The 72,089-nt window shown below is 43.9% G+C and overlaps 1 long non-coding RNA gene across 1 annotated transcript; it reads right to left on the reverse strand.

Annotated features, from left to right (window-relative positions):
• Positions 1-20,686: 20,686 nt before the first annotated feature.
• Positions 20,687-59,200, reverse strand: LOC144251697 (uncharacterized). Its single transcript, XR_013342733.1, has 7 exons — positions 59,129-59,200; positions 53,627-53,777; positions 48,125-48,275; positions 42,624-42,774; positions 37,122-37,272; positions 31,620-31,770; positions 20,687-20,758 (listed from the first exon to the last, which is right to left on the reverse strand). It is a non-coding gene; the product is annotated as an uncharacterized LOC144251697 (long non-coding RNA).
• Positions 59,201-72,089: the final 12,889 nt, after the last annotated feature.

Here is a 72,089-nt window from a genome sequence, read left to right on the forward strand (position 1 = left end):
GTGTTAAAAAGAGTGGAAGTGTTTGCAGCAGGACTCTTCAGAGCTTTGAAAATGTCCTTATCTTTGGAAATCTGCAAGGGGGTGATTAAGTAGGTGGCATTCTTGAACCATGAGGTTTTTTCTGATCCAAAATCTCTCAGGCCTAGTGTTTCATAAATAGAATTGCCAGATAAAATATAAGTTGAAATTTCAGATAAGCCATTACTGTTACTTTAGTATAAGTATGTACTAAGCATTACCTCGGCTTACTAATACTTAAAAATTAGTTATTTTTTATCTGAAACTCCAACCTGCAGTCTACATAAAAAAATGCTTTGGAAAGTGAGGGGCAAACAGCCCCAAATCTGCCACTCCCCCAACCACCTAGCAACATCTTTCTTTAGGAAATAAACAAAAATCTGCCCCAAACTGAAGATTGGCCCCATGGCCTCCCCTGTGACCTTCACCACATCATCTTGTCATTCTGTGCCCTCTTATGGCATATCGCCTCTTGGCTCTGGACATGACTTCATAACTCATGTCATCTCCAGACCTGGACAACAGGTGTATCCTCAGCTCTCCAAATCGAGCATCACCCTGGTGGGCAGAGACATGGTGGGCCAAAAGCCATCTGCCGCTTCCATCCAAGGAAAGGCGGGCACTACAGAACACCCAACTCTGATGCCTCGAGGTGGGTTAGCCGGAAATCTGTGGCATTTCTGCTACATTTGCATTCCAGGGGAGTTGCAGGCCTATCAAGTTTAGTAGGAAATGGATTTCTAAAAAAGATCGGGTTGGCCCCGTGTCTGTCAAATCACTGGAGCATGTCTTCAATCCTGGGGCCGATGATCTGTCCTGTTCAGGACCCTCCCTCCTCTTCATGCTGCCTCAGTGGCCCTGACCCCAGTCCTAGGTCGCATCTTCTTACTCGACTTTACCTTTAACAAAAAAATTTGGTTGTCTTTCCAATATATTCCTGTTATCTTGAACAATGTTTCAGTTATCCCGAGCTTTATGCTTTTTTGCTTTGAAGCAAAGCAGAGATAAATGAAGGTTTGTAATTCAGCATGTTTCCAAGCTGTATCGAACGTCACCCTCCTTGCCAGGAAAAGGTCCTTCCTGCTTCTACTTGGAAGCTCAGTTCAGGTTGCAGCCTTGCAATCCCTAGTAAAGTAGCCACCATCACATATGGCTATTAAAATTTGCATTTCAATTAATTGAAATTAAATAAATACTTCATCTGCTGCAGCACACTGGCCACGTTTTGACTACTCAGTAGCCACGTGTGGCTACTCTACTGGATGGTGCAGATTAATCTGTTGCCATCACCACAGAAAGTTCACTCAGTAAGCCTTGGGCTGGGATCTCACCTTAGCCTCACACATGCCAAAGAATAATGCATGTGATTTTGAGCAGAAGTACCAGCTATGTTTGGGTAGGAACAGAACTTAGGGGAAATATTGCTAAAACAGGGAGGGCCTGTGGGTCATTTCATCTGGGCTACTCATGGTCAGTTATTAATGGATTAATTTGGCTAATGATGACGTCATGTCCTCAGGTCCCTCTGTTACCCACTGGTGGGGGCAGAACTGTAGCCACACTATTGATTTGCCTCTGCTGCTCCTTCTAATGAGCCCGTGTGGACAGTGGGCAACAGGAAGAGATGGGCTGCAAGGCTTGGTGGGTGGAGCAGCAACTGTGCATGGTGGGGGCGCCACTAGCCAAAAGAGACCTCCTGGTTCCAGCTGGGTGGCCTCTAAGGGACTGAGCAAATCCCTACTTGCTGGTCCTTTGTTTTGAAGATAGCTTTGAACAAGAAAAGATTTACTCACTGAAAAAAAGAAAAGAAAGAAAGAAAGAAAAGAAAATGTAGTTAAGTAAAACAAACAAACAAAAATATACCATTCTGATCCTGTCAGCCAGGTGGGTCATCAACACATCAATTGCATTATAGCTCTCCACACTTTCTTTATGTACATGCATATATTACAAAAGTAAGATCATAATATGCAAACAGTTTTGTAATCTGCTTTTTAAATTAACGTGCATTGACACAAGTCAAGACGATGGCACAACATTGCATTCGCAGCTTGGCTGTAGTCTCATGACCGTGTTTTAGCTCTTGTTTGGCATTTGGTGGATTTCCAGTTTTCCCCTTACTTTAAATATCATTCCCCTGAATGTCTTCAACTTTGTGCATGTCCATGATTATTTCTAAGAAATATATTTCTGGAAGGAAAAGTACTGTTTCAGGGGCCTGGGGAAGTATTACTAAGGTTTGGGATATAGGTCTTTCATTTCTTTCTGAAATGGAGTCATTGATTTTAGTCCTTAAAGACAGTTCTTGGGTCAAAATCACCTGATTTCTGGATTATAGCTCTGTAGTCCTTGGGGGTCTGAGAGTCTGAGAGACCCTCAGTTCCCTTATTCCCTCCTAAAACAAGCCTGAGTCAAAGGTGTCCTCAAGTTCCAAACTATGGGCAATGACAGTCACCCTGGGAAAGACAAGCATAAGACACTGCTGTCTGCTAGACCTTCCTGTGGCAGCGGAGATGTCCTGTATCTGTGTATCCTGTGTGGTGAGCACTGGCTGTAGCTGGCTGTTGAGCACATTAAGTGGAACTGGTGAGACTCAACAGCCAGAGTTTTAACCTTTTAAATTTTAGTAGCCCACATATAATTAGAGTCTATCATTTTTGAACAAATGATTCTACAAATCAAATATACATGCAGATCCTTGCCACTTGTTCCTTTTAAACATGGCTTCTGATAGCATTGCCCATGAGTATGTGCCATGCTCTTCTGCTTGTCCTGAACTACCTTTTGGTCCCTTGTCATTTCCCCAAGGATAGGGACTAATCAGTGGATCACCAATGATAACCTGACTCCCACTCCCAGGCATGGTACAGCACCCAGGAGGCCCTCAGTGAATGAGCAAGTTAAAGGCAATCACCTTTCTCAAACTTCAGCTTCATCACAACAGACCACAGCATATCCCCAGGCCAGTCTGTTCACCCAGAAGTGGAGGTCTCTTGAAGACCTTGATGGCAATAATACCTACCCTTGATGCTGTTCGGAGAGTTGAGTATAATAACAGTGTCAGGAGGTGCTAAGCGCACCATCATGACTAGTGTCCAATAGTGGCTTTAGTTTATTTAGATGCATATTAGTGTTACATCAGGAGAAGTGGCTTGAGAACCTGGGGTGTCAAATTTCCCTGGATCCCCCTATTGAGTGCGCTTATCACCATGATAATTCTTCACATGATTACTCTCTAGCATTTGCATTCCTACCATGCTGTGCTCATGAATGAGAAAGGATCTTTACCTTGTTCACTGCTGTATCTCCAGTGCTAAACTCATAGTAGGCATTTAATACATCTTGAGTGATAGATTGAAGGAAAGTGGGTGGTCAGGTGGGAATGAAGGAAAATCCTAGCAAGAAAAGCTCTGTTTAGATGGATAACTAACTTGTGGGCCACTTAAAAGCCAGTATTGGCTTCTCTGTTGGATAAAGAGAGGAAGATTGATCTAGATTAGGATTTTCCAACCTCAGCCTGTTATTTTAGGGAAGGTACTTCTGTGCAGGGGCCTGACTGTCCAGTACTTTATAGGGCACTGAGCAGCACAGCCTCTACCTACAACAGGCAGAAGGGTCTCCAGGCATGGCCAGAGTTCCCACAAAGGCAAATTATCCCCAGTTGAGAACCGCTGATTTAAGCCAAATTGGAACTTCCCTCCAGCACCGTGAGTTTAAGATTCTACTTGGGCCAATAATTTCTGAGCGTAAGAGTTTTCTGACATTTTGTAGATCATTATAGAATTATAAGAATATTTCTAGGTACTCATGCAAAGCACTGTGGCCTGATTATCAACTTAATATTTAGATCACTGGGCCATTAAAATGCTGATTTAAAATTCAATTTTCTATTTTTAAAAATGACCACTTTGTGAATTATATCTTTTTTACGGTTGATTTTATTTAAGTAGACGGTATAATTTCACCCACTCTGTGTTCATGAATAGTGATTGTCAGTATGCCTGCTAATGACCCCAACAATCATAGCTCATGTCTATGGGATCTGTAGTCACTGGCAGGTTGGCTTTGTTTTTGTTCATCTCCCACCCCTTTTCCCTGAGTAAGACCTTTAATTAGTACTCATTAAGATTCACAAATAGCCTGGCCTTGGCTTCTCCAGGTACTCAGTCTATTCCTCACTAACTTACTAAAGTTGCTTTTAGAAGTCACTAGAGAGACACGCATTTATTTTCTGGAACAGCAAGTTCACACATGTCATTGTTCAGGGAAAGTAGACCTTGGCCAGAAATGGAGGTAGACTGCTGCAGAATTGTGTGTTCACGGCCCTGTGCACATTGAGGCTTGGTAACTGCACTCTTCTTGGTGATAGTGGGGTTGGAACCTCACTTCAGTGCTGTGGTGGTGGCCTACAGGGACTTTCAATCCCCTTCATTGAAAAACTGCCTTTGTAAGGAGCCCAGAGTCTCAAGACACGATCTTTGGGAATTTGTTGTCCCATTAATGTGACATTAACATTTCCTGTGAGGTGGGAGTGTCTGAAAGCTGCATGTTGCTGCCCCGTGTTCTCCTGGTGTCAGACCATTGCTACCCTTTGCCGCCAGAAAAGGAAGTCTTGCTGGGGATGTTAAATAACAACACAGCCAGGTTGAAATATGGATCCTTGGATTCTGGAATCTGTAGTCTTCTCCAGTACCTACATGGCCTCTAGATTTAGGATAAAATACAAATGACTTATCTTTTCCAGATTAAAAAAAGCCTTTCTTTTCATTTGGTACTGGGATTGACCCCAAGGGCCCATTGAGCTGCATCCCCAACCCTTTTTATTTCTTTCTTTTGAGATAAGGCCTTGATAAGCTGCCCAGGCAGTCCTCAAACTTACAATCCTCCTGCCTCAGCCTCCCAAGTTGCTGGGTCATAGGTGTGGGCCAGCATGCCTGGCAAGAGAAGTATTTCTTAACATCAATCTAAAAGTTGGCTTAACATATGTATTCCTATCAAAGTAGGTTAAGTTTTTAAAATTTTCCATCACTTATAAATGGGCAATGATTGGAAAATAACTGCCTTTCATGATGGCTTTGGGTACACAATTTTAAGCTGTAGATTTTCTGTAGTTCACTGTTTATAGCTTTGAGAGCATGATTTCCCTCCTTTAAAAGTTAGCTTTGTTTTAATTAGAAAACACAATGACTTTGAAGCCTGGAGATTATTGTGCTTTTAAATTTTATTAGACTCACTGTAGTTTAGAAATAATATTTTTTAATGTAAAAATATCCTTTGCATCACACCAAACTAAATCAATCAGCTTTCGTTAAGAGAATTCAAAGTCTTGAGATAAGGGTTTTTTTTAACTGCTGTATTCTTCAGAAAAAAAATAATAAGTGCAAATGGAAAAATGGGTGTGTTCTTTTCCATGTCTTTCCCTCATGAAAGCAAGGTTGGAAATAAGCAAGAAAAATGTTCTAGCAATTTCCCAGGGGCAATGTCACAATCTGTTTTCTTTAATAATAATAATAATAATAATAATAATAATAATAATAATACCACCAATGCATAGAGCCAGCTTCAATGGTTTACAGCTCAGACTTAACCAAAGACCTCAGTTTGGTGACTGCTGCCTGCATAATGCCAACCCCAGTGTCCACCATCCTTCATTATTATAGAACCTGCAAGTCCCGGAGACGAGACCATACCCCATTGTGCAAACACATAATTGTTAGACCTGTATGCCAACTTTAATTCCAGAGTTATGGTTCCTCTAGGTAATGTTTGTTGTTTTTAAATAAACAGACAAAGGCCACTTAATTCATGAGACCACAATCATCTGCTGTTTTTTTTTTTTTAATCGACAATTTGCAAGAAAATGTTTTCTTTTCTTTACAGAGAAAACAAAATCCTGTTAAAGGAAGACTTCTCCCAAATGAAGCCATTACAGCAGATTTAAATTCCTGCATTACAATGTTGACAATTTAACAAGCATCCTATTTGGGCACATTATTGGTTTAAAGAAGTAAATCACAAACATTTTATTTGCCACTAGCACAGGGTATTTCAAATCCGTTTTTCCCAGTACAATGAGGTGTTTAAATGAATCATTCTATTGACTGAATTTTGATCACGCAGTCTGGTACTTGGGTTGCAAAAAGGTGGGTGAAGTCAGAAGTGATTGCATCTGTGGCTGGCTCTATAGCCAACAAGAAAAGTGACATCAAGAAGTCGTTTAGTGCTAGAGGACTGTTTCTTCTCAAAGGAGGGTGTTGAACTGCAGTGTGCCCCACTAGGGCTGGGGAGCTTGTCTGCCATGTTGGGGGAGTCCACGTCACCACCCTCACTGTTGCACTCAGTAGGTCCATAGTGGGGTCCAGACATCTTCCTGGGTAACAAGCTCCAGGTGCGCTAGCCCGAGGCCCAGCAGCCCTGTGAAGGAACCACCAGTGTGGCTAGTGACAGACACCCTGTCAACTTCAAGCTTCTCTCACCACATTTGGGACTATAATATTTGACACTTTTACTTTCCTTCAGTAAAACAAAATGCCCCTCAATAATGTCACTATTAAAATGTACTAAAGCCAGAATCATGTCCGACTGGTTTTATGAACTCAAAATGAGAAACATTGAGGAAAGTTCAGTGTTGAAAAGGAAAAGACCAACCAAGAATCAGACATTTTGTGGACCAGAGGTGCTTAACCTGGTTTGTTTGCCCCTGATCCATGAATGAACTTTAGATCTCTGAACACCTGAAGTGACAAAGTGTGTGTGTGTGTGTGTGTGTGTGTGTGTGGTGTTTGGAGAGAAGACCATGCTTTGTATAGACTCCCCAGGGAGATGGTGACTGTAAAATGGTTAGAGCTTTGTTTTCACTTCGTGGTGATTTGGCGCACAGAGACCCTGAGGTGGAGCCCACCTGTGCTACTAACTACCTGCAAAGCTGAGCTGGGTTACCCTTGGAGCAGTCTTGACCAGCATCACAGGCTTCGTGTTGGGCCACATGAAATCTATGAAAGGAGCTATTGCCTGGGACTTAGAAATTGCCCAAGAAATATTAGCTCTATCACCCAAACCAGTATTCCTTGGATGTCTTTATTGAGCAAAATCAGTTGTGGATGAAGCATTCAGAAAGGTAGCTGGGACTCTCTCACCTCCCCACCTCCTGCCAGTCATGTCCTCTCTGGATCTCTCTCTCTCACACACACACACACACACAAATGGCAGGCAAAGCTTGCATTGTCCTGATGGCTCTGGTCTCCCCCTGAAGCCACAAGCCTCAGTTGCAAGAGAAACTGAAAATGTTCTAAAGCCAGAGTTACCTACGCTGCCTCCCCTGTGCCCAGGTGTGCTGTGCTCTGCTGGGAAGTAACCCATCTTTTGAACTCCTCTGGGTTTTGTTCCAGGGTTTAAATGTCCACAAGTTCTGTCAAATGGTCCTGTGTGTTTACTCTACAGACCCCTGTGAAAGATGGCAGTGGTAAATGCTACCAGTATCGACTTTGTCCTTTAGTCTGAGGGCCCGAGAGACCCTGGGTTAGTCCCGCTGCAGGTGATCAGAAGGAGCGTGTTTAAGAATTCATACTCTGAGTGCTAATTGCATTAGCTAACATTTGTATAGCACTTTGGAGTTTACAGAGTGTTTTACTTCAATTTTCCTTTTTAATCTTCACTTAGGACTAAAAAGTTAGTGGCACTAATGGGAATGAGCAAAAACCAAGTTCAGAGTGTTAAGTACACAAAATTATAAAGTAAAATGAGACTGATATCCTCTAGTCCTGAGGAAAAATTTGTCTCTTTACTTTGCAATTTGTCTTGTATTTAAAGGCACTCGCAGGCTCCTGTTCCTGACTTTTCCACCCCGAGTCTGCCCTTTCGTTTTGGTTTTTCAATGTAGCAGGACACTTGTGGCAATTTTCTATCTGATTTGAGATGAGGAGATCTTTGGCCAGCAATGTACAAGTGAGAGAATTAGCTTGGCTTCTCCAGTCGTGTTCCTTGTATGTCACGACAACACAGCCTCGGCCTCAGCTGAGTGTGAAGGAACATTCGAGGAAATTTTCTTCCTATTTGTATTTCAGCCTTAAAAAGGGAGAAGAGATAGAGTGGAATTTTTCAGTCCTTTAAGTGGGAAGTACTTTATTAGAGATAAACACAGAAAGTTTTAAATATCGTTGGTATTAGTCAAACAGCAGCTTTTGCCCATTGTCTGAAGAGCTCTCATCTGCTAAGTTGCAGACCTGTGACCTCTAGATAAAGTTTCCAAATGCAGAAAATATTTATCTGCTTGCTATGACCTTCCATGCACAAGACATGAGCCATGGATTTGTTTCCTAGGGAACTAGTGAGTGAGGAAGATCTATAATTAAATCTGTGAGTTCTATGCTACCCATGGGAATTGGGTACACACCAAGTCCTTTAGAAAAACCCAGTAATATTACTACGGCTGCAACTGGTGGAATTAAACCAACTTTCCTTCCGACACTTTTAGCAGCATCATCAGCATCTTAATATGGAAAGGTGCCTGAGCTCCTCTCCAAGGTGGGCCTGTGTCCAGGCTGCCTTCCGTCACACTCTGACTCCGCATCACTCCCCCAGTGCCAGCCAGTGCTCTCCAGGGCAGTCGGACCTTGGAGCAGCCACTCAGCACCAGGACTCTCAGCCAGCGCTTGTCAGAGGTTTTCTGAACCTCAAGATATGTTTTCAAGTAAAATCTTACCCCAAATCCAACAGGTAAAGCAAATACAGGTGAACTGATGTGGGCTGGAAGAAGGGGAGGGAAGGGGTGGAAGCAGAGCCCCTGCTGGTGAGGCTTTGAGTCAGGACCCCAAGGCTCAGGATCAGGACGTCCCTAGGGCACCCGCTTCTTGACCTGAGCGGCAACAACTAAGCCAAGTCACTGAGGGTGGAGACGGAGCTGAGCCAGAGACACAGCTCTCTGTGGTCCACCGTCTGTGGCCCTGGGAAGTGAGCACCAGTCAGGACAGTGACAACAGAAGGACATGAGCACTGTGGGTGACAGTGACGTCCAATCCTGCTTGGAGACGTCCTCACTAAGCCCCCTGTCTGAGGCCACCTCGCCAGGCCCTCGCTGCAGGGCCTCGCTCAGACTGCTCATCTGCTGAGTCCAGGAACAGGAATAAAACTCCCTCGGTGCCCTCCTTTCCATGGGGTGGTGCCACCTGTATTGATCCTCAGCCAGAAATGAACCCGGTGAAGTCGAGGCAGGCGCCCAGGGCCGCTGGAGAGAGAGCTGGCAGATAGCAAGGCTTGCTGTGGCCCTGGGGACCAGCAAGGCACAGGATGCTGACAGACCTGGTACCTGCACACCTATCTGCCACACCGTGAGGACTAGCAATGTTGTGATCTCTGAGACTGTGTGTGCAGGTCCATGTGGGGAAGCTTGGGCATTTGTAGGGGGAGTACAGGCCATTAAACTCAGGGGCCCTCAACTACCTAGCCACATCTCCAGCCCGATTTTGTATTTTATTTACAGACAAGAGTCTCACTGAGTTGCTTAGTGCCTTGATATTGATGAGGCTGGCTTTGAACTCACGATCCTCCTGCCTCAGCCTCCCAAGTCACTGGGATTACAGATGTGCGCCACTGTGCCTGCTCCCTAGCTTGGGGCATTTTCATTCTACTGTTGTTGATTTGGGCTTTGAATATACACAATTGTGTGTGAAGTGTGTGTGTGTCCATGTCTCCATGTCTGTCTATCTATCCGTCTGTATAGACTCTGCTCATTCTGCAGCTGCTGGTGGCAGAGCTCGGGTCTGTACCTGACTGGCATGGCTCCCATGTGCTCTTGCTTTCCCACACCAACACACCTCCTCTTGTTCTTGTTTGTTTTAGGGCCACCTGTGCATCTTAGAACAAATCACTCAGCTGCTGGGACTAAATTTGCTGCTATGGAATTTTTCATTTAAAAAAGAATCAAACTATGGTATCAAAATTGGTTTTGAGAACAACAACAAAAAAAAAAACCCAAACTTGAAGCACCTGACCTCCCGCACATAGTAATTTCTCAGTGAGTTGCCATGTTGCTGTAGAAATCATCAGCCCTGATGTGCCTAAACAGACCTATGAGAAATTCTGATGCAAATTCAGAAAAAGGCTTCAGAATCAGTTTGTCACATTTGATGGCACTTCCCAGGGAGTTTTATATTGTACAGGCAATTTAATTTCTCCTAAGTTGGGATCTTCAACCATGGGACAGTGTCATGTTGCCTAGGGGCTTTCCCCGAACACAGCGTCTGCATCCTTAAGAGGCTTGTTAACTCTCTTTCTGCCACTTACGTGTTGACCTCGCCTACTTCTGGGGTGTGGGCAGGTAATCCAGAGCAGGGCTCCTCCATAAGCAGGTAAGTTGCTTGGTTTAACCACCGGAACCCCACCCCGGGCAGGGACAGCAGGCCCAGCTCTTCCCCAGCTGATGGCTGAGCCCTGTGCTATGGCTGGTCACCTGTGCCAGCCTGCCCTGGCCACACCTCCCTGAGCGCCTCTGTTGTGACCACGGGAAACCTCCAAACCAAATATCATCTCCCTTTGGTTCCAGCCCTGCATGTGGAAGAAAAGAAATCATACCTTCAAGGAGGTGTTTCCTCATCAAATAGTGTTCGGTGGTGAACTTAGTGCTCTAAGCCCCCAGGGTCTCACGGTGAGAGGCTCCTTAGGTCTCTGGTCGCCGTGACAGCCTTGCCATCCACCTCTGCTGTCTGAGTCTTATTTTGTTGGTTGCTGTTGTTTTGTTTTTATTTTGCTTTTTCCCTCCCCTTTTTTGTCTGTTTTGACCCATGCCCCCCTCTGTGCAGTACTGTGGCCCTGATCAGGTTGGCCACCACTCACATAAGTCACAACAAGTTAAGTTTTGTGGGGCTGAGGTGGCATCAGATGAGCAGATGAGCGCACGGTGAAGGAGGAAATTCAAAAGCTTGACACAGACATCCAGGGGGAGCCGGGTGGGCCAAGGATCTGAGAGCTGCAACACCCCCTAGGAGCGGCAGAGGGAGGCATCCTTAGAGACGGGAAGGACAAACGGGACGTGGGGACAGCTAACGAGCTCCCTTGCCTACACTTTAGTTAAATCCTTACCAGGACGGTTAGAAGGAGGAAGGACACTCAGGGCCCCTTCACAAACCTGGCATGTTTATATTTCTTTTATGGTGCGTTTTCAAGTTTTATTTTACTTTTGAATGGCACATAATGGTCATGAGTGTATATGGGACACCATGTGGGGTTTATTGGGGAATGCCCTCAAAGGCTGGCAGGTAGGTTTCACTCTTCCCTTTGTCACTGATAAAACCCTGACTTGGGCAACAATGGCTACTCGAAGCCAGGCTTCCTGACTCGCCTGCTTTCACCTCTGGACACACATGAGCCGGAAGCCTCAGGTCCAGGAATTAGACTGGCAGGGGGGCTTGGCAAGGGCACCTGGAGCCGACAGCTGCTTGGCCAGGAGAAGGGGTTTGCAAGGTTGAGCCTGTGGGAACTGGGGGCTTAAGTGACCCATTCCTCTGTCCAGCAGAAATGTCTAGAGTCTGAGCTGCATGAGGACAGCTGCAGGCACTGTGGACATGGCCCAGGACAGAAAAGACAAGTCAGCATCCACACAGGAAGAACACACAGAGCTGTGGCCACTGTGAGGAGGGCCGGGGAAGATCAGGGGCTAGAGATGGAGCAGACAGGGCGGGGTCTAAACAGCAGGTCAGCCAGGCCCCCAGTGGGAACTGATGACAGGGAGGAATGCATCTGTCTTGGGGATGAACATCGGAGATAGAAGTCAGGAGGTCTGGCTCCCAAACCTGTCCTTCCACGCTACGGACTGTTTCCACTCCAAAGGAGACAGAAAATTTAAGACTTTGGGAATTTCTTATTGCATACAAACCCCTGAGGCAGGAGTGTGTCTGGAATGTTCTAGAAACATCAGGGAGGGCCAGATGTGGTGGCTCACACCTATAACCCCAACTGCCTGGGAGGCTGAATCAGGAAGATGTTCCAGGCCAGCCTCGGCAATTTAGTGAGTCCCCAAGCAACTTAATGAGATGCTGTCTCAAAATAAAAGGGTTGAGGATGTGGATCAGTGGTTAATCAGCCATGGGTTCAATCCCTAGTACCAAAAGAAAAAGAATAAAGAGCAAGGGGACGAAGAGAGAAGGAAGGAGGCAGACAACAGGAGGCAGGCCTTGTGCCTGGAGCAGAGAGGCCAAGGTGAGACTGCGGGACAGGAGAAGTGGTGTGAGCAGATCCTGAAGGCCTTGTAAGCAGACATGGTGAAGACAGACGAGATCTGGCCCATGTCTTCATATTTCACTCCGGCTGACAGTGGAGAATAGAGGTGACAGGGATGGGAGCAGCTGTGACCACTCTGATCTTGGCCCAAGCCATGGGGAGGAATGGAGAGGAGGTGACAGCTCCAAAGCTGGGGACATCTCCAGAGTGCTGTCCAGTCTGGCTCTGCTGGCCGAGTGCTGCTGCAGCCAGCGGGCTCCGTGCCTCTGTGTGCACCCCTGCACCCTGCTCCCATCCTCAGGGCCGTCACTGCCTCTCCATGAGAATACCACAGCTCAGAAATCCTGGGCCCTGCTCAAAGCCCCTGCAGCTTTGGCCCTTGGTCTGGCTCCCAAACCTGTCCTTCCACTCTACAGACTGTTTCCACCCAAAGGAGACAGAAAATTTAAGACTTTGGGAATTTCTTATTGCATCAGCATAAATATTATTTAATTTCCCACACACTCAGATTTTGTCTATTTAAAAAGACTATGAATCTTTCCGTTTTGAAATCAAGATGGTCAGGATTAATGACACACCATAAAATTTTACAGGCAGTCATTAGTGCCCACGTGGCTCCTCGGTGGCTTGGCGCTCCACTGTGGCTTGGGCTCCACCTTCTCCTCTTCGTCTTCTCCTCAGAGCAGGATTCAGCATCGCTGACCAAGACCTGGGGCTGGAAGGAGTGAGGTGGGGATGAGTCATTGTGAACCTGTGTTTTAACCTGGGCAGTGACAGTGGGACCTCAGACACAGCAGCTCGCTGACATTTCCCCTTCCCACAGGAATGACAGCCCATCTCATTCTCCTGTGCACACGTCCCCTTGATCAGCTCCTTTGCCCCTCACCTCCCTCCCAGCTCCTTATGATTTACTTCAAAGTCTAAGTCCTGCACAGACTGCCTCCTGGCCCTGTCCCAGCATTGAGTTCTCTTTCTTGGATTGTCCTCAGTATTAGCTCACTGAAATGACAGATCACCACAGTGGCTGAGAAGGACTCCACCTAGCCAGGACAGAGGATGAATGTGGCAGAAACTCACCCAAATAGCTAAGGAAAGAAACCCACCAACTAGCTATGGGCACGTGCTCAGGAAAGCCAGGCCACCATCGGCTTCAGGACAGCTGGACCAGAGAACTTCCTTTGGTTCTTCCCTTGCATGTTGGCCTGAGTGTGCTCCACTACTGTAGGCTTTGCCCATCTGGTCAAGGAAGATGGTCACAAAAGCGCCCATCTAGCACATGATGGAGGCAAGAGGAAGCATCCTTACCAGCTCTGGCAGAAAGAGCTAGAAACACTGTTTGGCCCAAATTTCAGCAAGTGCCCATTGCTGAAGATATCTCTGAGGCCAGAGAAATGGGTTCCGTTTGCCAGAAGTATAACCTTTGTTATTCTGTTAGCACTGGCTGACTGTCCTGGGACAAGTGGGGCAGCTGACACAGAAGGGGTTAGAGGCCAGTCATGGTGACTGATTACAGGGACCCCTGTAATTCCAGCTACTCAGGAGGTTGAAGCAGGAGGCTCAAAAATTTCAGGCCAGCCTCAGAAATAGAGAACAAGACCCTGTCTCAACAAATAAATATCTAATATAAAAATGAATAGGGGTGTAGGTCAGTGGTAGAGTGCTGGCCCACCATGCATGAAGACCTGGGTTTAATTCCTGCTACCACAAAAAATGAAAGGGGATTAGAAAGCCTGCTTGGTAAACAAATGTTTAGCTAGCATCCTTCATCATGGTTCTGCCAAAGTCAGGTTGCATATGCAGCTCAAGACTTTATCCTAGAGAGAATGTAAGGTCAGGAGGCCAAGGGCAGGACTTCTTTTCCATTGTAATTCACCTAGCCACCATGTCTTAAGTACCTACCGTGGTGCTAGGTACCCATGGACAGTGAATACACATACACTCTGCCCTCAAGGATGCCTTCTATTGGGAGAGGGGCCACTTGAAATTGCAGAAATTAATCAATTTACATGACTCTCCTCAGTGCTAACCAAGAAAAAGGAGAAATAGCCCCAAGTGCTAATACTCTGTCTCTTGAATTGATTTATTTTTCCAAGGCAATAAAATTTGAAGATTGCAATTAGTTAACCATCATGAAAACAAATCTTCAAATATTTCTTTCACTGTGGTGACAGTGTTGAATAAAAATGAACATCAAAATACACATCATGTCCCATAGGAATCTACTTGCATTGATGTTAAACTGGGTCAGTTACTGTAGAAACATTAAGATTTCTATGCACCATCCACTGAAGTTAGTTTTCAGTACTAGGAAAAAATATGTATTTCAGGTGGATAAATATTTCTGAGAATAATCTTGTGAAAAGTTGATTATAAATCCACATATATGAACATGAATGAATTTAGGGAATGTATAATAAGACACATATATTTCATATTTTGAAAAATCTGGAGAGTTTTTGTGTGTGTGTATATACTCAGGAGGTTGAAGCAGGAGGCTCAAAAATTTCAGGCCAGCCTCAGAAATAGAGAACAAGACCCTGTCTCAACAAATAAATATCTAATATAAAAATGAATAGGGGTGTAGGTCAGTGGTAGAGTGCTGGCCCACCATGCATGAAGACCTGGGTTTAATTCCTGCTACCACAAAAAATGAAAGGGGATTAGAAAGCCTGCTTGGTAAACAAATGTTTAGCTAGCATATACACACACACAAAACAGACACACAGACATTAAAAATTTGAAAAATATATGCCAATCGAAATTCATCATGAAATATGTATCATCCACCAATCCCAAAATATTTATTTTACTGAACATGGATTTTTGTATCCTGTTGTTCAAGTAGGAAGCTCACCAATAGGTTGAATTTTCAGTTCCTACAGCGATTGGGAGGAGTGATCTCTTCTCACAATTCGTATCTGCCAAGTCAGCCACCTCACAAGAATATACGTGGGATACCAGGTAGGATTCTATATGTGCATGTAAAAATACATGTGCTGAATAGGCTACGGAGAAAGGGAGACAGGAATTCACATATTTGTTAACTTGAAAAACACACGGAGAACTATTTCTATTCAATTGGACTAGATTTAGAACACCTACCCTTTATAATGCAAAAGGCAAGTGCAACTATACACCATGCCTCCTCTGAACTGCTTGTATTTCTATTCTGTTTGGGTTATTTTTCTCCATCATATTAGGATTCATAGTCAGAGTCTAGTAGGGTATGGGTTAGTGTCAGGGAATCAGTATTTCAAATGGAAAATAGGAAATGAATCCAATGTGTATGCAAATACGTGCTACACAAAAATCTTCCCACTCTCATCCAGAACAATGCCTTGACATGACCTTCGCCCCAAGTAAGAAGCAACTCGAGGGGAAGAGTTAGAAAATCTGTGAATATATATGTGGAATGGAAAATGCTCAGGAGTTCACAACCTGGGAGGTGGTAGAGGAGTTTCCATAAGTAAGGGACAGGGTAAACCCTCCACATACATGGAACTCTGCTGACCTAAAGACTTCCTGAGAAACTGCCTCTGAGTTTGGGCACTTGAAATCTATGTTGTTGTCAGGAGCTTTAGCTGCCTTTGTAGTGAGACCATCAAAGCTGGGTCTGCATCTATGTGACCTGGAGGACATAGTTTCTGATTTTCCAATGAACATGAGGCAGAAGTGCTGAATTCTCTCTTTGTAGGTCAACAGTGGCCACTGGAGGCTAAGTGTCTCCCCGTGTGGACTGTGAAGCCATTTGGTCCTCCTCTACTTTTTGTGGTGTTTCTTGCTGCTGCACTGGGAGTTTGGTATTTGCTTCATGAAGTACAAGGAGTTCAACTGGGACACAGTGCTGGAGGGAGTTCTGTCACGTGTGGTGGATCAGGGTCCTAGGAGAATGCACCAACCAGTCTTCTATCCCACAGAGCTTGCCCCCTTGACCCTAGCAACCTGATTCTGAATATTGCCCTGAAACCTCTCCATATAACAAGATGCCTTTACATATAATTGTCTGCTGGCTGCACCTTGTCAGTCACAAGCCCTTTGGAAGCCAATGTCAGATCCACATGGCCCTACCACAGATGTTTTATCACACTCCTGCACATCACTTCTCTAGGCCCACTACTCAGCAGGCCCCAACTTACTGGCATCTCTGTTCTACACCATTTTCATGAAACCCAGTCAATCAAGGCACTGTCTGGTACACTCCTGATCAGCAACAGGACATCCAAAGGATCTCCAGTGCCACCTGGTCATGGGAACTTAAAAATGTCATGGTATTTATCTAGCCATTTTTAAAGGATGAAGTTGGAGGCACTGTGGGTTTCCATTCATTCAGGAACCATTAAATGGTGAGGAAGCTCCTTTCAATGAAAGCTCTGGAGAACTCTCACAAACAAGGCTTCAAAAGAGTGGCCAAAAGGTCGCATGAAGCCAGAAACTTTGAGGTCTACAAGGTGAGGTCCATGTGTGTTTTGACTCTCAAGGATGGCTGCCAGGTCTGTAAGAATCAAATCATGTGATATCCTGGAGGAGATTCCCAGTGCTCTGTGGAAAGCCAACCTGGGCCTAGATCTCAGTTTCCAAGGGCGACTCTCATGCGTGGCCTACTAACATCTCAACACAATTCATGGCAATACTTCTCTGAGGTCAGTTCCAGAACTCAGTCTCCAAGGGGAATCACACCAGAGTTCACGCCAAGGTGGACCCAGTCATCTCTTCCAACCGCCACACAAATGACCACAATTCAAACCAAAACACTGCCACATGGCCCTCATCTTCTTCCATATACACACTCATCATAACCTCTGGCTGGAGGTTTCCATCAGGGGCGCAGCCCAAGACAGTGTCCACAATAAGCTCCCTTGCCCCTCATTTGCCTAATATCAGGGTGGCCTGGACAGCCTTCCTGTGCACCAGGAGTGATCAAATAGGCCTGCCTTTAATACTGCTCTGCTTCTCCAATTTGAGGCCTACTGACTGCAGGGTATAGATTCTTTGTGTGAATTGGAGTCAGGAGAAAACCCAAGGACCTATGGGCTAGCTTCTGCAGGGCTTTGAAGAACTCATTTGACCCAAAGGATCCCTATGCTCTCTTGATGGAAGTCAGGAACCTTACAGAGGAAGGCGAGAGACTTCATCCAAAATGACTGCTTTTTTGCCAGTTTGGCTTTGGATGCACACATGGGATCTTTCTTCAATCCATCAGGTGCTGACAATCTAAGCCACAGCCTCACACAGGGCCAAGAGGCTGATTCAGACACATCCCTTTGCAAAGCAATGAAGCAAAGAGCCACAGGTGATGCCCATTCATTTCTATTTGAAAACTATTTTCTTCAGGCTTCACAAAGGGGTGCCCTGAGGCAAAGGCCTTCCTGACATTCAGGGCAACAGAACAATAGGTAAGCAAAAGGCCCAAAGCAGGCTTTCTCCACTGAGACTTTACTGGTCCCACTGATATCTGAGTTTTCTGAGATGCTCACCATTCCTTTCAGCTATCCAGTACATGGCCATGTCACAGAGCTTGGAGGTGGTACATATATTTTTTGTGGGACACAAAACCATGAGCCTATTCTGGAGAGTGGCCAGAATTCAGGAAGAAAACAGGAACTTAGGAAGATAGTAGGTGTTGCCCATCCATAAGCCAAGCCGCAGTCCATTCATAAATTGGGCAGGATGAATACTGGGAAGCTTTCTACTAGACAGGACACATTAATTGATGCATTCTCTTTTCTAATGTCTACAACCAGGGACACAGTGAGATCCACAACTTAGAAACACTCGCCTTGTCAAAAGACTTACTAGAAACGGTCCACTCCAAACAAACAAACCGCCTTTCCTACCTCTTCTCAGAACATGAGACAAATCCACAAACTCACCCCCACACCCACAAAGGCACCTCCTTCCCCCAAGTAGGTCTGTGACTACCCGGAGTGTCGTCTGACTGCTGGGCCATACTATGTTCCCCCGAAATGGCCTGTCCTGTCTCAGATCTGCCCTCCTTGGCCAACTCTGTGCAGTTGTCAGGAGCCAGCCGTGAGCCACTACCTGCTTTCTCAGGCAAGGCCCCCTTCAGAGCTTTCCTGGCATTTGGCCATCCTCACATCAGTAGGTACCAAGGAAGACTGACTCTGTCCTTGGTAAATCCAAACAAGTGAGCCCACTGGGACTGGGACTGGGCCTGCCTCTGGGTGCCTGGCTTCCTGGATCCCAAGTTCAGAGAGTTCCATCACCAAGGAAGTCAGGTGAGGTCACTTCCTTCAGGAACTCAATGAGGTCACTGCCTTGGCAACCACTGTGTCCTAACAGTTGCTTGCAAGGGTCCCAGGAGATGGAGGCTGCCCCTGCTTCCTGTGACACTTTCACAAGTTAGAATGGAATATCAACCATAGGCACCAAGGAACAGCTCTCCACTCAGGCCTGGTTTGGTCCACCTTGTCTACATTAAGAAGAGAGAGGCTCATTCAGACACATCCCTTCATCCTGACCAGGTTGTTTGCCATGGAACATGACTTTTGCTCTCTCAGGTCCTTCACAGCTGCCTACATCTTCTCCAGGGTTCATTTCTGCATGGACCTTTGAGGTTCTCAGCAGGTGGAAGATCCCCTCCATTCCTGTATTGTAAGACCAACTCTGTCCCTGCTCTTCTGTAAAGTTCGATTGAGGGAACAGTGTCTGGTTAGGGTTAAGAACATGTTCGATTTGGGTTAGGAATCATTCTGCTAGTTGTAGAATGGTATTGGGAACCTGCGATATTTATAATCATATATCGGTGAAATATATGTATGAAAACAGAAATCTAAGTAAGATTTGAAGGCCAGAAGGGCATTGGGCCCTTGATTGGGATACTTAGCTTTGAATTACATTCAGCACAGATGTCTCAGATAAATTGATATACAATGGCATAGGACCTTGTACCTTGGATGATTGAATGTAGAAGAGAACCTCCAGTCAAAAAGGGATAGTAGGTAAGATTAGGAAGCTAGTCGGTAGGTTTAGGAAGAAGAGTGAGTATAAAATTTGGACCAAAAGTTCTTTACCAATAGGGTGTCGGTCAGAGAGTGAATGTAAATGTCAGCACATGTGAAGAGTCAGTCACAATGATGAACTGGGGAAAAATATGTAGGAAAGCAGATATCAATAGAGACATTAGGAAATCAGGCAAAGTATAAAGTGAGTGATAGGATTAGACATTTTCAACAGGGTTGAGGTTGAATATGTAGTCTTAGGAAGAAACAAATGTGTAGTCACCAATAGGTTTGACATTGGAGAGCATTAGGCAACCTGGAGAAGGAAGTTTGTAGTAATCCATGCTCACTTTCCAATCAGGCTTTGCTACAATCATAAGTGTGACCTTTGCATTTTGTGTCCAGAATATCACAGTGATAACATGTATATGTCGATCAGGTGACATGAGTATTTCTTCCACCATTGCTGGGAGCAATATGTTGAAGACGTATTAAGTAGTATTTGGGGGTACAAATAGGTGTACCCTGGGTCTATGAATATAGAGATAATGCATGAATAGACCATACTGTGAATAAATAATATAATGGCTTCCAATTTAAATAATGGATTGAGTTGATATCTGAAACTATATAGGAAATCTTATATTGATACACAATCATTCATTCCTACCAGTTATACATCTAATGGCAATATTAGGGTTATGGTTTACCGTGAAGGGTGTGTGATTTTTGCTTCAAAAGTGATTATGGAAATTTAAAATCATGTGTTTGGAAAGAAGTCTCATGAACAAACCAGACAAGAAACATGGAGGAATGCATGTGTTCTGAAGCAGGAAGTGATTGAAAGTGAACCAAATGTCTAGAAATTTTTAAACTTGAGGATTAAATATATATCCTATGATGTGCATCAGCTGAAAATAGTAAGGGACCAGTGTTGAATAAAAATGAACGTCAAAATACACATCATGTCCCATAGGAATCTACTTGCATTGATGTGAAACTGGGTCAGTTACTGTAGAAACATTAGGATTTCTATGCACCATCCACTGACGTTAGTTTTCAGTACTAGGAAAAAAATATGTATTTCAGGTGGATAAATATTTCTGAGAATAATCTTGTGAAAAGTTGATTATAAATCCACATATATGAACATGAATGAATTTAGGGAATGTATAATAAGACACATATATTTCATATTTTGAAAAATCTGGAGAGTTTGTGTTTGTGTGTATATATATATATATATATATATATATATATACACACACACACACAAAACACACATATAGACATTAAAAACTTGAAATATATATGCCAATCGAAATTCATCATGAAATATATATCATCCACAGATCCCAAAACATTTATTTTACTGAACATGGATTTTTGTATCCTGTTGTTCAAGTAGGAAACTCACCCGTAGGTTGAATTTTCAGTTCCAACAGCGATTGGGAGGAATGATCTCTTCTCACAATTTGTATCTGCCAAGTCAGCCACCTCACAAGAATATACGTGGGATACCAGGTAGGATTCTATATGTGCATGTAAAAATACATGTGCTGAATAGGCTACGGAGAAAGGGAGACAGGAATTCACATATTTGTTAACTTTAAAAACACACGGAGAACTATTTCTATTCAATTGGACTAGATTTAGAACACCTACCCTTTATAATGCAAAAGGCAAGTGCAACTATACACCATGCCTCCTCTGAACTGCTTGTATTTCTATTCTGTTTGGGTTATTTTTCTCCATCATATTAGGATTCATAGTCAGAGTCTAGTAGGGTATGGGTTAGTGTCAGGGAATCAGTATTTCAAATGGAAAATAGGAAATGAATCCAATGTGTATGCAAATACGTGCTACACAAAAATCTTCCCACTCTCATCCAGAACAATGCCTTGACATGACCTTCGCCCCAAGTAAGAAGCAACTCGAGGGGAAGAGTTAGAAAATCTGTGAATATATATGTGGAATGGAAAATGCTCAGGAGTTCACAACCTGGGAGGTGGGGGAGGAGTTTCCATAAGTAAGGGACAGGGTAAACACTCCACAGACATGCAGCTCTGCTGGCCTAAAGACTTCCTGAGAAACTGCCTCTGAGGTTGGGCACTTGAAATCTATGTTGTTGTCAGGAGCTTTAGCTGCCTTTGTAGTGAGACCATCAAAGCTGGGTCTGCATCTATGTGACCTGGAGGACATGGTTTCTGATTTTCCAATGAACATGAGGCAGAAGTGCTGAATTCTCTCCTTGTAGGTCAACAGTGGCCACTGGAGGCTAAGAGTCTCCCTGTGTGGACTGTGAAGCCATTTGGTCCTCCTCTACTTTTTGTGGTGTTTCTTGCTGCTGCACTGGGAGTTTGGTATTTGCTTCATGAAATACAAGGAGTTCAACTGGGACACAGTGCTGGAGGGAGTTCTGTCACGTGTGGTGGATCAGGGTCCCAGGAGAATGCACCAACCAGTCTTCTATCCCACAGAGCTTGCCCCCTTGACCCTAGCAACCTGATTCTGAACATTGCCCTGAAACCTCTCCCTATAACAAGATGCCTTTACATATAAGTGTCTGCTGGCTGCACCTTGTCAGTCACAAGGCCTTTGGAAGCCAATGTCAGATCCACATGGCCCTACCACAGATGTTTTATCACACTCCTGCACACCACTTCTCTAGGCCCACTACTCAGCAGGCCCCAACTTACTGGCATCTCTGTTCTACACCATTTTCAAGAAACCCAGTCAATCAAGGCACTGTCTGGTACACTCCTGATCAGCAACAGGACATCCAAAGGTTCTCCAGTGCCACCGGGTCATGGGAACTTAAAAATTTCATGGTATTTATCTAGCCATTTTTAAAGGATGAAGTTGGAGGCCCTGTGGGTTTCCATTCATTCAGGAACCATTAAATGGTGAGGAAGCTCCTTTCAATGAAAGCTCTGGAGAACTCTCACAAACAAGGCTTCCCAAAGAGTGGCCAAAAGGTGGCATGAAGCCAGGCCATTGAGGTCTACAATGTGAGGTCCATGTGTGTTTTGACTCTCAAGGATGGCTGCCAGGTCTGTAAGAATCAAATCATGTGATATCCTGGCTGAGATTCCCAGTGCTCTGTGGAAAGCCCACCTGGGCCTAGATCTCAGTTTCCAAGGGCGACTCTCATGCGTGGCCTACTAACATCTCAACACAATTCATGGCAATACTTCTCTGAGGTCAGTTCCAGAACTCAGTCTCCAAGGGGAATCACACCAGAGTTCACGCCAAGGTGGACCCAGTCATCTCTTCCAACCGCCACACAAATGACCACAATTCAAACCAAAACACTGCCACATGGCCCTCATCTTCTTCCATATACACACTCATCATAACCTCTGGCTGGAGGTTTCCATCAGGGGCGCAGCCCAAGACAGTGTCCACAATAAGCTCCCTTGCCCCTCATTTGCCTATTATCAGGGTGGCCTGGACAGCCTTCCTGTGCACCAGGAGTGATCAAATAGGCCTGCCTTTAATACTGCTCTGCTTCTCCAATTTGAGGCCTACTGACTGCGGGGTATAGATTCTTTGTGTGAATTGGAGTCAGGAGAAAACCCAAGGACCTATGGGCTAGCCTCTGCGGGGCTTTGAAGAACTCATTTGACCCAAAGGATCCCTATGCTCTCTTGATGGAGGTCAGGAACCTTACACAGGAAGGCGAGAGACTTCATCCAAAATGACTGCTTTTTTGCCACTTTGGCTTTGGATGCACACATGGGATCTTTCTTCAATCCATCAGGTGCTGACAATCTAAGCCACAGCCTCACACAGGGCCAAGAGGCTGATTCAGACACATCCCTTTGCAAAGCAATGAAGCAAAGAGCCACAGGTGATGCCCATTCATTTCCATTTGAAAACTGTTTTCTTCAGGCTTCACAAAGGGGTGCCCTGAGGCAAAGGCCTTCCTGACATTCAGGGCAACAGAACAATAGGTAAGCAAAAGGCCCAAAGCAGGCTTTCTCCACTGAGACTTTACTGGTCCCACTGATATCTGAGTTTTCTGAGATGCTCACCATTCCTTTCAGCTATCCAGTACATGGCCATGTCACAGAGCTTGTAGGTGGTACATATCTTGGACACAAAACCATGAGCCTATTCTGGAGAGTGGCCAGAATTCAGGAAGAAAACAGGAACTTAGGAAGATAGTAGGTGTTGCCCATCCATAAGGCAAGCCGCAGTCCACCCATAAATTGGGCAGGATGAAGACTGGGAAGCTTTCTACTAGACAGGACACATCCATTGATGCATTCTCTTTTCTAATATCTACAACCAGGGACACAGTGAGATACACAACTTAGAAACCCTCGCCTTGTCAAAAGACTTACTGGAAACAGTCCAATCAAAACAAAGAAACTGCCTTTCCTACCTATTCTCAGAACATGAGACAAATCCACAAACTCACCCCCACACCCACAAAGGCACCTCCTTCCCCCAAGTAGGTCTGTGACTACGCGGAGTGTTGTCTGACTGCTGGGCCATAGTATGTTCCCCCGAAATGGCCTGTCCTGTCTCAGATCTGGCCTCCTTGGCCAACTCTGTGAAGTTGTCAGGAGCCAGCCGTGAGCCACTACCTGCTTTCTCAGGCAAGGCCCTCTTCAGAGCTTTCCTGGCATTTGGCCATCCTCACATCAGTAGGTACCAAGGAAGACTGACTCTGTCCTTGGTAAATCCAAACAAGTGAGCCCACTGGGACTGGGACTGGGCCTGCCTCTGGTTGCTTGGCTTCCTGGATCCCAAGTTCAGAGAGTTCCATCACCAAGGAAGTCAGGTGAGGTCACTTCCTTCAGGAACTCAATGAGGTCACTGCCTTGGCAACCACTGTGTCCTAACAGTTGCTTGCAAGGGTCCCAGGAGATGGAGGCTGCCCCTGCTTCCTGTGACACTTTCACAAGTTAGAATGGAATATCAACCATAGGCACCAAGGAACAGCTCTCCACACAGGCCTGGTTTGGTCCACCTTGTCTACATTAAGAAGAGAGAGGCTCATTCAGACACATCCCTTCATCCTGACCAGGTTGTTTGCCATGGAACATGACTTTTGCTCTCTCAGGTCCTTCATAGCTGCCTACATCTTCTCCAGGGTTCATTTCTGCATGGACCTTTGAGGTTCTCAGCAGGTGGAAGATCCCATCCATTCCTGTATTGTAAGACCAACTCTGTCCCTGCTCTTCTCTAAAGATCGATTGAGGGAACAGTGTCTGGTTAGGGTTAAGAACATGTTCGATTTGGGTTAGGAAACATTCTGGTAGTTGTAGAATGGTATTGGGAACCTGCGATATTTATAATCATATATCGGTGAAATATATGTATGAAAACAGAAATCTAAGTAAGATTTGAAGGCCAGAAGGGCATTGGGCCCTTGATTGGGATACTTAGCTTTGAATTACATTCTGCACAGATGTCTCAGATAAATTGATATACAATGGCATAGGACCTTGTACCTTGGATGATTGAATGTAGAAGAGAACCTCCAGTCAAAAAGGGATAGTAGGTAAGATTAGGAAGCTAGTCGGTAGGTTTAGGAAGAAGAGTGAGTATAAAAATTGGACCAAAAGTTCTTTACCAATAGGGTGTCGGTCAGAGAGTGAATGTAAATGTCAGCACATGTGAAGAGTCAGTCACAATGATGAACTGGGGAAAAATATGTAGGAAAGCAGATATCAATAGAGACATTAGGAAATCAGGCAAAGTATAAAGTGTGTGATAGGATTAGACATTTTCAACAGGGTTGAGGTTGAATATGTAATCTTAGGAAGAAACAAATGTGTAGTCACCAATAGGATTGACATTGGAGAGCATTAGGCAACCTGGAGAAGGAAGTTTGTAGTAATCCATGCTCACTTTCCAATCAGGCTTTGCTACAATCATAAGTGTGACCTTTGCATTTTGTGTCCAGAATATCACAGTGATAACATGTATATGTAGATCAGGTGACATGAGTATTTCTTCCACCATTGCTGGGAGCAATATGTTGAAGACGTATTAAGTAGTATTTGGGGGTACAAATAGGTGTACCCTGGGTCTGTGAATATAGAGATAATGCATGAATAGACCATACTGTGAATAAATAATATAACTGCTTCCAATTTAAATAATGGATTGAGTTGATATCTGAAACTATATAGGAAATCTTATATTGATACAGAATCATTCATTCCTACCAGTTATACATCTAATGGCAATATCAGGTTTATGGTTTACCATGAAGGGTGTGTGACTTGGTTCAAAAGTGATTATGGAAATGGAAAATCATGTGTTTGGAAAGAAGTCTCATGAACAAACCAGTCAAGAAACATGGAAGAATGCATGTGTTCTGAAGCAGGAAGTGATTGAAAGTGAACCAAATGCCTAGAAATTTTTAAACTTGAGGATGAAATATATATCCTATGATGTGCATCAGCTGAAGAAATAGTAAGGGACCAGTGTTGAATAAAAATGAACGTCAAAATACATATCATGTCCCATAGGAATCTACTTGCATTGATGTGAAACTGGGTCAGTTACTGTAGAAAGATTAGGATTTCTATGCACCATCCACTGAAGTTAGTTTTCAGTACTAGGAAAAAAATATGTATTTCAGGTGGATAAATATTTCTGAGAATAATCTTGTGAAAAGTTGATTATAAATCCACATATATGAACATGAATGAATTTAGGGAATGTATAATAAGACACATATATTTCATATTTTGAAAAATCTGGAGAGTTTGTGTGTGTGTGTGTGTATATATATATATATATACACACACACACACATACAAAAAACAGACACACAGACATTAAAAATTTGAAATATGTATGCCAATCGAAATTCATCATGAAATATATATCATCCACAGATCCCAAAACATTTATTTTACTGAACATAGATTTTTGTATCCTGTTGTTCAAGTAGGAAACTCACCCATAGGTTGAAGTTTCAGTTCCAACAGCGTTTGGGAGGCGTGATCTCTTCTCACAATTTGTATCTGCCAAGTCAGCCACCTCACAAGAATATAAGTGGGATACCAGGTAGGATTCTTTATGTGCATATAAAAATACATGTGCTGAATAGGCTACAGAGAAAGGGAGACAGGAATTCACATATTTGTTAACTTGAAAAACACATGGAGAACTATTTCTATTCAATTGGACTAGATTTAGAACACCTACCCTTTATAATGCAAAAGGCAAGTGCAACTATACACCATGCCTCCTCTGAACTGCTTGTATTTCTATTCTGTTTGGGTTATTTTTCTCCATCATATTAGGATTCATAGTCAGAGTCTAGTAGGGTATGGGTTAGTGTCAGGGAATCAGTATTTCAAATGGAAAATAGATAATGAGTCCAATGTGTATGCAAATACGTGCTACACAAAATTATCTTCCCACTCTCATCCAGAACAATGCCTTAACATGACCTTCGCCCCAAGTAAGAAGCAACTCGAGGGGAAGAGTTAGAAAATCTGTGAATACATATGTGGAATGGAAAATGCTCAGGAGTTCACAACCTGGGAGGTGGTAGAGGAGTTTCCATAAGTAAGGGACAGGGTAAACACTCCACAGACATGGAGCTCTGCTGGCCTAAAGACTTCCTGAGAAACTGCCTCTGAGGTTGGGCACTTGAAATCTATGTTGTTGTCAGGAGCTTTAGCTGCCTTTGTAGTGAGACCATCAAAGCTGGGTCTGCATCTATGTGACCTGGAGGACATGGTTTCTGATTTTCCAATGAACATGAGGCAGAAGTGCTGAATACTCTCTTTGTAGGTCAACAGTGGCCACTGGAGGCTAAGTGTCTCCCCGTGTGGACTGTGAAGCCATTTGGTCCTCCTCTACTTTTTATGGTGTTTCTTGCTGCTGCACTGGGAGTTTGGTATTTGCTTCATGAAGTACAAGGAGTTCAAATGGGACACAGTGCTGGAGGGAGTTCTGTCACGTGTGGTGGATCAGGGTCCTAGGAGAATGCACCAACCAGTCTTCTATCCCACAAAGCTTGCCCCCTTGACCCTAGCAACCTGATTCTGAACATTGCAATGAAACCTCTCCCTATAACAAGATGCCTTTACATATATGTGTCTGCTGGCTGCACCTTGTCAGTCACAAGCCCTTTGGAAGCCAATGTCAGATCCACATGGCCCTACCATAGATGTTTTATCACACTCCTGCACACCACTTCTCTAGGCCCACTACTCAGCAGGCCCCAACTTACTGGCATCTCTGTTCTACACCATTTTCATGAAACCCAGTCAATCAAGGCACTGTCTGGTACACTCCTGATCAGCAACAGGACATCCAAAGTTTCTCCAGTGCCACCTGGTCATGGGAACTTAAAAATGTCATGGTATTTATCTAGCCATTTTTAAAGGATGAAGTTGGAGGCACTGTGGGTTTCCATTCATTCAGGAACCATTAAATGGTGAGGAAGCTCCTTTCAATGAAAGCTCTGGAGAACTCTCACAAACAAGGCTTCCCAAAGAGTGGCCAAAAGGTCGCATGAAGCCAGGCCCATTGAGGTCTACAATGTGAGGTCCATGTGTGTTTTGACTCTCAACGATGGCTGCCAGGTCTGTAAGAATCAAATCATGTGATATCCTGGCTGAGATTCCCAGTGCTCTGTGGAAAGCCAACCTGGGCCTAGATCTCAGTTTCCAAGGGCGACTCTCATGCGTGGCCTACTAACATCTCAACACAATTCATGGCAATACTTCTCTGAGGTCAGTTCCAGAACTCAGTCTCCAAGGGGAATCACACCAGAGTTCACGCCAAGGTGGACCCAGTCATCTCTTCCAACTGCCACACAAATGACCACAATTCAAACCAAAACACTGCCACATGGCCCTCATCTTCTTCCATATACACACTCATCATAACCTCTGGCTGGAGGTTTCCATCAGGGGCGCAGCCCAAGACAGTGTCCACAATAAGCTCCCTTGCCCCTCATATGCCTAATATCAGGGTGGCCTGGACAGCCTTCCTGTGCACCAGGAGTGATCAAATAGGCCTGCCTTTAATACTGCTCTGCTTCTCCAATTTGAGGCCTACTGACTGCGGGGTATAGATTCTTTGTGTGAATTGGAGTCAGGAGAAAACCCAAGCACCTATGGGCTAGCCTCTGCAGGGCTTTGAAGAACTCATTTGACCCAAAGTATCCCTATGCTCTCTTGATGGAGGTCAGGAACCTTACAGAGGAAGGCGAGAGACTTCATCCAAAATGACTGCTTTTTTGCCAGTTTGGCTTTGGATGCACACATGGGATCTTTCTTCAATCCATCAGGTGCTGACAATCTAAGCCACAGCCTCACACAGGGCCAAGAGGCTGATTCAGACACATCCCTTTGCAAAGCAATGAAGCAAAGAGCCACAGGTGATGCCCATTCATTTCCATTTGAAAACTGTTTTCTTCAGGCTTCACAAAGGGGTGCCCTGAGGCAAAGGCCTTCCTGACATGCAGGGCAACAGAACAATAGGTAAGCAAAAGGCCCAAAGCAGGCTTTCTCCACTGAGACTTTACTGGTCCCACTGATATCTGAGTTTTCTGAGATGCTCACCATTCCTTTCAGCTATCCAGTACATGGCCATGTCACAGAGCTTGGAGGTGGTACATATATTTTTTGTGGGACACAAAACCATGAGCCTATTCTGGAGAGTGGCCAGAATTCAGGAAGAAAACAGGAACTTAGGAAGATAGTAGGTGTTGCCCATCCATAAGGCAAGCCGCAGTCCATTCATAAATTGGGCAGGATGAATACTGGGAAGCTTTCTACTAGACAGGACACATCCATTGATGCATTCTCTTTTCTAATGTCTACAACCAGGGACACAGTGAGATACACAACTTAGAAACACTCGCCTTGTCAAAAGACTTACTGGAAACAGTCCACTCCAAACAAAGAAACCGCCTTTATTACCGATTCTCAGAACATGAGACAAATCCACAAACTCACCCCCACACCCACAAAGGCACCTCCTTCCCAGAAGTAGGTCTGTGACTACCCGGAGTGTCGTCTGACTGCTGGGCCATACTATGTTCCCCCGAAATGGCCTGTCCTGTCTCAGATCTGGCCTCCTTGGCCAACTCTGTGAAGTTGTCAGGAGCCAGCCGTGAGCCACTACCTGCTTTCTCAGGCAAGGCCCTCTTCAGAGCTTTCCTGGCATTTGGCCATCCTCACATCAGTAGGTACCAAGGAAGACTGACTCTGTCCTTGGTAAATCCAAACAAGTGAGCCCACTGGGACTGGGACTGGGCCTGCCTCTGGGTGCCTGGCTTCCTGGATCCCAAGTTCAGAGAGTTCCATCACCAAGGATGTCAGGTGAGGTCACTTCCTTCAGGAACTGAATGAGGTCACTGCCTTGGCAACCACTGTGTCCTAACAGTTGCTTGCAAGGGTCCCAGGAGATGGAGGCTGCCCCTGCTTCCTGTGACACTTTCACAAGTTAGAATGGAATATCAACCATAGGCACCAAGGAACAGCTCTCCACACAGGCCTGGTTTGGTCCACCTTGTCTACATTAAGAAGAGAGAGGCTCATTCAGACACATCCCTTCATCCTGACCAAGCTGTTTGCCATGGAACATGACTTTTGCTCTCTCAGGTCCTTCACAGCTGCCTACATCTTCTCCAGGGTTCATTTCTGCATGGACCTTTGAGGTTCTCAGCAGGGGGAAGATCCCCTCCATTCCTGTATTGTAAGACCAACTCTGTCCCTGCTCTTCTGTAAAGTTCAATTGAGGGAACAGTGTCTGGTTAGGGTTAAGAACATGTTCGATTTGGGTTAGGAATCATTCTGCTAGTTGTAGAATGGTATTGGGAACCTGCGATATTTATAATCATATATCGGTGAAATATATGTATGAAAACAGAAATCTAAGTAAGATTTGAAGGCCAGAAGGGCATTGGGCCCTTGATTGGGATATTTTGCTTTGAATTACATTCAGCACAGATGTCTCAGATAAATTGATATACAATGTCATAGGACCTTGTACCTTGGATGATTGAATGTAGAAGAGAACATCCAGTTAAAAAGGGATAGTAGGTAAGATTAGGAAGCTAGTCGCTAGGTTTAGGAAGAAGAGTGAGTATAAAATTTGGACCAAAAGTTCTTTACCAATAGGGTGTCGGTCAGAGAGTGAATGTAAATGTCAGCATATGTGAAGAGTCAGTCACAATGATGAACTGGGGAAAAATATGTAGGAAAGCAGATATCAATAGAGACATTAGGAAATCAGGCAAAGTATAAAGTGAGTGATAGGATTAGACATATTCAACAGGGTTGAGGTTGAATATGTAATCTTAAGAAGAAACAAATGTGTAGTCACCAATAGGATTGACATTGGAGAGCATTAGGTAACCTGGAGAAGGAAGTTTGTAGTAATCCATGCTCACTTTCCAATCAGGCTTTGCTACAATCATAAGTGTGACCTTTGCATTTTGTGTCCAGAATATCACAGTGATAACATGTATATGTAGATCAGGTGACATGAGTATTTCTTCCACCATTGCTGGGAGCAATATGTTGAAGACGTATTAAGTAGTATTTGGGGGTACAAATAGGTGTACCCTGGGTTTATGAATATAGAGATAATGCATGAATAGACCATACTGTGAATAAATAATATAACTGCTTCCAATTTAAATAATGGATTGAGTTGATATATGAAACTATATAGGAAATCTTATATTGATACACAATCATTCATTCCTACCAGTTATACATCTCATGGCAATATCAGGGTTATGGTTTACCATGAAGGGTGTGTGACTTTTGCTTCAAAAGTGATTATGGAAATGGAAAATCATGTGTTTGGAAAGAAGTCTCATGAACAAACCAGTCAAGAAACATGGAGGAATGCATGTGTTCTGAAGCAGGAAGTGATTGAAAGTGAACCAAATGCCTAGAAATTTTTAAACTTGAGGATGAAATATATATCCTATGATGTGCATCAGCTGAAGAAATAGTAAGGGACCAGTGTTGAATAAAAATGAACGTCAAAATACACAACATGTCTCATAGGAATCTACTTGCATTGATGTTAAACTGGGTCAGTTATTGTAGAAAGATTAGGATTTCTATGCACCATCCACTGAAGTTAGTTTTCAGTACTAGGAAAAAAATATGTATTTCAGATGGATAAATATTTCTGAGAATAATCTTGTGAAAAGTTGATTATAAATCCACATATATGAACATGAATGAATTTAGGGAATGTATAATAAGACACATATATTTCATATTTTGAAAAATCTGGAGAGTTTGTGTGTGTGTATATATACACACACACACACACAAAACACACACAGACATGAAAAATTGGAAATATATATGCCAATCCAAATTCATCATGAAATATATATCATCCACAGATCCCAAAACATTTATTTTACTGAACATGGATTTTTGAATCATGTTGTTCACGTAGGAAGCTCACCCATAGGTTGAGTTTTCAGTTCCAACAGCGTTTGGGAGGAGTGATCTCTTCTCACAATTTGTATCTGCCAAGTCAGCCACCTCACAAGAATATACGTGGGATACCAGGTAGGATTCTATATGTGCATGTAAAAATACATGTGCTGAATAGGCTACGGAGAAAGGGAGACAGGAATTCACATATTTGTTAACTTTAAAAACACACGGAGAACTATTTCTATTCAGTTGGACTAGATTTATAACACCTACCCTTTATAATGCAAAAGGCAAGTGCAACTATACACCATGCCTCCTCTGAACTGCTTGTATTTCTATTCTGTTTGGGTTATTTTTCTCCATCATATTAGGATTCATAGTCAGAGTCTAGTAGGGTATGGGTTAGTGTCAGGGAATCAGTATTTCAAATGGAAAATAGGAAATGAATCCAATGTGTATGCAAATACGTGCTACACAAAAATCTTCCCACTCTCATCCAGAACAATGCCTTGACATGACCTTCGCCCCAAGTAAGAAGCAACTCGAGGGGAAGAGTTAGAAAATCTGTGAATACATATGTGGAATGGAAAATGCTCAGGAGTTCACAACCTGGGAGGTGGTAGAGGAGTTTCCATAAGTAAGGGACAGGGTAAACACTCCACAAACATGGAGCTCTGCTGGCCTAAAGACTTCCTGAGAAACTGCCTCTGAGGTTGGGCACTTGAAATCTATGTTGTTGTCAGGAGCTTTAGCTGCCTTTGTAGTGAGACCATCAAAGCTGGGTCTGCATCTATGTGACCTGGAGGACATGGTTTCTGATTTTCCAATGAACATGAGGCAGAAGTGCTGAATTCTCTCCTTGTAGGTCAACAGTGGCCACTGGAGGCTAAGTGTCTGCCCGTGTGGACTGTGAAGCCATTTGGTCCTCCTCTACTTTTTGTGGTGTTTCTTGCTGCTGCACTGGGAGTTTGGTATTTGCTTCATGAAATACAAGGAGTTCAACTGGGACACAGTGCTGGAGGGAGTTCTGTCACGTGTGGTGGATCAGGGTCCTAGGAGAATGCACCAACCAGTCTTCTATCCCACAGAGCTTGCCCCCTTGACCCTAGCAACCTGATTCTGAACATTGCCCTGAAACCTCTCCCTATAACAAGATGCCTTTACATATAAGTGTCTGCTGGCTGCACCTTGTCAGTCACAAGCCCTTTGGAAGCCAATGTCAGATCCACATGGCCCTACCACAGATGTTTTATCACACTCCTGCACACCACTTCTCTAGGCCCACTACTCAGCAGGCCCCAACTTACTGGCATCTCTGTTCTACACCATTTTCATGAAACCCAGTCAATCAAGGCACTGTCTGGTACACTCCTGATCAGCAACAGGACATCCAAAGGTTCTCCAGTGCCACCTGGTCATGGGAACTTAAAAATGTCATGGTATTTATCTAGCCATTTTTAAAGGATGAAGTTGGAGGCCCTGTGGGTTTCCATTCATTCAGGAACCATTAAATGGTGAGGAAGCTCCTTTCAATGAAAGCTCTGGAGAACTCTCACAAACAAGGCTTCCCAAAGAGTGGCCAAAAGGTCGCATGAAGCCAGGCCCATTGAGGTCTACAAGGTGAGGTTCATGTGTGTTTTGACTCTCAACGATGGCTGCCAGGTCTGTAAGAATCAAATCATGTGATATCCTGGCTGAGATTCCCAGTGCTCTGTGGAAAGCCAACCTGGGCCTAGATCTCAGTTTCCAAGGGCGACTCTCATGCGTGGCCTACTAACATCTCAAAACAATTCATGGCAATACTTCTCTGAGGTCAGTTCCAGAACTCAGTCTCCAAGGGGAATCACACCAGAGTTCACGCCAAGGTGGACCCAGTCATCTCTTCCAACCGCCACACAAATGACCACAATTCAAACCAAAACACTGCCACATGGCCCTCATCTTCTTCCATATACACACTCATCATAACCTCTGGCTGGAGGTTTCCATCAGGGGCGCAGCCCAAGACAGTGTCCACAATAAGCGCCCTTGCCCCTCATTTGCCTAATATCAGGGTGGCCTGGACAGCCTTCCTGTGCACCAGGAGTGATCAAATAGGCCTGCCTTTAATACTGCTCTGCTTCTCCAATTTGAGGCCTACTGACTGCGGGGTATAGATTCTTTGTGTGAATTGGACTCAGGAGAAAACCCAAGCACCTATGGGCAAGCCTCTGCAGGGCTTTGAAGAACTCATTTGACCCAAAGGATCCCTATGCTCTCTTGATGGAAGTCAGGAACCTTACAGAGGAAGGCGAGAGACTTCATCCAAAATGACTGCTTTTTTGCCACTTTGGCTTTGGATGCACACATGGGATCTTTCTTCAATCCATCAGGTGCTGACAATCTAAGCCACAGCCTCACACAGGGCCAAGAGGCTGATTCAGACACATCCCTTTGCAAAGCAATGAAGCAAAGAGCCACAGGTGATGCCCATTCATTTCCATTTGAAAACTGTTTTCTTCAGGCTTCACAAAGGGGTGCCCTGAGGCAAAGGCCTTCCTGACATTCAGGGCAACAGAACAATAGGTAAGCAAAAGGCCCAAAGCAGGCTTTCTCCACTGAGACTTTACTGGTCCCACTGATATCTGAGTTTTCTGAGATGCTCACCATTCCTTTCAGCTATCCAGTACATGGCCATGTCACAGAGCTTGGAGGTGGTACATATATTTTTTGTGGGACACAAAACCATGAGCCTATTCTGGAGAGTGGCCAGAATTCAGGAAGAAAACAGGAACTTAGGAAGATAGTAGGTGTTGCCCATCCATAAGGCAAGCCGCAGTCCATTCATAAATTGGGCAGGATGAATACTGGGAAGCTTTCTACTAGACAGGACACATCCATTGATGCATTCTCTTTTCTAATGTCTACAACCAGGGACACAGTGAGATACACAACTTAGAAACACTCACCTTGTCAAAAGACTTACTGGAAACAGTCCACTCCAAACAAACAAACCGCCTTTATTACCGATTCTCAGAACATGGGACAAATCCACAAACTCACCCCCACACCCACAAAGGCACCTCCTTCCCAGAAGTAGGTCTGTGACTACCCGGAGTGTCGTCTGACTGCTGGGCCATACTATGTTCCCCCGAAATGGCCTGTCCTGTCTCAGATCTGGCCTCCTTGGCCAACTCTGTGAAGTTGTCAGGAGCCAGCCGTGAGCCACTACCTGCTTTCTCAGGCAAGGCCCTCTTCAGAGCTTTCCTGGCATTTGGCCATCCTCACATCAGTAGGTACCAAGGAAGACTGACTCTGTCCTTGGTAAATCCAAACAAGTGAGCCCACTGGGACTGGGACTGGGCCTGCCTCTGGGTGCCTGGCTTCCTGGATCCCAAGTTCAGAGAGTTCCATCACCAAGGATGTCAGGTGAGGTCACTTCCTTCAGGAACTGAATGAGGTCACTGCCTTGGCAACCACTGTGTCCTAACAGTTGCTTGCAAGGGTCCCAGGAGATGGAGGCTGCCCCTGCTTCCTGTGACACTTTCACAAGTTAGAATGGAATATCAACCATAGGCACCAAGGAACAGCTCTCCACACAGGCCTGGTTTGGTCCACCCTGTCTACATTAAGAAGAGAGAGGCTCATTCAGACACATCCCTTCATCCTGACCAGGTTGTTTGCCATGGAACATGACTTTTGCTCTCTCAGGTCCTTCACAGCTGCCTACATCTTCTCCAGGGTTCATTTCTGCATGGACCTTTGAGGTTCTCAGCAGGGGGAAGATCCCCTCCATTCCTGTATTGTAAGACCAACTCTGTCCCTGCTCTTCTGTAAAGTTCAATTGAGGGAACAGTGTCTGGTTAGGGTTAAGAACATGTTCGATTTGGGTTAGGAATCATTCTGCTAGTTGTAGAATGGTATTGGGAACCTGCGATATTTATAATCATATATCGGTGAAATATATGTATGAAAACAGAAATCTAAGTAAGATTTGAAGGCCAGAAGGGCATTGGGCCCTTGATTGGGATATTTTGCTTTGAATTACATTCAGCACAGATGTCTCAGATAAATTGATATACAATGGCATAGGACCTTGTACCTTGGATGATTGAATGTAGAAGAGAACATCCAGTCAAAAAGGGATAGTAGGTAAGATTAGGAAGCTAGTCGCTAGGTTTAGGAAGAAGAGTGAGTATAAAATTTGGACCAAAAGTTCTTTACCAATAGGGTGTCGGTCAGAGAGTGAATGTAAATGTCAGCATATGTGAAGAGTCAGTCACAATGATGAACTGGGGAAAAATATGTAGGAAAGCAGATATCAATAGAGACATTAGGAAATCAGGCAAAGTATCAAGTGAGTGATAGGATTAGACATATTCAACAGGGTTGAGGTTGAATATGTAATCTTAAGAAGAAACAAATGTGTAGTCACCAATAGGATTGACATTGGAGAGCATTAGGCAACCTGGAGAAGGAAGTTTGTAGTAATCCATGCTCACTTTCCAATCAGGCTTTGCTACAATCATAAGTGTGACCTTTGCATTTTGTGTCCAGAATATCACAGTGATAACATGTATATGTAGATCAGGTGACATGAGTATTTCTTCCACCATTGCTGGGAGCAATATGTTGAAGACGTATTAAGTAGTATTTGGGGGTACAAATAGGTGTACCCTGGGTTTATGAATATAGAGATAATGCATGAATAGACCATACTGTGAATAAATAATATAACTGCTTCCAATTTAAATAATGGATTGAGTTGATATCTGAAACTATATAGGAAATCTTATATTGATACACAATCATTCATTCCTACCAGTTATACATCTCATGGCAATATCAGGGTTATGGTTTACCATGAAGGGTGTGTGACTTTTGCTTCAAAAGTGATTATGGAAATGGAAAATCATGTGTTTGGAAAGAAGTCTCATGAACAAACCAGTCAAGAAACATGGAGGAATGCATGTGTTCTGAAGCAGGAAGTGATTGAAAGTGAACCAAATGCCTAGAAATTTTTAAACTTGAGGATGAAATATATATCCTATGATGTGCATCAGCTGAAGAAATAGTAAGGGACCAGTGTTGAATAAAAATGAACGTCAAAATACACAACATGTCCCATAGGAATCTACTTGCATTGATGTGAAACTGGGTCAGTTACTGTAGAAAGATTAGGATTTCTATGCACCATCCACTGAAGTTAGTTTTCAGTACTAGGAAAAAAAATATGTATTTCAGGTGGATAAATATTTCTGAGAATAATCTTGTGAAAAGTTGATTATAAATCCACATATATGAACATGAATGAATTTAGGGAATGTATAATAAGACACATATATTTCATATTTTGAAAAATCTGGAGAGTTTGTGTGTGTGTATATACACACACACACACACACACAAAACACACACAGACATGAAAAATTGGAAATATATATGCCAATCCAAATTCATCATGAAATATATATCATCCACAGATCCCAAAACATTTATTTTACTGAACATGGATTTTTGAATCATGTTGTTCACGTAGGAAGCTCACCCATAGGTTGAGTTTTCAGTTCCAACAGCGTTTGGGAGGAGTGATCTCTTCTCACAATTTGTATCTGCCAAGTCAGCCACCTCACAAGAATATACGTGGGATACCAGGTAGGATTCTATATGTGCATGTAAAAATACATGTGCTGAATAGGCTACGGAGAAAGGGAGACAGGAATTCACATATTTGTTAACTTGAAAAACACACGGAGAACTATTTCTATTCAGTTGGACTAGATTTATAACACCTACCCTTTATAATGCAAAAGGCAAGTGCAACTATACACCATGCCTCCTCTGAACTGCTTGTATTTCTATTCTGTTTGGGTTATTTTTCTCCATCATATTAGGATTCATAGTCAGAGTCTAGTAGGGTATGGGTTAGTGTCAGGGAATCAGTATTTCAAAAGGAAAATAGGAAATGAATCCAATGTGTATGCAAATACGTGCTACACAAAAATCTTCCCACTCTCATCCAGAACAATGCCTTGACATGACCTTCGCCCCAAGTAAGAAGCAACTCGAGGGGAAGAGTTAGAAAATCTGTGAATACATATGTGGAATGGAAAATGCTCAGGAGTTCACAACCTGGGAGGTGGTAGAGGAGTTTCCATAAGTAAGGGACAGGGTAAACACTCCACAAACATGGAGCTCTGCTGGCCTAAAGACTTCCTGAGAAACTGCCTCTGAGGTTGGGCACTTGAAATCTATGTTGTTGTCAGGAGCTTTAGCTGCCTTTGTAGTGAGACCATCAAAGCTGGGTCTGCATCTATGTGTCCTGGAGGACATGGTTTCTGATTTTCCAATGAACATGAGGCAGAAGTGCTGAATTCTCTCTTTGTAGGTCAACAGTGGCCACTGGAGGCTAAGTGTCTGCCCGTGTGGACTGTGAAGCCATTTGGTCCTCCTCTACTTTTTGTGGTGTTTCTTGCTGCTGCACTGAGAGTTTGGTATTTGCTTCATGAAATACAAGGAGTTCAACTGGGACACAGTGCTGGAGGGAGTTCTGTCACGTGTGGTGGATCAGGGTCCTAGGAGAATGCACCAACCAGTCTTCTATCCCACAGAGCTTGCCCCCTTGACCCTAGCAACCTGATTCTGAACATTGCCCTGAAACCTCTCCCTATAACAAGATGCCTTTACATATAAGTGTCTGCTGGCTGCACCTTGTCAGTCACAAGCCCTTTGGAAGCCAATGTCAGATCCACATGGCCCTACCACAGATGTTTTATCACACTCCTGCACACCACTTCTCTAGGCCCACTACTCAGCAGGCCCCAACTTACTGGCATCTCTGTTCTACACCATTTTCATGAAACCCAGTCAATCAAGGCACTGTCTGGTACACTCCTGATCAGCAACAGGACATCCAAAGGTTCTCCAGTGCCACCTGGTCATGGGAACTTAAAAATGTCATGGTATTTATCTAGCCATTTTTAAAGGATGAAGTTGGAGGCACTGTGGGTTTCCATTCATTCAGGAACCATTAAATGGTGAGGAAGCTCCTTTCAATGAAAGCTCTGGAGAACTCTCACAAACAAGGCTTCCCAAAGAGTGGCCAAAAGGTCGCATGAAGCCAGGCCCATTGAGGTCTACAAGGTGAGGTTCATGTGTGTTTTGACTCTCAACGATGGCTGCCAGGTCTGTAAGAATCAAATCATGTGATATCCTGGCTGAGATTCCCAGTGCTCTGTGGAAAGCCAACCTGGGCCTAGATCTCAGTTTCCAAGGGCGACTCTCATGCGTGGCCTACTAACATCTCAACACAATTCATGGCAATACTTCTCTGAGGTCAGTTCCAGAACTCAGTCTCCAAGGGGAATCACACCAGAGTTCACGCCAAGGTGGACCCAGTCATCTCTTCCAACCGCCACACAAATGACCACAATTCAAACCAAAACACTGCCACATGGCCCTCATCTTCTTCCATATACACACTCATCATAACCTCTGGCTGGAGGTTTCCATCAGGGGCGCAGCCCAAGACAGTGTCCACAATAAGCGCCCTTGCCCCTCATTTGCCTAATATCAGGGTGGCCTGGACAGCCTTCCTGTGCACCAGGAGTGATCAAATAGGCCTGCCTTTAATACTGCTCTGCTTCTCCAATTTGAGGCCTACTGACTGCGGGGTATAGATTCTTTGTGTGAATTGGACTCAGGAGAAAACCCAAGCACCTATGGGCAAGCCTCTGCAGGGCTTTGAAGAACTCATTTGACCCAAAGGATCCCTATGCTCTCTTGATGGAAGTCAGGAACCTTACAGAGGAAGGTGAGAGACTTCATCCAAAATGACTGCTTTTTTGCCACTTTGGCTTTGGATGCACACATGGGATCTTTCTTCAATCCATCAGGTGCTGACAATCTAAGCCACAGCCTCACACAGGGCCAAGAGGCTGATTCAGACACATCCCTTTGCAAAGCAATGAAGCAAAGAGCCACAGGTGATGCCCATTCATTTCCATTTGAAAACTGTTTTCTTCAGGCTTCACAAAGGGGTGCCCTGAGGCAAAGGCCTTCCTGACATTCAGGGCAACAGAACAATAGGTAAGCAAAAGGCCCAAAGCAGGCTTTCTCCACTGAGACTTTACTGGTCCCACTGATATCTGAGTTTTCTGAGATGCTCACCATTCCTTTCAGCTATCCAGTACATGGCCATGTCACAGAGCTTGGAGGTGGTACATATATTTTTTGTGGGACACAAAACCATGAGCCTATTCTGGAGAGTGGCCAGAATTCAGGAAGAAAACAGGAACTTAGGAAGATAGTAGGTGTTGCCCATCCATAAGGCAAGCCGCAGTCCATTCATAAATTGGGCAGGATGAATACTGGGAAGCTTTCTACTAGACAGGACACATCCATTGATGCATTCTCTTTTCTAATGTCTACAACCAGGGACACAGTGAGATACACAACTTAGAAACACTCACCTTGTCAAAAGACTTACTGGAAACAGTCCACTCCAAACAAACAAACCGCCTTTATTACCGATTCTCAGAACATGGGACAAATCCACAAACTCACCCCCACACCCACAAAGGCACCTCCTTCCCAGAAGTAGGTCTGTGACTACCCGGAGTGTCGTCTGACTGCTGGGCCATACTATGTTCCCCCGAAATGGCCTGTCCTGTCTCAGATCTGGCCTCCTTGGCCAACTCTGTGAAGTTGTCAGGAGCCAGCCGTGAGCCACTACCTGCTTTCTCAGGCAAGGCCCTCTTCAGAGCTTTCCTGGCATTTGGCCATCCTCACATCAGTAGGTACCAAGGAAGACTGACTCTGTCCTTGGTAAATCCAAACAAGTGAGCCCACTGGGACTGGGACTGGGCCTGCCTCTGGGTGCCTGGCTTCCTGGATCCCAAGTTCAGAGAGTTCCATCACCAAGGAAGTCAGGTGAGGTCACTTCCTTCAGGAACTGAATGAGGTCACTGCCTTGGCAACCACTGTGTCCTAACAGTTGCTTGCAAGGGTCCCAGGAGATGGAGGCTGCCCCTGCTTCCTGTGACACTTTCACAAGTTAGAATGGAATATCAACCATAGGCACCAAGGAACAGCTCTCCACACAGGCCTGGTTTGGTCCACCTTGTCTACATTAAGAAGAGAGAGGCTCATTCAGACACATCCCTTCATCCTGACCAGGTTGTTTGCCATGGAACATGACTTTTGCTCTCTCAGGTCCTTCACAGCTGCCTACATCTTCTCCAGGGTTCATTTCTGCATGGACCTTTGAGGTTCTCAGCAGGTGGAAGATCCCCTCCATTCCTGTATTGTAAGACCAACTCTGTCCCTGCTCTTCTGTAAAGTTCGATTGAGGGAACAGTGTCTGGTTAGGGTTAAGAACATGTTTGATTTGGGTTAGGAATCATTCTGCTAGTTGTAGAATGGTATTGGGAACCTGCGATATTTATAATCATATATCGGTGAAATATATGTATGAAAACAGAAATCTAAGTAAGATTTGAAGGCCAGAAGGGCATTGGGCCCTTGATTGGGATATTTTGCTTTGAATTACATTCAGCACAGATGTCTCAGATAAATTGATATACAATGGCATAGGACCTTGTACCTTGGATGATTGAATGTAGAAGAGAACATCCAGTCAAAAAGGGATAGTAGGTAAGATTAGGAAGCTAGTCGGTAGGTTTAGGAAGAAGAGTGAGTATAAAATTTGGACCAAAAGTTCTTTACCAATAGGGTGTCGGTCAGAGAGTGAATGTAAATGTCAGCATATGTGAAGAGTCAGTCACAATGATGAACTGGGGAAAAATATGTAGGAAAGCAGATATCAATAGAGACATTAGGAAATCAGGCAAAGTATCAAGTGAGTGATAGGATTAGACATATTCAACAGGGTTGAGGTTGAATATGTAATCTTAAGAAGAAACAAATGTGTAGTCACCAATAGGATTGACATTGGAGAGCATTAGGCAACCTGGAGAAGGAAGTTTGTAGTAATCCATGCTCACTTTCCAATCAGGCTTTGCTACAATCATAAGTGTGACCTTTGCATTTTGTGTCCAGAATATCACAGTGATAACATGTATATGTAGATCAGGTGACATGAGTATTTCTTCCACCATTGCTGGGAGCAATATGTTGAAGACGTATTAAGTAGTATTTGGGGGTACAAATAGGTGTACCCTGGGTTTATGAATATAGAGATAATGCATGAATAGACCATACTGTGAATAAATAATATAACTGCTTCCAATTTAAATAATGGATTGAGTTGATATCTGAAACTATATAGGAAATCTTATATTGATACACAATCATTCATTCCTACCAGTTATACATCTCATGGCAATATCAGGGTTATGGTTTACCATGAAGGGTGTGTGACTTTTGCTTCAAAAGTGATTATGGAAATGGAAAATCATGTGTTTGGAAAGAAGTCTCATGAACAAACCAGTCAAGAAACATGGAGGAATGCATGTGTTCTGAAGCAGGAAGTGATTGAAAGTGAACCAAATGCCTAGAAATTTTTAAACTTGAGGATGAAATATATATCCTATGATGTGCATCAGCTGAAGAAATAGTAAGGGACCAGTGTTGAATAAAAATGAACGTCAAAATACACAACATGTCCCATAGGAATCTACTTGCATTGATGTGAAACTGGGTCAGTTACTGTAGAAAGATTAGGATTTCTATGCACCATCCACTGAAGTTAGTTTTCAGTACTAGGAAAAAAAATATGTATTTCAGGTGGATAAATATTTCTGAGAATAATCTTGTGAAAAGTTGATTATAAATCCACATATATGAACATGAATGAATTTAGGGAATGTATAATAAGACACATATATTTCATATTTTGAAAAATCTGGAGAGTTTGTGTGTGTGTATATACACACACACACACACACACAAAACACACACAGACATGAAAAATTGGAAATATATATGCCAATCCAAATTCATCATGAAATATATATCATCCACAGATCCCAAAACATTTATTTTACTGAACATGGATTTTTGAATCATGTTGTTCACGTAGGAAGCTCACCCATAGGTTGAGTTTTCAGTTCCAACAGCGTTTGGGAGGAGTGATCTCTTCTCACAATTTGTATCTGCCAAGTCAGCCACCTCACAAGAATATACGTGGGATACCAGGTAGGATTCTATATGTGCATGTAAAAATACATGTGCTGAATAGGCTACGGAGAAAGGGAGACAGGAATTCACATATTTGTTAACTTGAAAAACACACGGAGAACTATTTCTATTCAGTTGGACTAGATTTATAACACCTACCCTTTATAATGCAAAAGGCAAGTGCAACTATACACCATGCCTCCTCTGAACTGCTTGTATTTCTATTCTGTTTGGGTTATTTTTCTCCATCATATTAGGATTCATAGTCAGAGTCTAGTAGGGTATGGGTTAGTGTCAGGGAATCAGTATTTCAAAAGGAAAATAGGAAATGAATCCAATGTGTATGCAAATACGTGCTACAAAAAGTCTTCCCACTCTCATCCAGAACAATGCCTTGACATGACCTTCGCCCCAAGTAAGAAGCAACTCGAGGGGAAGAGTTAGAAAATCTGTGAATACATATGTGGAATGGAAAATGCTCAGGAGTTCACAACCTGGGAGGTGGTAGAGGAGTTTCCATAAGTAAGGGACAGGGTAAACACTCCACAAACATGGAGCTCTGCTGGCCTAAAGACTTCCTGAGAAACTGCCTCTGAGGTTGGGCACTTGAAATCTATGTTGTTGTCAGGAGCTTTAGCTGCCTTTGTAGTGAGACCATCAAAGCTGGGTCTGCATCTATGTGTCCTGGAGGACATGGTTTCTGATTTTCCAATGAACATGAGGCAGAAGTGCTGAATTCTCTCTTTGTAGGTCAACAGTGGCCACTGGAGGCTAAGTGTCTGCCCGTGTGGACTGTGAAGCCATTTGGTCCTCCTCTACTTTTTGTGGTGTTTCTTGCTGCTGCACTGAGAGTTTGGTATTTGCTTCATGAAATACAAGGAGTTCAACTGGGACACAGTGCTGGAGGGAGTTCTGTCACGTGTGGTGGATCAGGGTCCTAGGAGAATGCACCAACCAGTCTTCTATCCCACAGAGCTTGCCCCCTTGACCCTAGCAACCTGATTCTGAACATTGCCCTGAAACCTCTCCCTATAACAAGATGCCTTTACATATAAGTGTCTGCTGGCTGCACCTTGTCAGTCACAAGGCCTTTGGAAGCCAATGTCAGATCCACATGGCCCTACCACAGATGTTTTATCACACTCCTGCACACCACTTCTCTAGGCCCACTACTCAGCAGGCCCCAACTTACTGGCATCTCTGTTCTACACCATTTTCATGAAACCCAGTCAATCAAGGCACTGTCTGGTACACTCCTGATCAGCAACAGGACATCCAAAGGTTCTCCAGTGCCACCTGGTCATGGGAACTTAAAAATGTCATGGTATTTATCTAGCCATTTTTAAAGGATGAAGTTGGAGGCACTGTGGGTTTCCATTCATTCAGGAACCATTAAATGGTGAGGAAGCTCCTTTCAATGAAAGCTCTGGAGAACTCTCACAAACAAGGCTTCCCAAAGAGTGGCCAAAAGGTCGCATGAAGCCAGGCCCATTGAGGTCTACAAGGTGAGGTTCATGTGTGTTTTGACTCTCAACGATGGCTGCCAGGTCTGTAAGAATCAAATCATGTGATATCCTGGCTGAGATTCCCAGTGCTCTGTGGAAAGCCAACCTGGGCCTAGATCTCAGTTTCCAAGGGCGACTCTCATGCGTGGCCTACTAACATCTCAACACAATTCATGGCAATACTTCTCTGAGGTCAGTTCCAGAACTCAGTCTCCAAGGGGAATCACACCAGAGTTCACGCCAAGGTGGACCCAGTCATCTCTTCCAACCGCCACACAAATGACCACAATTCAAACCAAAACACTGCCACATGGCCCTCATCTTCTTCCATATACACACTCATCATAACCTCTGGCTGGAGGTTTCCATCAGGGGCGCAGCCCAAGACAGTGTCCACAATAAGCGCCCTTGCCCCTCATTTGCCTAATATCAGGGTGGCCTGGACAGCCTTCCTGTGCACCAGGAGTGATCAAATAGGCCTGCCTTTAATACTGCTCTGCTTCTCCAATTTGAGGCCTACTGACTGCGGGGTATAGATTCTTTGTGTGAATTGGACTCAGGAGAAAACCCAAGCACCTATGGGCAAGCCTCTGCAGGGCTTTGAAGAACTCATTTGACCCAAAGGATCCCTATGCTCTCTTGATGGAAGTCAGGAACCTTACAGAGGAAGGTGAGAGACTTCATCCAAAATGACTGCTTTTTTGCCACTTTGGCTTTGGATGCACACATGGGATCTTTCTTCAATCCATCAGGTGCTGACAATCTAAGCCACAGCCTCACACAGGGCCAAGAGGCTGATTCAGACACATCCCTTTGCAAAGCAATGAAGCAAAGAGCCACAGGTGATGCCCATTCATTTCCATTTGAAAACTGTTTTCTTCAGGCTTCACAAAGGGGTGCCCTGAGGCAAAGGCCTTCCTGACATTCAGGGCAACAGAACAATAGGTAAGCAAAAGGCCCAAAGCAGGCTTTCTCCACTGAGACTTTACTGGTCCCACTGATATCTGAGTTTTCTGAGATGCTCACCATTCCTTTCAGCTATCCAGTACATGGCCATGTCACAGAGCTTGGAGGTGGTACATATATTTTTTGTGGGACACAAAACCATGAGCCTATTCTGGAGAGTGGCCAGAATTCAGGAAGAAAACAGGAACTTAGGAAGATAGTAGGTGTTGCCCATCCATAAGGCAAGCCGCAGTCCATTCATAAATTGGGCAGGATGAATACTGGGAAGCTTTCTACTAGACAGGACACACCCATTGATGCATTCTCTTTTCTAATGTCTACAACCAGGGACACAGTGAGATACACAACTTAGAAACACTCACCTTGTCAAAAGACTTACTGGAAACAGTCCACTCCAAACAAACAAACCGCCTTTATTACCGATTCTCAGAACATGGGACAAATCCACAAACTCACCCCCACACCCACAAAGGCACCTCCTTCCCAGAAGTAGGTCTGTGACTACCCGGAGTGTCGTCTGACTGCTGGGCCATACTATGTTCCCCCGAAATGGCCTGTCCTGTCTCAGATCTGGCCTCCTTGGCCAACTCTGTGAAGTTGTCAGGAGCCAGCCGTGAGCCACTACCTGCTTTCTCAGGCAAGGCCCTCTTCAGAGCTTTCCTGGCATTTGGCCATCCTCACATCAGTAGGTACCAAGGAAGACTGACTCTGTCCTTGGTAAATCCAAACAAGTGAGCCCACTGGGACTGGGACTGGGCCTGCCTCTGGGTGCCTGGCTTCCTGGATCCCAAGTTCAGAGAGTTCCATCACCAAGGAAGTCAGGTGAGGTCACTTCCTTCAGGAACTGAATGAGGTCACTGCCTTGGCAACCACTGTGTCCTAACAGTTGCTTGCAAGGGTCCCAGGAGATGGAGGCTGCCCCTGCTTCCTGTGACACTTTCACAAGTTAGAATGGAATATCAACCATAGGCACCAAGGAACAGCTCTCCACACAGGCCTGGTTTGGTCCACCTTGTCTACATTAAGAAGAGAGAGGCTCATTCAGACACATCCCTTCATCCTGACCAGGTTGTTTGCCATGGAACATGACTTTTGCTCTCTCAGGTCCTTCACAGCTGCCTACATCTTCTCCAGGGTTCATTTCTGCATGGACCTTTGAGGTTCTCAGCAGGTGGAAGATCCCCTCCATTCCTGTATTGTAAGACCAACTCTGTCCCTGCTCTTCTGTAAAGTTCGATTGAGGGAACAGTGTCTGGTTAGGGTTAAGAACATGTTTGATTTGGGTTAGGAATCATTCTGCTAGTTGTAGAATGGTATTGGGAACCTGCGATATTTATAATCATATATCGGTGAAATATATGTATGAAAACAGAAATCTAAGTAAGATTTGAAGGCCAGAAGGGCATTGGGCCCTTGATTGGGATATTTTGCTTTGAATTACATTCAGCACAGATGTCTCAGATAAATTGATATACAATGGCATAGGACCTTGTACCTTGGATGATTGAATGTAGAAGAGAACATCCAGTCAAAAAGGGATAGTAGGTAAGATTAGGAAGCTAGTCGGTAGGTTTAGGAAGAAGAGTGAGTATAAAATTTGGACCAAAAGTTCTTTACCAATAGGGTGTCGGTCAGAGAGTGAATGTAAATGTCAGCATATGTGAAGAGTCAGTCACAATGATGAACTGGGGAAAAATATGTAGGAAAGCAGATATCAATAGAGACATTAGGAAATCAGGCAAAGTATCAAGTGAGTGATAGGATTAGACATATTCAACAGGGTTGAGGTTGAATATGTAATCTTAAGAAGAAACAAATGTGTAGTCACCAATAGGATTGACATTGGAGAGCATTAGGCAACCTGGAGAAGGAAGTTTGTAGTAATCCATGCTCACTTTCCAATCAGGCTTTGCTACAATCATAAGTGTGACCTTTGCATTTTGTGTCCAGAATATCACAGTGATAACATGTATATGTAGATCAGGTGACATGAGTATTTCTTCCACCATTGCTGGGAGCAATATGTTGAAGACGTATTAAGTAGTATTTGGGGGTACAAATAGGTGTACCCTGGGTTTATGAATATAGAGATAATGCATGAATAGACCATACTGTGAATAAATAATATAACTGCTTCCAATTTAAATAATGGATTGAGTTGATATCTGAAACTATATAGGAAATCTTATATTGATACACAATCATTCATTCCTACCAGTTATACATCTCATGGCAATATCAGGGTTATGGTTTACCATGAAGGGTGTGTGACTTTTGCTTCAAAAGTGATTATGGAAATGGAAAATCATGTGTTTGGAAAGAAGTCTCATGAACAAACCAGTCAAGAAACATGGAGGAATGCATGTGTTCTGAAGCAGGAAGTGATTGAAAGTGAACCAAATGCCTAGAAATTTTTAAACTTGAGGATGAAATATATATCCTATGATGTGCATCAGCTGAAGAAATAGTAAGGGACCAGTGTTGAATAAAAATGAACGTCAAAATACACAACATGTCCCATAGGAATCTACTTGCATTGATGTGAAACTGGGTCAGTTACTGTAGAAAGATTAGGATTTCTATGCACCATCCACTGAAGTTAGTTTTCAGTACTAGGAAAAAAAATATGTATTTCAGGTGGATAAATATTTCTGAGAATAATCTTGTGAAAAGTTGATTATAAATCCACATATATGAACATGAATGAATTTAGGGAATGTATAATAAGACACATATATTTCATATTTTGAAAAATCTGGAGAGTTTGTGTGTGTGTATATACACACACACACACACACACAAAACACACACAGACATGAAAAATTGGAAATATATATGCCAATCCAAATTCATCATGAAATATATATCATCCACAGATCCCAAAACATTTATTTTACTGAACATGGATTTTTGAATCATGTTGTTCACGTAGGAAGCTCACCCATAGGTTGAGTTTTCAGTTCCAACAGCGTTTGGGAGGAGTGATCTCTTCTCACAATTTGTATCTGCCAAGTCAGCCACCTCACAAGAATATACGTGGGATACCAGGTAGGATTCTATATGTGCATGTAAAAATACATGTGCTGAATAGGCTACGGAGAAAGGGAGACAGGAATTCACATATTTGTTAACTTGAAAAACACACGGAGAACTATTTCTATTCAGTTGGACTAGATTTATAACACCTACCCTTTATAATGCAAAAGGCAAGTGCAACTATACACCATGCCTCCTCTGAACTGCTTGTATTTCTATTCTGTTTGGGTTATTTTTCTCCATCATATTAGGATTCATAGTCAGAGTCTAGTAGGGTATGGGTTAGTGTCAGGGAATCAGTATTTCAAAAGGAAAATAGGAAATGAATCCAATGTGTATGCAAATACGTGCTACACAAAAATCTTCCCACTCTCATCCAGAACAATGCCTTGACATGACCTTCGCCCCAAGTAAGAAGCAACTCGAGGGGAAGAGTTAGAAAATCTGTGAATACATATGTGGAATGGAAAATGCTCAGGAGTTCACAACCTGGGAGGTGGTAGAGGAGTTTCCATAAGTAAGGGACAGGGTAAACACTCCACAAACATGGAGCTCTGCTGGCCTAAAGACTTCCTGAGAAACTGCCTCTGAGGTTGGGCACTTGAAATCTATGTTGTTGTCAGGAGCTTTAGCTGCCTTTGTAGTGAGACCATCAAAGCTGGGTCTGCATCTATGTGTCCTGGAGGACATGGTTTCTGATTTTCCAATGAACATGAGGCAGAAGTGCTGAATTCTCTCTTTGTAGGTCAACAGTGGCCACTGGAGGCTAAGTGTCTGCCCGTGTGGACTGTGAAGCCATTTGGTCCTCCTCTACTTTTTGTGGTGTTTCTTGCTGCTGCACTGAGAGTTTGGTATTTGCTTCATGAAATACAAGGAGTTCAACTGGGACACAGTGCTGGAGGGAGTTCTGTCACGTGTGGTGGATCAGGGTCCTAGGAGAATGCACCAACCAGTCTTCTATCCCACAGAGCTTGCCCCCTTGACCCTAGCAACCTGATTCTGAACATTGCCCTGAAACCTCTCCCTATAACAAGATGCCTTTACATATAAGTGTCTGCTGGCTGCACCTTGTCAGTCACAAGGCCTTTGGAAGCCAATGTCAGATCCACATGGCCCTACCACAGATGTTTTATCACACTCCTGCACACCACTTCTCTAGGCCCACTACTCAGCAGGCCCCAACTTACTGGCATCTCTGTTCTACACCATTTTCATGAAACCCAGTCAATCAAGGCACTGTCTGGTACACTCCTGATCAGCAACAGGACATCCAAAGGTTCTCCAGTGCCACCTGGTCATGGGAACTTAAAAATGTCATGGTATTTATCTAGCCATTTTTAAAGGATGAAGTTGGAGGCACTGTGGGTTTCCATTCATTCAGGAACCATTAAATGGTGAGGAAGCTCCTTTCAATGAAAGCTCTGGAGAACTCTCACAAACAAGGCTTCCCAAAGAGTGGCCAAAAGGTCGCATGAAGCCAGGCCCATTGAGGTCTACAAGGTGAGGTTCATGTGTGTTTTGACTCTCAACGATGGCTGCCAGGTCTGTAAGAATCAAATCATGTGATATCCTGGCTGAGATTCCCAGTGCTCTGTGGAAAGCCAACCTGGGCCTAGATCTCAGTTTCCAAGGGCGACTCTCATGCGTGGCCTACTAACATCTCAACACAATTCATGGCAATACTTCTCTGAGGTCAGTTCCAGAACTCAGTCTCCAAGGGGAATCACACCAGAGTTCACGCCAAGGTGGACCCAGTCATCTCTTCCAACCGCCACACAAATGACCACAATTCAAACCAAAACACTGCCACATGGCCCTCATCTTCTTCCATATACACACTCATCATAACCTCTGGCTGGAGGTTTCCATCAGGGGCGCAGCCCAAGACAGTGTCCACAATAAGCGCCCTTGCCCCTCATTTGCCTAATATCAGGGTGGCCTGGACAGCCTTCCTGTGCACCAGGAGTGATCAAATAGGCCTGCCTTTAATACTGCTCTGCTTCTCCAATTTGAGGCCTACTGACTGCGGGGTATAGATTCTTTGTGTGAATTGGACTCAGGAGAAAACCCAAGCACCTATGGGCAAGCCTCTGCAGGGCTTTGAAGAACTCATTTGACCCAAAGGATCCCTATGCTCTCTTGATGGAAGTCAGGAACCTTACAGAGGAAGGCGAGAGACTTCATCCAAAATGACTGCTTTTTTGCCACTTTGGCTTTGGATGCACACATGGGATCTTTCTTCAATCCATCAGGTGCTGACAATCTAAGCCACAGCCTCACACAGGGCCAAGAGGCTGATTCAGACACATCCCTTTGCAAAGCAATGAAGCAAAGAGCCACAGGTGATGCCCATTCATTTCCATTTGAAAACTGTTTTCTTCAGGCTTCACAAAGGGGTGCCCTGAGGCAAAGGCCTTCCTGACATTCAGGGCAACAGAACAATAGGTAAGCAAAAGGCCCAAAGCAGGCTTTCTCCACTGAGACTTTACTGGTCCCACTGATATCTGAGTTTTCTGAGATGCTCACCATTCCTTTCAGCTATCCAGTACATGGCCATGTCACAGAGCTTGGAGGTGGTACATATATTTTTTGTGGGACACAAAACCATGAGCCTATTCTGGAGAGTGGCCAGAATTCAGGAAGAAAACAGGAACTTAGGAAGATAGTAGGTGTTGCCCATCCATAAGGCAAGCCGCAGTCCATTCATAAATTGGGCAGGATGAATACTGGGAAGCTTTCTACTAGACAGGACACATCCATTGATGCATTCTCTTTTCTAATGTCTACAACCAGGGACACAGTGAGATACACAACTTAGAAACACTCACCTTGTCAAAAGACTTACTGGAAACAGTCCACTCCAAACAAACAAACCGCCTTTATTACCGATTCTCAGAACATGGGACAAATCCACAAACTCACCCCCACACCCACAAAGGCACCTCCTTCCCAGAAGTAGGTCTGTGACTACCCGGAGTGTCGTCTGACTGCTGGGCCATACTATGTTCCCCCGAAATGGCCTGTCCTGTCTCAGATCTGGCCTCCTTGGCCAACTCTGTGAAGTTGTCAGGAGCCAGCCGTGAGCCACTACCTGCTTTCTCAGGCAAGGCCCTCTTCAGAGCTTTCCTGGCATTTGGCCATCCTCACATCAGTAGGTACCAAGGAAGACTGACTCTGTCCTTGGTAAATCCAAACAAGTGAGCCCACTGGGACTGGGACTGGGCCTGCCTCTGGGTGCCTGGCTTCCTGGATCCCAAGTTCAGAGAGTTCCATCACCAAGGAAGTCAGGTGAGGTCACTTCCTTCAGGAACTGAATGAGGTCACTGCCTTGGCAACCACTGTGTCCTAACAGTTGCTTGCAAGGGTCCCAGGAGATGGAGGCTGCCCCTGCTTCCTGTGACACTTTCACAAGTTAGAATGGAATATCAACCATAGGCACCAAGGAACAGCTCTCCACACAGGCCTGGTTTGGTCCACCTTGTCTACATTAAGAAGAGAGAGGCTCATTCAGACACATCCCTTCATCCTGACCAGGTTGTTTGCCATGGAACATGACTTTTGCTCTCTCAGGTCCTTCACAGCTGCCTACATCTTCTCCAGGGTTCATTTCTGCATGGACCTTTGAGGTTCTCAGCAGGTGGAAGATCCCCTCCATTCCTGTATTGTAAGACCAACTCTGTCCCTGCTCTTCTGTAAAGTTCGATTGAGGGAACAGTGTCTGGTTAGGGTTAAGAACATGTTTGATTTGGGTTAGGAATCATTCTGCTAGTTGTAGAATGGTATTGGGAACCTGGGATATTTATAATCATATATCGGTGAAATATATGTATGAAAACAGAAATCTAAGTAAGATTTGAAGGCCAGAAGGGCATTGGGCCCTTGATTGGGATATTTTGCTTTGAATTACATTCAGCACAGATGTCTCAGATAAATTGATATACAATGGCATAGGACCTTGTACCTTGGATGATTGAATGTAGAAGAGAACATCCAGTCAAAAAGGGATAGTAGGTAAGATTAGGAAGCTAGTCGGTAGGTTTAGGAAGAAGAGTGAGTATAAAATTTGGACCAAAAGTTCTTTACCAATAGGGTGTCGGTCAGAGAGTGAATGTAAATGTCAGCATATGTGAAGAGTCAGTCACAATGATGAACTGGGGAAAAATATGTAGGAAAGCAGATATCAATAGAGACATTAGGAAATCAGGCAAAGTATCAAGTGAGTGATAGGATTAGACATATTCAACAGGGTTGAGGTTGAATATGTAATCTTAAGAAGAAACAAATGTGTAGTCACCAATAGGATTGACATTGGAGAGCATTAGGCAACCTGGAGAAGGAAGTTTGTAGTAATCCATGCTCACTTTCCAATCAGGCTTTGCTACAATCATAAGTGTGACCTTTGCATTTTGTGTCCAGAATATCACAGTGATAACATGTATATGTAGATCAGGTGACATGAGTATTTCTTCCACCATTGCTGGGAGCAATATGTTGAAGACGTATTAAGTAGTATTTGGGGGTACAAATAGGTGTACCCTGGGTTTATGAATATAGAGATAATGCATGAATAGACCATACTGTGAATAAATAATATAACTGCTTCCAATTTAAATAATGGATTGAGTTGATATCTGAAACTATATAGGAAATCTTATATTGATACACAATCATTCATTCCTACCAGTTATACATCTCATGGCAATATCAGGGTTATGGTTTACCATGAAGGGTGTGTGACTTTTGCTTCAAAAGTGATTATGGAAATGGAAAATCATGTGTTTGGAAAGAAGTCTCATGAACAAACCAGTCAAGAAACATGGAGGAATGCATGTGTTCTGAAGCAGGAAGTGATTGAAAGTGAACCAAATGCCTAGAAATTTTTAAACTTGAGGATGAAATATATATCCTATGATGTGCATCAGCTGAAGAAATAGTAAGGGACCAGTGTTGAATAAAAATGAACGTCAAAATACACAACATGTCCCATAGGAATCTACTTGCATTGATGTGAAACTGGGTCAGTTACTGTAGAAAGATTAGGATTTCTATGCACCATCCACTGAAGTTAGTTTTCAGTACTAGGAAAAAAAATATGTATTTCAGGTGGATAAATATTTCTGAGAATAATCTTGTGAAAAGTTGATTATAAATCCACATATATGAACATGAATGAATTTAGGGAATGTATAATAAGACACATATATTTCATATTTTGAAAAATCTGGAGAGTTTGTGTGTGTGTATATACACACACACACACACACACAAAACACACACAGACATGAAAAATTGGAAATATATATGCCAATCCAAATTCATCATGAAATATATATCATCCACAGATCCCAAAACATTTATTTTACTGAACATGGATTTTTGAATCATGTTGTTCACGTAGGAAGCTCACCCATAGGTTGAGTTTTCAGTTCCAACAGCGTTTGGGAGGAGTGATCTCTTCTCACAATTTGTATCTGCCAAGTCAGCCACCTCACAAGAATATACGTGGGATACCAGGTAGGATTCTATATGTGCATGTAAAAATACATGTGCTGAATAGGCTACGGAGAAAGGGAGACAGGAATTCACATATTTGTTAACTTGAAAAACACACGGAGAACTATTTCTATTCAGTTGGACTAGATTTATAACACCTACCCTTTATAATGCAAAAGGCAAGTGCAACTATACACCATGCCTCCTCTGAACTGCTTGTATTTCTATTCTGTTTGGGTTATTTTTCTCCATCATATTAGGATTCATAGTCAGAGTCTAGTAGGGTATGGGTTAGTGTCAGGGAATCAGTATTTCAAAAGGAAAATAGGAAATGAATCCAATGTGTATGCAAATACGTGCTACACAAAAATCTTCCCACTCTCATCCAGAACAATGCCTTGACATGACCTTCGCCCCAAGTAAGAAGCAACTCGAGGGGAAGAGTTAGAAAATCTGTGAATACATATGTGGAATGGAAAATGCTCAGGAGTTCACAACCTGGGAGGTGGTAGAGGAGTTTCCATAAGTAAGGGACAGGGTAAACACTCCACAAACATGGAGCTCTGCTGGCCTAAAGACTTCCTGAGAAACTGCCTCTGAGGTTGGGCACTTGAAATCTATGTTGTTGTCAGGAGCTTTAGCTGCCTTTGTAGTGAGACCATCAAAGCTGGGTCTGCATCTATGTGTCCTGGAGGACATGGTTTCTGATTTTCCAATGAACATGAGGCAGAAGTGCTGAATTCTCTCTTTGTAGGTCAACAGTGGCCACTGGAGGCTAAGTGTCTGCCCGTGTGGACTGTGAAGCCATTTGGTCCTCCTCTACTTTTTGTGGTGTTTCTTGCTGCTGCACTGAGAGTTTGGTATTTGCTTCATGAAATACAAGGAGTTCAACTGGGACACAGTGCTGGAGGGAGTTCTGTCACGTGTGGTGGATCAGGGTCCTAGGAGAATGCACCAACCAGTCTTCTATCCCACAGAGCTTGCCCCCTTGACCCTAGCAACCTGATTCTGAACATTGCCCTGAAACCTCTCCCTATAACAAGATGCCTTTACATATAAGTGTCTGCTGGCTGCACCTTGTCAGTCACAAGGCCTTTGGAAGCCAATGTCAGATCCACATGGCCCTACCACAGATGTTTTATCACACTCCTGCACACCACTTCTCTAGGCCCACTACTCAGCAGGCCCCAACTTACTGGCATCTCTGTTCTACACCATTTTCATGAAACCCAGTCAATCAAGGCACTGTCTGGTACACTCCTGATCAGCAACAGGACATCCAAAGGTTCTCCAGTGCCACCTGGTCATGGGAACTTAAAAATGTCATGGTATTTATCTAGCCATTTTTAAAGGATGAAGTTGGAGGCACTGTGGGTTTCCATTCATTCAGGAACCATTAAATGGTGAGGAAGCTCCTTTCAATGAAAGCTCTGGAGAACTCTCACAAACAAGGCTTCCCAAAGAGTGGCCAAAAGGTCGCATGAAGCCAGGCCCATTGAGGTCTACAAGGTGAGGTTCATGTGTGTTTTGACTCTCAACGATGGCTGCCAGGTCTGTAAGAATCAAATCATGTGATATCCTGGCTGAGATTCCCAGTGCTCTGTGGAAAGCCAACCTGGGCCTAGATCTCAGTTTCCAAGGGCGACTCTCATGCGTGGCCTACTAACATCTCAACACAATTCATGGCAATACTTCTCTGAGGTCAGTTCCAGAACTCAGTCTCCAAGGGGAATCACACCAGAGTTCACGCCAAGGTGGACCCAGTCATCTCTTCCAACCGCCACACAAATGACCACAATTCAAACCAAAACACTGCCACATGGCCCTCATCTTCTTCCATATACACACTCATCATAACCTCTGGCTGGAGGTTTCCATCAGGGGCGCAGCCCAAGACAGTGTCCACAATAAGCGCCCTTGCCCCTCATTTGCCTAATATCAGGGTGGCCTGGACAGCCTTCCTGTGCACCAGGAGTGATCAAATAGGCCTGCCTTTAATACTGCTCTGCTTCTCCAATTTGAGGCCTACTGACTGCGGGGTATAGATTCTTTGTGTGAATTGGACTCAGGAGAAAACCCAAGCACCTATGGGCAAGCCTCTGCAGGGCTTTGAAGAACTCATTTGACCCAAAGGATCCCTATGCTCTCTTGATGGAAGTCAGGAACCTTACAGAGGAAGGCGAGAGACTTCATCCAAAATGACTGCTTTTTTGCCACTTTGGCTTTGGATGCACACATGGGATCTTTCTTCAATCCATCAGGTGCTGACAATCTAAGCCACAGCCTCACACAGGGCCAAGAGGCTGATTCAGACACATCCCTTTGCAAAGCAATGAAGCAAAGAGCCACAGGTGATGCCCATTCATTTCCATTTGAAAACTGTTTTCTTCAGGCTTCACAAAGGGGTGCCCTGAGGCAAAGGCCTTCCTGACATTCAGGGCAACAGAACAATAGGTAAGCAAAAGGCCCAAAGCAGGCTTTCTCCACTGAGACTTTACTGGTCCCACTGATATCTGAGTTTTCTGAGATGCTCACCATTCCTTTCAGCTATCCAGTACATGGCCATGTCACAGAGCTTGGAGGTGGTACATATATTTTTTGTGGGACACAAAACCATGAGCCTATTCTGGAGAGTGGCCAGAATTCAGGAAGAAAACAGGAACTTAGGAAGATAGTAGGTGTTGCCCATCCATAAGGCAAGCCGCAGTCCATTCATAAATTGGGCAGGATGAATACTGGGAAGCTTTCTACTAGACAGGACACATCCATTGATGCATTCTCTTTTCTAATGTCTACAACCAGGGACACAGTGAGATACACAACTTAGAAACACTCACCTTGTCAAAAGACTTACTGGAAACAGTCCACTCCAAACAAACAAACCGCCTTTATTACCGATTCTCAGAACATGGGACAAATCCACAAACTCACCCCCACACCCACAAAGGCACCTCCTTCCCAGAAGTAGGTCTGTGACTACCCGGAGTGTCGTCTGACTGCTGGGCCATACTATGTTCCCCCGAAATGGCCTGTCCTGTCTCAGATCTGGCCTCCTTGGCCAACTCTGTGAAGTTGTCAGGAGCCAGCCGTGAGCCACTACCTGCTTTCTCAGGCAAGGCCCTCTTCAGAGCTTTCCTGGCATTTGGCCATCCTCACATCAGTAGGTACCAAGGAAGACTGACTCTGTCCTTGGTAAATCCAAACAAGTGAGCCCACTGGGACTGGGACTGGGCCTGCCTCTGGGTGCCTGGCTTCCTGGATCCCAAGTTCAGAGAGTTCCATCACCAAGGAAGTCAGGTGAGGTCACTTCCTTCAGGAACTGAATGAGGTCACTGCCTTGGCAACCACTGTGTCCTAACAGTTGCTTGCAAGGGTCCCAGGAGATGGAGGCTGCCCCTGCTTCCTGTGACACTTTCACAAGTTAGAATGGAATATCAACCATAGGCACCAAGGAACAGCTCTCCACACAGGCCTGGTTTGGTCCACCTTGTCTACATTAAGAAGAGAGAGGCTCATTCAGACACATCCCTTCATCCTGACCAGGTTGTTTGCCATGGAACATGACTTTTGCTCTCTCAGGTCCTTCACAGCTGCCTACATCTTCTCCAGGGTTCATTTCTGCATGGACCTTTGAGGTTCTCAGCAGGTGGAAGATCCCCTCCATTCCTGTATTGTAAGACCAACTCTGTCCCTGCTCTTCTGTAAAGTTCGATTGAGGGAACAGTGTCTGGTTAGGGTTAAGAACATGTTTGATTTGGGTTAGGAATCATTCTGCTAGTTGTAGAATGGTATTGGGAACCTGCGATATTTATAATCATATATCGGTGAAATATATGTATGAAAACAGAAATCTAAGTAAGATTTGAAGGCCAGAAGGGCATTGGGCCCTTGATTGGGATATTTTGCTTTGAATTACATTCAGCACAGATGTCTCAGATAAATTGATATACAATGGCATAGGACCTTGTACCTTGGATGATTGAATGTAGAAGAGAACATCCAGTCAAAAAGGGATAGTAGGTAAGATTAGGAAGCTAGTCGGTAGGTTTAGGAAGAAGAGTGAGTATAAAATTTGGACCAAAAGTTCTTTACCAATAGGGTGTCGGTCAGAGAGTGAATGTAAATGTCAGCATATGTGAAGAGTCAGTCACAATGATGAACTGGGGAAAAATATGTAGGAAAGCAGATATCAATAGAGACATTAGGAAATCAGGCAAAGTATCAAGTGAGTGATAGGATTAGACATATTCAACAGGGTTGAGGTTGAATATGTAATCTTAAGAAGAAACAAATGTGTAGTCACCAATAGGATTGACATTGGAGAGCATTAGGCAACCTGGAGAAGGAAGTTTGTAGTAATCCATGCTCACTTTCCAATCAGGCTTTGCTACAATCATAAGTGTGACCTTTGCATTTTGTGTCCAGAATATCACAGTGATAACATGTATATGTAGATCAGGTGACATGAGTATTTCTTCCACCATTGCTGGGAGCAATATGTTGAAGACGTATTAAGTAGTATTTGGGGGTACAAATAGGTGTACCCTGGGTTTATGAATATAGAGATAATGCATGAATAGACCATACTGTGAATAAATAATATAACTGCTTCCAATTTAAATAATGGATTGAGTTGATATCTGAAACTATATAGGAAATCTTATATTGATACACAATCATTCATTCCTACCAGTTATACATCTCATGGCAATATCAGGGTTATGGTTTACCATGAAGGGTGTGTGACTTTTGCTTCAAAAGTGATTATGGAAATGGAAAATCATGTGTTTGGAAAGAAGTCTCATGAACAAACCAGTCAAGAAACATGGAGGAATGCATGTGTTCTGAAGCAGGAAGTGATTGAAAGTGAACCAAATGCCTAGAAATTTTTAAACTTGAGGATGAAATATATATCCTATGATGTGCATCAGCTGAAGAAATAGTAAGGGACCAGTGTTGAATAAAAATGAACGTCAAAATACACAACATGTCCCATAGGAATCTACTTGCATTGATGTGAAACTGGGTCAGTTACTGTAGAAAGATTAGGATTTCTATGCACCATCCACTGAAGTTAGTTTTCAGTACTAGGAAAAAAAATATGTATTTCAGGTGGATAAATATTTCTGAGAATAATCTTGTGAAAAGTTGATTATAAATCCACATATATGAACATGAATGAATTTAGGGAATGTATAATAAGACACATATATTTCATATTTTGAAAAATCTGGAGAGTTTGTGTGTGTGTATATACACACACACACACACACACAAAACACACACAGACATGAAAAATTGGAAATATATATGCCAATCCAAATTCATCATGAAATATATATCATCCACAGATCCCAAAACATTTATTTTACTGAACATGGATTTTTGAATCATGTTGTTCACGTAGGAAGCTCACCCATAGGTTGAGTTTTCAGTTCCAACAGCGTTTGGGAGGAGTGATCTCTTCTCACAATTTGTATCTGCCAAGTCAGCCACCTCACAAGAATATACGTGGGATACCAGGTAGGATTCTATATGTGCATGTAAAAATACATGTGCTGAATAGGCTACGGAGAAAGGGAGACAGGAATTCACATATTTGTTAACTTGAAAAACACACGGAGAACTATTTCTATTCAGTTGGACTAGATTTATAACACCTACCCTTTATAATGCAAAAGGCAAGTGCAACTATACACCATGCCTCCTCTGAACTGCTTGTATTTCTATTCTGTTTGGGTTATTTTTCTCCATCATATTAGGATTCATAGTCAGAGTCTAGTAGGGTATGGGTTAGTGTCAGGGAATCAGTATTTCAAAAGGAAAATAGGAAATGAATCCAATGTGTATGCAAATACGTGCTACAAAAAATCTTCCCACTCTCATCCAGAACAATGCCTTGACATGACCTTCGCCCCAAGTAAGAAGCAACTCGAGGGGAAGAGTTAGAAAATCTGTGAATACATATGTGGAATGGAAAATGCTCAGGAGTTCACAACCTGGGAGGTGGTAGAGGAGTTTCCATAAGTAAGGGACAGGGTAAACACTCCACAAACATGGAGCTCTGCTGGCCTAAAGACTTCCTGAGAAACTGCCTCTGAGGTTGGGCACTTGAAATCTATGTTGTTGTCAGGAGCTTTAGCTGCCTTTGTAGTGAGACCATCAAAGCTGGGTCTGCATCTATGTGTCCTGGAGGACATGGTTTCTGATTTTCCAATGAACATGAGGCAGAAGTGCTGAATTCTCTCTTTGTAGGTCAACAGTGGCCACTGGAGGCTAAGTGTCTGCCCGTGTGGACTGTGAAGCCATTTGGTCCTCCTCTACTTTTTGTGGTGTTTCTTGCTGCTGCACTGAGAGTTTGGTATTTGCTTCATGAAATACAAGGAGTTCAACTGGGACACAGTGCTGGAGGGAGTTCTGTCACGTGTGGTGGATCAGGGTCCTAGGAGAATGCACCAACCAGTCTTCTATCCCACAGAGCTTGCCCCCTTGACCCTAGCAACCTGATTCTGAACATTGCCCTGAAACCTCTCCCTATAACAAGATGCCTTTACATATAAGTGTCTGCTGGCTGCACCTTGTCAGTCACAAGCCCTTTGGAAGCCAATGTCAGATCCACATGGCCCTACCACAGATGTTTTATCACACTCCTGCACACCACTTCTCTAGGCCCACTACTCAGCAGGCCCCAACTTACTGGCATCTCTGTTCTACACCATTTTCATGAAACCCAGTCAATCAAGGCACTGTCTGGTACACTCCTGATCAGCAACAGGACATCCAAAGGTTCTCCAGTGCCACCTGGTCATGGGAACTTAAAAATGTCATGGTATTTATCTAGCCATTTTTAAAGGATGAAGTTGGAGGCACTGTGGGTTTCCATTCATTCAGGAACCATTAAATGGTGAGGAAGCTCCTTTCAATGAAAGCTCTGGAGAACTCTCACAAACAAGGCTTCCCAAAGAGTGGCCAAAAGGTCGCATGAAGCCAGGCCCATTGAGGTCTACAAGGTGAGGTTCATGTGTGTTTTGACTCTCAACGATGGCTGCCAGGTCTGTAAGAATCAAATCATGTGATATCCTGGCTGAGATTCCCAGTGCTCTGTGGAAAGCCAACCTGGGCCTAGATCTCAGTTTCCAAGGGCGACTCTCATGCGTGGCCTACTAACATCTCAACACAATTCATGGCAATACTTCTCTGAGGTCAGTTCCAGAACTCAGTCTCCAAGGGGAATCACACCAGAGTTCACGCCAAGGTGGACCCAGTCATCTCTTCCAACCGCCACACAAATGACCACAATTCAAACCAAAACACTGCCACATGGCCCTCATCTTCTTCCATATACACACTCATCATAACCTCTGGCTGGAGGTTTCCATCAGGGGCGCAGCCCAAGACAGTGTCCACAATAAGCGCCCTTGCCCCTCATTTGCCTAATATCAGGGTGGCCTGGACAGCCTTCCTGTGCACCAGGAGTGATCAAATAGGCCTGCCTTTAATACTGCTCTGCTTCTCCAATTTGAGGCCTACTGACTGCGGGGTATAGATTCTTTGTGTGAATTGGACTCAGGAGAAAACCCAAGCACCTATGGGCAAGCCTCTGCAGGGCTTTGAAGAACTCATTTGACCCAAAGGATCCCTATGCTCTCTTGATGGAAGTCAGGAACCTTACAGAGGAAGGCGAGAGACTTCATCCAAAATGACTGCTTTTTTGCCACTTTGGCTTTGGATGCACACATGGGATCTTTCTTCAATCCATCAGGTGCTGACAATCTAAGCCACAGCCTCACACAGGGCCAAGAGGCTGATTCAGACACATCCCTTTGCAAAGCAATGAAGCAAAGAGCCACAGGTGATGCCCATTCATTTCCATTTGAAAACTGTTTTCTTCAGGCTTCACAAAGGGGTGCCCTGAGGAAAAGGCCTTCCTGACATTCAGGGCAACAGAACAATAGGTAAGCAAAAGGCCCAAAGCAGGCTTTCTCCACTGAGACTTTACTGGTCCCACTGATATCTGAGTTTTCTGAGATGCTCACCATTCCTTTCAGCTATCCAGTACATGGCCATGTCACAGAGCTTGGAGGTGGTACATATATTTTTTGTGGGACACAAAACCATGAGCCTATTCTGGAGAGTGGCCAGAATTCAGGAAGAAAACAGGAACTTAGGAAGATAGTAGGTGTTGCCCATCCATAAGGCAAGCCGCAGTCCATTCATAAATTGGGCAGGATGAATACTGGGAAGCTTTCTACTAGACAGGACATATCCATTGATGCATTCTCTTTTCTAATGTCTACAACCAGGGACACAGTGAGATACACAACTTAGAAACACTCACCTTGTCAAAAGACTTACTGGAAACAGTCCACTCCAAACAAACAAACCGCCTTTATTACCGATTCTCAGAACATGGGACAAATCCACAAACTCACCCCCACACCCACAAAGGCACCTCCTTCCCAGAAGTAGGTCTGTGACTACCCGGAGTGTCGTCTGACTGCTGGGCCATACTATGTTCCCCCGAAATGGCCTGTCCTGTCTCAGATCTGGCCTCCTTGGCCAACTCTGTGAAGTTGTCAGGAGCCAGCCGTGAGCCACTACCTGCTTTCTCAGGCAAGGCCCTCTTCAGAGCTTTCCTGGCATTTGGCCATCCTCACATCAGTAGGTACCAAGGAAGACTGACTCTGTCCTTGGTAAATCCAAACAAGTGAGCCCACTGGGACTGGGACTGGGCCTGCCTCTGGGTGCCTGGCTTCCTGGATCCCAAGTTCAGAGAGTTCCATCACCAAGGAAGTCAGGTGAGGTCACTTCCTTCAGGAACTGAATGAGGTCACTGCCTTGGCAACCACTGTGTCCTAACAGTTGCTTGCAAGGGTCCCAGGAGATGGAGGCTGCCCCTGCTTCCTGTGACACTTTCACAAGTTAGAATGGAATATCAACCATAGGCACCAAGGAACAGCTCTCCACACAGGCCTGGTTTGGTCCACCTTGTCTACATTAAGAAGAGAGAGGCTCATTCAGACACATCCCTTCATCCTGACCAGGTTGTTTGCCATGGAACATGACTTTTGCTCTCTCAGGTCCTTCACAGCTGCCTACATCTTCTCCAGGGTTCATTTCTGCATGGACCTTTGAGGTTCTCAGCAGGTGGAAGATCCCCTCCATTCCTGTATTGTAAGACCAACTCTGTCCCTGCTCTTCTGTAAAGTTCGATTGAGGGAACAGTGTCTGGTTAGGGTTAAGAACATGTTTGATTTGGGTTAGGAATCATTCTGCTAGTTGTAGAATGGTATTGGGAACCTGGGATATTTATAATCATATATCGGTGAAATATATGTATGAAAACAGAAATCTAAGTAAGATTTGAAGGCCAGAAGGGCATTGGGCCCTTGATTGGGATATTTTGCTTTGAATTACATTCAGCACAGATGTCTCAGATAAATTGATATACAATGGCATAGGACCTTGTACCTTGGATGATTGAATGTAGAAGAGAACATCCAGTCAAAAAGGGATAGTAGGTAAGATTAGGAAGCTAGTCGGTAGGTTTAGGAAGAAGAGTGAGTATAAAATTTGGACCAAAAGTTCTTTACCAATAGGGTGTCGGTCAGAGAGTGAATGTAAATGTCAGCATATGTGAAGAGTCAGTCACAATGATGAACTGGGGAAAAATATGTAGGAAAGCAGATATCAATAGAGACATTAGGAAATCAGGCAAAGTATCAAGTGAGTGATAGGATTAGACATATTCAACAGGGTTGAGGTTGAATATGTAATCTTAAGAAGAAACATTTGTCACCAATAGGATTGACATTGGAGAGCATTAGGCAACCTGGAGAAGGAAGTTTGTAGTAATCCATGCTCACTTTCCAATCAGGCTTTGCTACAATCATAAGTGTGACCTTTGCATTTTGTGTCCAGAATATCACAGTGATAACATGTATATGTAGATCAGGTGACATGAGTATTTCTTCCACCATTGCTGGGAGCAATATGTTGAAGACGTATTAAGTAGTATTTGGGGGTACAAATAGGTGTACCCTGGGTTTATGAATATAGAGATAATGCATGAATAGACCATACTGTGAATAAATAATATAACTGCTTCCAATTTAAATAATGGATTGAGTTGATATCTGAAACTATATAGGAAATCTTATATTGATACACAATCATTCATTCCTACCAGTTATACATCTCATGGCAATATCAGGGTTATGGTTTACCATGAAGGGTGTGTGACTTTTGCTTCAAAAGTGATTATGGAAATGGAAAATCATGTGTTTGGAAAGAAGTCTCATGAACAAACCAGTCAAGAAACATGGAGGAATGCATGTGTTCTGAAGCAGGAAGTGATTGAAAGTGAACCAAATGCCTAGAAATTTTTAAACTTGAGGATGAAATATATATCCTATGATGTGCATCAGCTGAAGAAATAGTAAGGGACCAGTGTTGAATAAAAATGAACTTCAAAATACACATCATGTCCCATAGGAATCTACTTGCATTGATGTGAAACTGGGTCAGTTACTGTAGAAAGATTAGGATTTCTATGCACCATCCACTGAAGTTAGTTTTCAGTACTAGGAAAATAAATATGTATTTCAGGTGGATAAATATTTCTGAGAATAATCTTGTGAAAAGTTGATTATAAATCCACATATATGAACATGAATGAATTTAGGGAATGTATAATAAGACACATATATTTCATATTTTGAAAAATCTGGAGAGTTTGTGTGTGTGTATATATACACACACACACACACAAAACACACACAGACATGAAAAATTGGAAATATATATGCCAATCCAAATTCATCATGAAATATATATCATCCACAGATCCCAAAACATTTATTTTACTGAACATGGATTTTTGAATCATGTTGTTCAAGTAGGAAGCTCACCCATAGGTTGAATTTTCAGTTCCAACAGCGTTTGGGAGGAGTGATCTCTTCTCACAATTTGTATCTGCCAAGTCAGCCACCTCACAAGAATATACATGGGATACCAGGTAGGATTCTATATGTGCATGTAAAAATACATGTGCTGAATAGGCTACGGAGAAAGGGAGACAGGAATTCACATATTTGTTAACTTTAAAAACACACGGAGAACTATTTCTATTCAGTTGGACTAGATTTATAACACCTACCCTTTATAATGCAAAAGGCAAGTGCAACTATACACCATGCCTCCTCTGAACTGCTTGTATTTCTATTCTGTTTGGGTTATTTTTCTCCATCATATTAGGATTCATAGTCAGAGTCTAGTAGGGTATGGGTTAGTGTCAGGGAATCAGTATTTCAAAAGGAAAATAGGAAATGAATCCAATGTGTATGCAAATACGTGCTACAAAAAATCTTCCCACTCTCATCCAGAACAATGCCTTGACATGACCTTCGCCCCAAGTAAGAAGCAACTCGAGGGGAAGAGTTAGAAAATCTGTGAATACATATGTGGAATGGAAAATGCTCAGGAGTTCACAACCTGGGAGGTGGTAGAGGAGTTTCCATAAGTAAGGGACAGGGTAAACACTCCACAAACATGGAGCTCTGCTGGCCTAAAGACTTCCTGAGAAACTGCCTCTGAGGTTGGGCACTTGAAATCTATGTTGTTGTCAGGAGCTTTAGCTGCCTTTGTAGTGAGACCATCAAAGCTGGGTCTGCATCTATGTGTCCTGGAGGACATGGTTTCTGATTTTCCAATGAACATGAGGCAGAAGTGCTGAATTCTCTCTTTGTAGGTCAACAGTGGCCACTGGAGGCTAAGTGTCTGCCCGTGTGGACTGTGAAGCCATTTGGTCCTCCTCTACTTTTTGTGGTGTTTCTTGCTGCTGCACTGAGAGTTTGGTATTTGCTTCATGAAATACAAGGAGTTCAACTGGGACACAGTGCTGGAGGGAGTTCTGTCACGTGTGGTGGATCAGGGTCCTAGGAGAATGCACCAACCAGTCTTCTATCCCACAGAGCTTGCCCCCTTGACCCTAGCAACCTGATTCTGAACATTGCCCTGAAACCTCTCCCTATAACAAGATGCCTTTACATATAAGTGTCTGCTGGCTGCACCTTGTCAGTCACAAGCCCTTTGGAAGCCAATGTCAGATCCACATGGCCCTACCACAGATGTTTTATCACACTCCTGCACACCACTTCTCTAGGCCCACTACTCAGCAGGCCCCAACTTACTGGCATCTCTGTTCTACACCATTTTCATGAAACCCAGTCAATCAAGGCACTGTCTGGTACACTCCTGATCAGCAACAGGACATCCAAAGGTTCTCCAGTGCCACCTGGTCATGGGAACTTAAAAATGTCATGGTATTTATCTAGCCATTTTTAAAGGATGAAGTTGGAGGCACTGTGGGTTTCCATTCATTCAGGAACCATTAAATGGTGAGGAAGCTCCTTTCAATGAAAGCTCTGGAGAACTCTCACAAACAAGGCTTCCCAAAGAGTGGCCAAAAGGTCGCATGAAGCCAGGCCCATTGAGGTCTACAAGGTGAGGTTCATGTGTGTTTTGACTCTCAACGATGGCTGCCAGGTCTGTAAGAATCAAATCATGTGATATCCTGGCTGAGATTCCCAGTGCTCTGTGGAAAGCCAACCTGGGCCTAGATCTCAGTTTCCAAGGGCGACTCTCATGCGTGGCCTACTAACATCTCAACACAATTCATGGCAATACTTCTCTGAGGTCAGTTCCAGAACTCAGTCTCCAAGGGGAATCACACCAGAGTTCACGCCAAGGTGGACCCAGTCATCTCTTCCAACCGCCACACAAATGACCACAATTCAAACCAAAACACTGCCACATGGCCCTCATCTTCTTCCATATACACACTCATCATAACCTCTGGCTGGAGGTTTCCATCAGGGGCGCAGCCCAAGACAGTGTCCACAATAAGCGCCCTTGCCCCTCATTTGCCTAATATCAGGGTGGCCTGGACAGCCTTCCTGTGCACCAGGAGTGATCAAATAGGCCTGCCTTTAATACTGCTCTGCTTCTCCAATTTGAGGCCTACTGACTGCGGGGTATAGATTCTTTGTGTGAATTGGACTCAGGAGAAAACCCAAGCACCTATGGGCAAGCCTCTGCAGGGCTTTGAAGAACTCATTTGACCCAAAGGATCCCTATGCTCTCTTGATGGAAGTCAGGAACCTTACAGAGGAAGGCGAGAGACTTCATCCAAAATGACTGCTTTTTTGCCACTTTGGCTTTGGATGCACACATGGGATCTTTCTTCAATCCATCAGGTGCTGACAATCTAAGCCACAGCCTCACACAGGGCCAAGAGGCTGATTCAGACACATCCCTTTGCAAAGCAATGAAGCAAAGAGCCACAGGTGATGCCCATTCATTTCCATTTGAAAACTGTTTTCTTCAGGCTTCACAAAGGGGTGCCCTGAGGCAAAGGCCTTCCTGACATTCAGGGCAACAGAACAATAGGTAAGCAAAAGGCCCAAAGCAGGCTTTCTCCACTGAGACTTTACTGGTCCCACTGATATCTGAGTTTTCTGAGATGCTCACCATTCCTTTCAGCTATCCAGTACATGGCCATGTCACAGAGCTTGGAGGTGGTACATATATTTTTTGTGGGACACAAAACCATGAGCCTATTCTGGAGAGTGGCCAGAATTCAGGAAGAAAACAGGAACTTAGGAAGATAGTAGGTGTTGCCCATCCATAAGGCAAGCCGCAGTCCATTCATAAATTGGGCAGGATGAATACTGGGAAGCTTTCTACTAGACAGGACACACCCATTGATGCATTCTCTTTTCTAATGTCTACAACCAGGGACACAGTGAGATACACAACTTAGAAACACTCACCTTGTCAAAAGACTTACTGGAAACAGTCCACTCCAAACAAACAAACCGCCTTTATTACCGATTCTCAGAACATGGGACAAATCCACAAACTCACCCCCACACCCACAAAGGCACCTCCTTCCCAGAAGTAGGTCTGTGACTACCCGGAGTGTCGTCTGACTGCTGGGCCATACTATGTTCCCCCGAAATGGCCTGTCCTGTCTCAGATCTGGCCTCCTTGGCCAACTCTGTGAAGTTGTCAGGAGCCAGCCGTGAGCCACTACCTGCTTTCTCAGGCAAGGCCCTCTTCAGAGCTTTCCTGGCATTTGGCCATCCTCACATCAGTAGGTACCAAGGAAGACTGACTCTGTCCTTGGTAAATCCAAACAAGTGAGCCCACTGGGACTGGGACTGGGCCTGCCTCTGGGTGCCTGGCTTCCTGGATCCCAAGTTCAGAGAGTTCCATCACCAAGGAAGTCAGGTGAGGTCACTTCCTTCAGGAACTGAATGAGGTCACTGCCTTGGCAACCACTGTGTCCTAACAGTTGCTTGCAAGGGTCCCAGGAGATGGAGGCTGCCCCTGCTTCCTGTGACACTTTCACAAGTTAGAATGGAATATCAACCATAGGCACCAAGGAACAGCTCTCCACACAGGCCTGGTTTGGTCCACCTTGTCTACATTAAGAAGAGAGAGGCTCATTCAGACACATCCCTTCATCCTGACCAGGTTGTTTGCCATGGAACATGACTTTTGCTCTCTCAGGTCCTTCACAGCTGCCTACATCTTCTCCAGGGTTCATTTCTGCATGGACCTTTGAGGTTCTCAGCAGGTGGAAGATCCCTCCATTCCTGTATTGTAAGACCAACTCTGTCCCTGCTCTTCTGTAAAGTTCGATTGAGGGAACAGTGTCTGGTTAGGTTAAGAACATGTTTGATTTGGGTTAGGAATCATTCTGCTAGTTGTAGAATGGTATTGGGAACCTGGGATATTTATAATCATATATCGGTGAAATATATGTATGAAAACAGAAATCTAAGTAAGATTTGAAGGCCAGAAGGGCATTGGGCCCTTGATTGGGATATTTTGCTTTGAATTACATTCAGCACAGATGTCTCAGATAAATTGATATACAATGGCATAGGACCTTGTACCTTGGATGATTGAATGTAGAAGAGAACATCCAGTCAAAAAGGGATAGTAGGTAAGATTAGGAAGCTAGTCGGTAGGTTTAGGAAGAAGAGTGAGTATAAAATTTGGACCAAAAGTTCTTTACCAATAGGGTGTCGGTCAGAGAGTGAATGTAAATGTCAGCATATGTGAAGAGTCAGTCACAATGATGAACTGGGGAAAAATATGTAGGAAAGCAGATATCAATAGAGACATTAGGAAATCAGGCAAAGTATCAAGTGAGTGATAGGATTAGACATATTCAACAGGTTGAGGTTGAATATGTAATCTTAAGAAGAAACATTTGTCACCAATAGGATTGACATTGGAGAGCATTAGGCAACCTGGAGAAGGAAGTTTGTAGTAATCCATGCTCACTTTCCAATCAGGCTTTGCTACAATCATAAGTGTGACCTTTGCATTTTGTGTCCAGAATATCACAGTGATAACATGTATATGTAGATCAGGTGACATGAGTATTTCTTCCACCATTGCTGGGAGCAATATGTTGAAGACGTATTAAGTAGTATTTGGGGGTACAAATAGGTGTACCCTGGGTTTATGAATATAGAGATAATGCATGAATAGACCATACTGTGAATAAATAATATAACTGCTTCCAATTTAAATAATGGATTGAGTTGATATCTGAAACTATATAGGAAATCTTATATTGATACACAATCATTCATTCCTACCAGTTATACATCTCATGGCAATATCAGGGTTATGGTTTACCATGAAGGGTGTGTGACTTTTGCTTCAAAAGTGATTATGGAAATGGAAAATCATGTGTTTGGAAAGAAGTCTCATGAACAAACCAGTCAAGAAACATGGAGGAATGCATGTGTTCTGAAGCAGGAAGTGATTGAAAGTGAACCAAATGCCTAGAAATTTTTAAACTTGAGGATGAAATATATATCCTATGATGTGCATCAGCTGAAGAAATAGTAAGGGACCAGTGTTGAATAAAATGAACGTCAAAATACACAACATGTCCCATAGGAATCTACTTGCATTGATGTGAAACTGGGTCAGTTACTGTAGAAAGATTAGGATTTCTATGCACCATCCACTGAAGTTAGTTTTCAGTACTAGGAAAAAAAATATGTATTTCAGGTGGATAAATATTTCTGAGAATAATCTTGTGAAAAGTTGATTATAAATCCACATATATGAACATGAATGAATTTAGGGAATGTATAATAAGACACATATATTTCATATTTTGAAAAATCTGGAGAGTTTGTGTGTGTGTATATACACACACACACACACACACAAAACACACACAGACATGAAAAATTGGAAATATATATGCCAATCCAAATTCATCATGAAATATATATCATCCCACAGATCCCAAAACATTTATTTTACTGAACATGGATTTTTGAATCATGTTGTTCACGGTAGGAAGCTCACCCATAGGTTGAGTTTTCAGTTCCAACAGCGTTTGGGAGGAGTGATCTCTTCTCACAATTTGTATCTGCCAAGTCAGCCACCTCACAAGAATATACGTGGGATACCAGGTAGGATTCTATATGTGCATGTAAAAATACATGTGCTGAATAGGCTACGGAGAAAGGGAGACAGGAATTCACATATTTGTTAACTTGAAAAACACACGGAGAACTATTTCTATTCAGTTGGACTAGATTTATAACACCTACCCTTTATAATGCAAAAAGGCAAGTGCAACTATACACCATGCCTCCTCTGAACTGCTTGTATTTCTATTCTGTTTGGGTTATTTTTCTCCATCATATTAGGATTTCATAGTCAGAGTCTAGTAGGGTATGGGTTAGTGTCAGGGAATCAGTATTTCAAAAGGAAAATAGGAAATGAATCCAATGTGTATGCAAATACGTGCTACAAAAAATCTTCCCACTCTCATCCAGAACAATGCCTTGACATGACCTTCGCCCCAAGTAAGAAGCAACTCGAGGGGAAGAGTTAGAAAATCTGTGAATACATATGTGGAATGGAAAATGCTCAGGAGTTCACAACCTGGGAGGTGGTAGAGGAGTTTCCATAAGTAAGGGACAGGGTAAACACTCCACAAACATGGAGCTCTGCTGGCCTAAAGACTTCCTGAGAAACTGCCTCTGAGGTTGGGCACTTGAAATCTATGTTGTTGTCAGGAGCTTTAGCTGCCTTTGTAGTGAGACCATCAAAGCCTGGGTCTGCATCTATGTGTCTGGAGGACATGGTTTCTGATTTTCCAATGAACATGAGGCAGAAGTGCTGAATTCTCTCTTTGTAGGTCAACAGTGGCCACTGGAGGCTAAGTGTCTGCCCGTGTGGACTGTGAAGCCATTTGGTCCTCCTCTACTTTTTGTGGTGTTTCTTGCTGCTGCACTGAGAGTTTGGTATTTGCTTCATGAAATACAAGAGTTCAACTGGGACACAGTGCTGGAGGGAGTTCTGTCACGTGTGGTGGATCAGGGTCCTAGGAGAATGCACCAACCAGTCTTCTATCCCACAGAGCTTGCCCCCTTGACCCTAGCAACCTGATTCTGAACATTGCCCTGAAACCTCTCCTATAACAAGATGCCTTTACATAAAAGTGTCTGCTGGCTGCACCTTGTCAGTCACAAGCCCTTTGGAAGCCAATGTCAGATCCACATGGCCCTACCACAGATGTTTTATCACACTCCTGCACACCACTTCTCTAGGCCCACTACTCAGCAGGCCCCAACTTACTGGCATCTCTGTTCTACACCATTTTCATGAAACCCAGTCAATCAAGGCACTGTCTGGTACACTCCTGATCAGCAACAGACATCCAAAGGTTCTCCAGTGCACCTGGTCATGGGAACTTAAAAATGTCATGGTATTTATCTAGCCATTTTTAAAGGATGAAGTTGGAGGCACTGTGGGTTTCCATTCATTCAGGAACCATTAAATGGTGAGGAAGCTCCTTTCAATGAAAGCTCTGGAGAACTCTCACAAACAAGGCTTCCCAAAGAGTGGCCAAAAGGTCGCATGAAGCCAGGCCCATTGAGGTCTACAAGGTGAGGTTCATGTGTGTTTTGACTCTCAACGATGGCTGCCAGGTCTGTAAGAATCAAATCATGTGATATCCTGGCTGAGATTCCCAGTGCTCTGTGGAAAGCCAACCTGGGCCTAGATCTCAGTTTCCAAGGGCGACTCTCATGCGTGGCCTACTAACATCTCAACACAATTCATGGCAATACTTCTCTGAGGTCAGTTCCAGAACTCAGTCTCCAAGGGGAATCACACCAGAGTTCACGCCAAGGTGGACCCAGTCATCTCTTCCAACCGCCACAACAAATGACCACAATTCAAACCAAAACACTGCCACATGGCCCTCATCTTCTTCCATATACACACTCATCATAACCTCTGGCTGGAGGTTTCCATCAGGGGCGCAG

The sequence above is a fragment of the Urocitellus parryii genome, unplaced genomic scaffold, assembly GCF_045843805.1.
Source record: "Urocitellus parryii isolate mUroPar1 unplaced genomic scaffold, mUroPar1.hap1 Scaffold_151, whole genome shotgun sequence".
NCBI lineage: Eukaryota > Metazoa > Chordata > Mammalia > Rodentia > Sciuridae > Urocitellus > Urocitellus parryii.